Genomic DNA, 72,089 nt, shown 5'->3' with positions numbered 1-72,089 from the left:
ACTTTAAGTGTGTGGGGGTTGAAATTATAATTGCAAGAGAAATATAAATAAAAAATATATATATTAAATTACAATTATTGATAGCTACGAAATATTTCATTTTGTCTACTACTAATTATTTCAATTAAAAATTAACAAACATTAATATCTCATCGCAATAGAGTGTACAATATTTTTGGTCAGTACGTCTTTAGCGGATACAAACAAACTGGATGGTTTGCTTACGCGAGAACATGACGCATAAGGTTATTCGTGGAAAAAACATGATATACCCAAATCTAATCCACAAACAGGCAACGTTTGGCCTTTTGTCTTATTGATCGTCATTGCGAATGCCAATCCAATTGGAAATTGAGAGCGGAACCTGCCATTCAAAACTTTTGCTTCGATTATATCTTTTTTTAATGATTTTTAACGCCATTGCTCTTGAGAACTATGGTCCATAAATGAATTATAAGCACTTTATTATATATAGAAAATAATTTATTTGTAGAATTCCAAATACATTATATAATAGTATATTCGCGTCGGTTTCAAACTAGGCAGAAAGCAAGACTGATAAGAGTTATGAGAGAAGATAAGTATGATGAAACTTTATACGAAAGTAAATAGGTGGCGCCAAACATAATATTTTGGAGTCGATAATATAATAATTAATTACAGTATCCAACACGGCTCCTTACATATATAATCTTGGACATTTTGTATTTAATATTTTATTATGTATTTCGTGTATTGTCTTAAATACAATAAGATATTTTCTTTGATTATGTCATCTATTTTACATTAATTTTAGCGCTTGTCTTTTATTCATTTTACTTAAACTATTAGTGAGTATATCTGCCAAATGTTTATTTTTATATACTTTACCAATATCTATTAAGCCTTTCTCATATTTTTCATTTATGTAATGATACTGCACTTCAATGTGCAACTTGTACTTCACTTTTGTTCATGTTTTTATACTCTCGCAACTTGTTGCTACAGAGTACTTGTATAATAGTTTTGTTCACCTAACGGTTGCTTGTATCACCTAAAACTAATCGAGTTAGATATAGGGTTATATATATAGAAATGGAATGAATGAATGATCAGGATGAAAAGACGTGTTGAAATCCGGTGACTTTCTGTCCGTCTGTGCAAGCTGTAACTTAAGTAAAAATTTAGATATCTTTATGAAACTTGGTACACATGTTTCTTGGCACCGTAAGACGGTTGGTATTGCAGATAGGCGTAATCGGACCACTGTCACGCCCACAAAATGCGTCAAAATTTAATCAAAAACAAATAAATTGCCATAACTAAGCTCCACAACAAGATACAAGACTCTTATTTGGTATACAGCATCACATTAGGGAGGAACATCTGCAGTTAAAAAAAAATTTTAATTGGCCGTGGTCCCGCCCCCTAATAAGTTGAATGTGCAAATCTCCTATACCACTGAAGCTATATTAACAAAATTCACAGGGAACAAATGTTTTTAGCGACTATCGACGGTGTGAAAATGGGTGACAACTCCGCCCACTCCCATATAACGGTACTCTTAAAAACTGCTAAAATCGCGACGAATCAAGCACTAAACAAGTCAGAGACATTAAATTTTATATCTGGGATGGTACAAGATGATTTTATAGAAGCCATGTTCAAAATTACATAGTGATCGTGGCACCGCCCACTTTTAGGTGAAAACCCATATCTTGTGATTTGCTTAACCGATTTAAATCAAATTCGGTACATAATATTGTACTCATATTTCTATGTTATAGTACGAAAATGGGCGAAATCGGATTACAACCACGCTGATTTCCCATATAACATAATTTTAATTTCCATCTGATTTTTTCAATTTCCAGTATGCAAATCAAGCAACAATGATTATATCGGCGTAAAACTTTGCGTGAATAATACGTTTAAAGTATGCCACCTTGCAACCAAAAATTATCTAACTTGAACCAAAACTGTTCAAACCCATAGGTACTGAATATGTGGACCCCAGTGCCTACAGTTGACTTTTTACCGAAAATATCGGTCAACAAGAACAAGGCGGCAAGATTCACAAAGAAATCTAAAACGAGTATACCATTTGACTTTGCGAGAGTATAAAATGTTCGGTTACATCCGATCTTAGCTGTTCCTTACTTGTTTTATTTTAGTTCTCACGTAGTCTACTGTTCTTTGTTCTTCTGGTACTACATCTATGAAATCCCCAATTTAGCTGTAAATTGGTGGCAAAGCTTTATTAAATATCATATTTTCAGTTTCAAGCCACAAAACTATTTATTCACTTCAGTATAATTATTTATTTTTATTCCTTCTTGTTTTCTTCTTCGCAGTATCTGAAGTGCCGTGAAAGTTGACGTATAAATACGTATAATTTTGTCATCATATCATATGCGGTTGAACATTATCCTATTTATTCTAATTGCATGTCCGAAACTGTGCTCATTGTTATCATTCTTGCTTTTAAAGCCTTTTTGTTCCAGTCTGTTTCTGTATCTTGATCAGTTATTCTTCTTGTTGCTTGTTCTATGTATTCGAGTAACAACATTAATCTTAATATTAACTTGTGTTAGTAGGGAGTTTCGAACTTTCCACTTATTCACGTTGAAATTTTTTTTTTGTTATACAATGTTTACGATGTTCCTTCCAATGACGTGAGGGTTGTACATCCCTTTATCTCTAGATACGGTTTTGTAATTAAGCGTGTTTTGACAACTCCTTGCATATATTTAGGGAAGGCAAAAAAAATTCATTACTCGATTAATGTATCAAATTGTTAATTGCAAGAACAAAAAATTAAGTTCAATTAATTGCAAGATATTAATAGATTAATCGTACCTTTTGATTATTTTTTTCTGAATGAAAAAACTTAATTTACATTTTTTTTTACTGATTATAACCGCGTATATTACATATGTATGTATATTATATAAACCTAACATAATAAATAAATCTGTTATTTGATTTCAAGTTTTCTGATATTTGGAGTAAAATGGAAATTCCGCTTTAACAAGTAAGGAAATGCTAAGTTCGGTGTAACCAAACATTTTATACTCTTACAACTTGCAAGAATCAAAGCTAAGGAAATTCCTTCAGGCACTGAAAAAACTTTATATAAAAAAATTTTGCGAACGAATTAAACATCCATTATTAAAAGAGATCGTTAATAAAATACAATCAAATTGGTATCTTTTTGATTTATATTGAAGGCCATAAACTTAGACTTAGTGTTATTGCTGTATTTTACTTCGCGTCAGTTAAAAATATATTCAAATGAGATATATGTATATGATACTCGACGGAATAGACTAAATTTAATAAACTGAATTGATGTGGAAAACCAGATCGGAATCATTATCATGGATATGAGGTTTAGAACTAGGCATAGACCAATTCCACTATAATTCAGCGCTAAACCACACAGTGTTTAAGAACACTTGCCCACTTAGTTTCCCTACAATATCAAATATTTCATTTACACAATCACACCTAAACCTAAACTACCTGAACGATTAAAAGACAAGTGGAAAGAGGCAAATCATTTTAGAGGGTGTGCTGGTGTTACGGGAAGGCCGATTGCATTAATTTTGACATTGCTCAGTTATACTCGAGAATATATTTTAAAGCTAGTAAGAGAATCAGATAGGATTTCAAAGTCTGTTATAAGGGTTGTACGGCATTTCGCCCATTTTCGCACTGTAACAGAGGAATATCAGAGAAACATTACATACCGAATGTGGGTGAAATCGGTCGAGCAGGTCCCGAGATATAAGTTTTCCCCTAAAGGTGGGCGGTAACACGCCCATTTTCCAATTTTTGTTTTATCTCCGTAAAAGATCATCCTGTGTGTGCACATGTGTACTAAGTTTCATCAAGATATCTGAGTTGTTATTCAAGTTACAGCATGCACAGGAGGACAGACGGGACATACAGATATACAGACAGTCCCGCGGACTTCAGCTTGCCTCTTTATCCTGATCATTTGTATATACTTAACGTTACGTCTAACTCGATTAGTTTTGGGTGATAGAAACAACCATTAGATGAACAAAACTATTGTACTCTGTAGTAACATGTTGCAAAAGTGTGAAAATAAATGAGAGCAAACCTTACAAAACCATTGATAGTTTCATGAACTATGGGCACAAATGTTTTCAAAATCGATCTTATATTCAGATCAACAAAACCGCTTTAAGCCAGTGTAATTTGTTAAAATTTCTTACCTTCTACAAACTTAAATGGCAAATTGTCTATGACTACCATTTCAACAATGCTTTACGTTTATTTCTGTTGTCTGGTTCGTCCTGATGAAAATCTCTGTAATGGTACTAAAAGCATCTGCAATCAGAGGTTGCGTGTATGCTATCAAACTTCTGCTACTGTACGACATTTTTTTATAACTGTCTTCAATAGGTTTCGCAACGGAATCACTTTTATTGCCGGTATTGAAGAGAGCTGTTGGCTTAATTTTGATATGAAGAAAATTTATTTCATTTACGGAAATATATAAGCACACCGAAAACGTTGTGGTATATATTACTTACTTATTATTACGATATATATAATATAACGTTACTCAGTTTAACATTTGTCCCATAAACAAATGAGGAAATGAATGCACAAGTCAATGCCCCATAAAACAATATCCCAGGACTTATTTTTACAATTTTATAAGCATCTCTTACAACGCATAGAGGAATAATATTTCGTTCAAATTGTATGGCAGCTATATGCTATAGTGATCTAATCTAAACAATTTCTGCAGAGATGACAAAGTTGTTTTAGAAACTAAATCATGCCTCATTTCGTGAAGATACCTCCTTAAATGAAAGAGTTAACCATACCAGCACTTGATTGGGTTTAAGTTTAAGTTTAGGTAGCAATTTCAGTTTAAGTTTGTCGTTCTTAAAGCATCGCTAAGCACCAGGGTAGCTCCGTAACCTCCTGACCCGTGCTGGAATCGAGTCCAACCCGGGCCCCGAGGAATTCTTCTGCTGCATCTGCGCTAAAAATCTCCATCCAAACTCTACCTCTTTTAGGTGCAACACATGCAATGGATGAAGCCATCTTAAGGCCTGCTCAGGCCGTAAGAATCATATGGAGTGGACCACGTGTTACGTTTCCTCATGCTGCCAACGCACTACTGCGACACTTGCCTCAACGGCTGTGCAACCTGCACCATCTCGCGAGCGAGATAATGGTGGGGGCCTAGCCATCATACTGCACATCGCCGTGCAATATCTTCTAATCGATGTTGACATCGACCGCAGCGATACTACCCTTGAATGTCAGGGTATTGCTGTCCGGTCAGGCGATGTCGAGCTCGAGATATTTAATATACACCCCCCTGTTACATGTTGCCCAACAGGATATCACCTGAATATGGGTGCGTTACTGCGTGGTGAAAACCGTTTGGTGCTAGACTACTTTATTGCGCACCACGATCTTTGGCACTCCTACCTGTCAAACGATCGTAAGGAGATGGAGCTGGTGCAACAGGGTGACAATTCGACATTCCACACAATGAATGACGAAGGCCCCACCAGAATTATGGGCGCGTGTGATAGCTCGCCAGATATTACCATCGCTAGCGGTGGTCTGATAAATAGAATAACTTGGCGACCTATGCTCACTCTCGCATCAGATCAGCTGCCCATAATTATCTCGATCGAGAAACCTCCCGATTTTATTTCTGTGGACAACCGCACCTTTGTTAACCTACCGAGACCACCTTCACCACACCACCCCTTCTACGGACGTCATCGTTGGCCAGTGTCAATTCCACAAGGTTATCGCTGCTGCTACTGCTCCGGCCGCTTAATACCGGCTGGAAGAACCGCGGAACTCCGCCCTAATTTCTCAGTTGAAGCAGCTGAATTAGTGAACGAGCGCGACACCTTATGACATGGCGATCCCTGTGATCCCCGAATAAGGGATCTCAATTCGGAGATTCAGAAAATGGTAAAGTAGCATAAGCGGACAAATTGGATAGAGCATCTGAATTCCTGTAACTTCTCCACCGGTGTGAGTAAGCTTTGGACTATTGTCAAGGCCTTGTCTTAGTCGAGGAAACATGACGACCGAGTTAATATTCAATTCTATGGCTATGCCGAAAAAGTGCGCGGGATATTTTAGCCGACAATTCACACTACATCCTTCGGCAGACAAGACCAAACAATGTGTTATCTGACAGTTGCGGAAAAGGCCAAAAAAGCACGCGCCACTTACTTTCACCGATGGGGAGGTTCAGAGTGCCATCAAAAATCCCAAATCCATTGGCCCTGACGAAATGAAGCTGATGCTAAAACACCTAGGCTCGACGGGAGTGAGCTATCTCACCAAGGTCCAAAACCTGTCGCCATTCACTCACCACCTGAGTCTAAGAAACCATCAGCATGGCTGATAAACGCCGAGATAGTTCATGGCCTTCAAAAAGCCACCCAGCGAGAGGACGATCCTCATAGCGTTGGACTTGTCAAAAGCTTTTGAGGACATAGAACAATACACGCTCCCTTCAGGGCTGAAGCGGTGGACTATGAATTACCTGAGCGGTCAGCACTCATCCATACTGTTTCGAGGTCAAAACTCCAAACTTAGAGGAATAAAACAGGGCTATCCGCAGGGTGGTGTCCTATCCCCACTACTGTTTAATTGCTACATCTCGAAACTCCCACAACCACCAGATTGAATTTCTATGACCTCGTACACTGATGGCTGCACGATATTGACGTCGGGCAATCGAATCGATGGCATGTGTTCGAAAGTAAACAGCTATCTCTCCGACCTTTCTCGCTTCTTCTCTGCGATAAACCTTACATTCTCCCCCACTAAATCCACAGCGACCATCAGTAAAAACTGGGCGATGGAGTACAGACTGGATCTAGACATTTTAGTCGTTGGCATTAAAATTTCGACAGTGAACAGTGCTAAAATTTTAGGCGTTCTCAAATCGCTTGCCTGCAGTTCTTGGGGAAAAGACAAAGAAACGTTGCTGGCAACATACAAGGCAATCGGCCGGCCGGTCTTAAACTATGCATCACCAATATGGTCGCCTGGATGTAATATTAAAAATTATTAAAAGATTCAATCACTGTATGGTTCGATCGTTTTATATCAGTTGATGAAGTGTACGGGTTTCCTTAATTGTTGAAGACGTCTTCGGTCTGACGTATTTCTCTTGTTGACTGAGTTTGCGTGAGTGAAAAATTCCAAACAAGAAAATTTTAAATTATTCTTTACAAATAATATCGGGTTTCGTGTGTCCACATTCTGTCATTGGTGGAAAATATGCGTTAAACTGGTGCCGATGTTCCTATTAGTGTCATTGCATATATTGTACAACGATCTCTGGGTGCTCAACTAATGGGATGTTTTGCCTCAACAGAAAAGTAAAACCTTGAACCCAACGTTTGTCAACGGATGTCTGTTCTTTGCTCCATTCATCAATTATAATAAAATAAAAGTGAAATAGTGTCTGATGCTTTCAAAATATTATTTTTTGTGAGGAAAATAATAGTTTCTAAATTTTTTCTAGTCTAGTTTATCAATGAGTAGCACCCAACCAAATAGTTTTACATGAGCAAACTGTTGAGTCCATGCCTCAAGATATTCGTAGAAATCACCTGATTGACAAAATAAAAATGAGAAAACGAAAATTGAGGTCTATATTTGGAAATGGTTCCGCCTCGAAATTGCTTCAAGTCTTAGTTTTCTAGCTTCAGGTTCTCCATTTTCGATTTTGCTTGCAGTGGAAAGTAATTGTGTAGGTTGGATGTTTGCAAATTATTCATTTAATGTTGCAAGTTTTTGTAAATTGCAACTGCTGAAACATTATCGCCTTCAATTTTCTTTATTGTTTCTTCAAAATCATGACCTAAAATAAATGAGATAATAATTTATTAATTTCTCGCTTTTGGAAAAATTTCATCTTATAAAAATATATTTTCGCCTGTTCATGAACAAAAATTAACCAGAGCTACGATAGTGGATTACTGAAAAAATGGCGGATACATCTGGCTTTTTTGAAGGGTGAAGGAAGTTCGTCGAAATATGTTTTCAAAAGTTGGAACACTCAATGATTTTTCCCCAAAGCTTCTCTCAAGCCAATGAACCGAGTTTTACAGTAACCAACCAGTTGATTGAATTCGTCTTCAGAAATCTCGGTGATGGACTTTAATGTTTCTGTGCGAATGGTGTGAATGTAGAAATGTGGGTAGATCTAAATAACAATGCTCTCTATTTCAATATTAGGTACGAATAGCATTATGCACGATATGCGATACACAACCTACACCAACTATGTTCGATTTTAATTTCTTTAATTTTGTAAAAATATTTCCCTCCCTTTTCCAATCAACGCTACCTAAATTAATTGGCGCATTGTCCCCACAGCAAGTGATAATCTTATCAGTCAAATCAAAATTTTTCACACTCTTTTGATCAATGAAAAAATCATATCCGACACTTCACCTTTTTCTTGTGAAAGGTCAATTATTTTAACATTCACTCCAGATAATGGAAGAAAATAACGAATGACGACAGAAAACATCTTGATTGCTTTGCGATTGGAAGCGTCGGTCGACAAACAATTGAATCGGGCTTTCTATAAATCAGACTTGAAGCATTCCAATGCGTATGGTGCAAAAACATTGGTTATTATCGCTTCACTTTTTGTTCTTGAACACAAAATTTTTTTCATTTGGAAGTATTTCCGAAATATTTTGATTGCGCAGTCGTTTGATCTACAATAAAAAGTTGAATCGGACGGTAACTGCTGTTTTTTAAATGCTTTTTTGAATACCAAGCCTGAAACTTTGAGTCTCATAAATTGTGTGGTACGCTCACGTGCCTTTCATCGTCAATAGATTCAAATCTGGTTTCTCTCCGATGAAAAAATCTGATATGATTAAAGTTTGAAGAGAAGCATTAGCTGCCACTTTGTCTTCAAATAATAATCTGAAAATCGTGACATATAATAGGTGAGAGCGCAACACAATTTTATTCAATCTTTTTTATTTATAATTTCTTAGCCCGGAATGGCCGGAACGCTTAACTCGGAATCCGGACTGTCCTGGCCAAACCGGGACGAATGGTCAGCTAAGTTTAGTCTCTGACTGTTAAAATCTTGTAGATCAAATTTTGAACTGAACGAAGTATTCCGCCGCATATGTAATGATTTTAATTTTCATTCCTGCACATTTGATTTATTTGAGTCACTTTTCAAAATTTCTAAATAAATAAAATCGTAACAATTGTAACGTAATTTTAAATCTTAGCCGTTGAAATTTTTGTTTCTATAGCTGAGCAGTTTTAGATCTCGACGCTTCAAAAACTCTTTAGCCTTTTCTGGCTCGGCCAATTCCGCACGTATGTCAGCCCCTCGCGTCGGTTGGGTGGAAGAAGGGTAATCGTTAAGTTATTCTTATTATTATTAAATTCAATTAAAGTCAACTTCTCAATCGCTTTACAAAATTTTTTTCATAACGTATTATTTCTTATTTAGTGAAGAACCATATTTCAAAAATAAAATCTGAAAAATGTCACTGGATCAAAAGTTATCCGTGTTGTTCTTTTGCCGCGCATCCACAGCACATAGCCAAAAGGATGCAGCAGCGAAATAAAAAAACGCTTAGTAATATGCATATGTTGCGAAATAAAAGAGATTTACTAATTTAATGATTTGGTACATATATGTTAAATCTTGTATAATAAAAACAAGTCATAATTTTTCCTTTTTTATAAACGTAAAGTAAAAACATGTTCATATACAGAAATGCAAGTTCACAGCCAAAATGATGCACAAATATTTGCCGTTAACGGTGACAGCTTGGCGCCGATTTTCGAATGCATAGTGAATACAGTTATAAATATGTGTGTATTTGATAGTTTTAACATTTTAGTAAGGTCATTCGTAAATTGTTATTAAAAATGGGTCGCCAATTCGTATTGAAGTGAGCGAATTAATCCTAAAGCACTATAAAGACGGTACAAGTCAACGCAAAATCGCGGAATAGGGTGAAACTGAGGCAAGGAACTACTTAGCATATCATTGAACTGTATGTTCGTGAAATCGAGATGAAAAAATTTCTTGGGAAGAAAAGTCATCGGGAAACCAAACGAACACTTCCCGCAAAAATAACGTAAGCGACATTTTGTCGATTTTTTTATACCATTATATTGACAATTATCGATGCGTTTGAACCAAAAAGTTGAAAGACCAAACAGTATAATTACTAAGGTATGAACACACAAGCTTTTTCGTGCCTGCGGAAATATCTTAAGCGACATAAAAAGAAATAACCGTAATTATGATTCTTCTGAACAAAAATAGTATGTAAACTATGGTATGTGTTTCCATATGTTTTTAGAAGGAAGAGAAAGAACGTGAATTGAACTTGATGCATTAACTTTTGACATTGTTAAGGTATACTCGAGAACATATTTTCAAGTAATTTTATAAATAAATAACACATACACTGACCGACATTATCGTTACACAGTAACATGAAGTCATTTTATGTACATAAGGCGGAAGGGGGTAAAATTGACCCGATTTAGTCTATTTTTGCTAACAGAAAAAATGCTCTCTGTGTTTCATTCAAATACCTCACACACAATCCCCAATATGTAAGTAGTAAAGTCAACCGGATTTTTGAAATTCCTGATATTAGTTATATGGGGTCTAGGGCAAGTTTTCACCCGATCTATTTTAGACTCACAGATGCACCGTTATTAGACAATTTCATTAAGATAACTCACATATTGGCCGATATATGAAGTTCGAAAACCTTTCTATTATTTGACCCGATTCAATCGATTTTTGACATGTAGACATAATATTATCAGGAAATGATTCTCTCCGAATTCTAATCATATATCTCATACATTGTAATATAATAATTTTTGAAAAATGTCACCCATGGTTTTGGGGTCCATATCTTTGGTAAATGGGGCCTTGAACAGCTAGGGCCCGGTTTTGACAATTTTTAGACTTGAAATGGCATATTTTGAAGGTACTCTTTATGCAAAGTTTTTTTTTATCAGTATATGCATTAGTGCTAAATTTGTATATGAGAAGGCGTGGCGCCCATTTAACTGTAGCATAGGCATGTCAAGGTAATGTTACTTACCAAATTTGGTTCAAATCCGTCAAGTAGACTCCAAGATATGGGTTTTCATCTAAAGTCCTAAGTCCTTGTCCAATTTTTGTATTGGCTCCGATAAAGATTAATTCTACGTCTGTACCTCAAAGTCTTTGACTTGATTATTTAATGAGTTATCGCACTTTTAGTAGTTTTAATTAAACCCGTGATATGGGGAGTGGGCTGGATTATCACCCGATTGCACCTATTTTCATACTGTCGGGTTGCAAAAAAGAGGTCGGCCTTAGAATACCGTCCCAGGATTTCGGGGATAAAATGGATATGAGCGGAGAGAGGAGGTCCTCTAGATTTAGAATATCTATAGATACAGCCGCGGGAAACATATAGTTTTCGAAATATTTGCGTTTAAAATTGAAAATTTCAATAATTTTAAGTACATATTTTTTCGATTTAAAATGAATTTTACATTGATATTTTTTACTTTTATATCCCTTACTTATTCGTGCAGAAATAACTTTAATTCTATATTTAACTTATTGTTCAACTCTATTAATGCACACAATAACTAAAGGGTTGCAAAATCACAAATCCTTAGATATAGATAAATCATTGATATTGGTTAAATGAGTTAAGCCGCACCCTACTAATACACACCACGCCTGAGAACACCACCACACTCAGCAAGATGTCACTTCACGTCAACACCCCACACCTCCAAACAACAAAAAGGCTGGACAATAGGACAGCCAACACATTCGCAAAAACACACTCGATTATTCAACATTCAACCCACCACCGATTCCGTGCGCTACGGACATAGGATAACTGCGATCGACATCGATCGATCGAAACTAATCAAATATAATTTTATAATAATATAAGCTCTAAGATTCCATTACAAAAATACATACATACATACAACCCACGCTAATAAAAGCGTGTTAAAGATGGGCTAATGCCAAGGTCGTCTCCGTCCCGTTAAAACCATGGCAGGCTCGGAGTACGTTCCCCTCCCGTCATCATTAAGTTGGTGTGGTAGGTGTTTGTTGAAATGACTCCTTCTTGCGCTGGTCGGCTCTGAACGCTTTGCCTCATAAGGGCGTGCGTCAACCCTCGCCTTAACCTCGTAACTGAGACAACCTTGGGACCATATAAGGCGACTACCTTTCCGGGAGACGGATAGCGGCTCTGAATGGGGACCCAACAAAAACAACATGCAAACAAACAAAAACACTAAGGACGAGGGAGGAAGCGGGTCGAAACCGACCTCCGCTGTAGTGGACGGTTCCCTGGGGGGACACTTTCACCGAGGGGGACGAAATCGTCCCCTGTTAAGAGTGAGAAAGGAAATCCAGGGGGTGCCTGGCTTACCGTCACGGGGGGCGGTAAGGCAGGGGGTCGGCAGCCTTGGGTAGGGCGGAAGTGCGAGGCGGAATCGCCAGCACTAGCAGAGGAACCTCTGCTAAGTTCATGCGGGTCACGGGGTCCTCGGCGAACGCTAAGGGCACGGTGGGGAAGCGAGTGACTGCAGCTAAAAAGCTGAAGTCTGACCGTCGATTGGCTGCCAAGATTTTGGAGCGCTACGGTGGCAAGCAGGCTCAGTGGAGCTTGGGGTGTACGACCGAAGCAGGGGAGATGGAGCCATCTCCCATGACGAGTGGAAGCATGTAGCGGCTGCTATCTCCGCTGTTTTCATGAAGGTGGTCAGGGGAAGCCCTGGACCACCCCCTAGATGTGAAAGAGCCGGGTGGAACCTCGGCATTCACAAACTGATTAGGTGTGCCGACGAACGGTCGGCTCTCCTTTATAAGGAGGTGGTAGCCAGGGTAGGGGAGGTGTGGAAAGGAGCAAGGCTTGAGGCGGTGACCAAATGGGATCTCCCGATGCGGCCTCATGCTCGGGTCTGCCTTCCGGCCGAACCCTCCACCCCGGCCGAAATTGAAGAGATGTTGCGGTACTGCAAGCCATCTCTCCCCACCCAAGACTGGAGGGTGATCAGGGTGGAGAGGATCGAGGCACCATATCGGCAAGCGCTGATACTCCTAAACAAGGGGTCCCTCGCTCCTCTCAGTGTCACAAAGGGGGTCATAAGCTATGGCTTCGAGAGGGTCGTTCTCAAGACGCTCCCAACAGAAACCAGGGCGGATGGCCCGCTGCCTCCTGCGGGGGCGGAAAAGAGTGGGAAATTTCCCCTCTCGAAAATGGATGTCGACCCTGTCCTCTCGGACGCGGTGAGCACGGGGGGCGGATCGTCAGGTGATGATGGATCCGTCTTCAGTCTCGAGCATCTGTTCGAGGAGGCTGGCGTCGATGATATGGACGATGTTGCGGAACTCGCACTGCTGGAGAGGAGTTTGGAGGATGCAGATCCTCCAAATTAACCTCCAGCACTCAAAGGCGGCCTCCGCCGATCTAGTGCTTCGTCTAGGAAGGGACGAAGCCGACGTTGTCCTTATCCAGGAACTGTGGCTGAGTAGCTATGGGATATCTGGACTAAGGACAAAAAGCCATAAGTTCCTGGCGGCAAGCAGCACAGGTAGAACCAGAGCCTGCCTGTTGGTCAGAAATGAGCTTAACGTTTTTCTTTTACCTAATTTCAGCAACGAGGACGTCGTCACCGCTAGGCTGGAGGACAGTGCTAGGGAAATCTGGCTTGTCTCAGCCTACATGCCGCACGACGACGAGGTGGAACCATCTCCGAACTTGCTGCGGATGGCTCTGGCAGAGGCCAGGCGCAAAGGAGCTGCGGTTATAATAGGCTCGGATGCCAACTCAAGGCACACCGTCTGGGGGAGCTTGGACACAAACGCAAGAGGTGAGTCACTTTTTGATTTTATTTGTGATGTAGACCTTTTTATCTGTAATAGGGGAAACTGCCCTACTTTTGTGACAGCTAGCAGGGCGGAAAGTCCTTGACGTCACGCTAGCCTCTAGGGAAATTGCTCCCTTGATCTCGAAATGGAGAGTTCTAGACGACCACTCCTTTTCTGATCATAAATATATTGGGTTCAGCTTGGACGCCTCGCGCCCGAAGCATTGCACCTACAGAAACTTCAGGATTACCAATTGGGTCCTGTATTGCAGGAAGCTTCGAGCAGCTCTTCCAACCGCGCCTGACAGGGATTCGATCCTATCTGCGGACGCGATTGAGGAGCTCGTCGAGGTTTTCAGCTCTGTTAGCAGATCTACTCTTGAAAGCTCCTGTCCTCTGAAAACTCAGAAAAGTAAAGGGAAACCCCCTTGGTGGACCTCGAAGCTAACGGAGATCAGACCTTCGACTAGAAGACTCTTCAATAAAGCCCGTAAAAGTGGCTCCAGCGACGACTGGGCGTTGTACAAGGCCGGATTGGCCATTTACAAGTCCGACTTGAAGAAAGCCAAGAGGGCTTCGTGGAAAGCCTTCTGCGGCAGTGTAGAGGGTTGTCACGAGTCCTCAAGGTTTAGACGCATTCTTGCAAAAAATCCTACTCCGGTGGGGTATCTAAGAAATGCAGATAGCGGGTGGACTACGAGTAGCGAGGAGTCGCTGAGGCTACTCCTAGATGCTCATTTTCCACTGAATCGCTTTGCTGAAGAAGTGCCACTGGGGGAGCTTCAAGAAGGCTGTACGGCCTTCTTGGACCTTCTGGATGAGCGTCACCTTACCTGGGCGATGAAATCTTTTAAGCCCTTCAAGTCCCCGGGTCCTGATGGCAGCATACCGGTGCAACTACAGCGAACGGTTAAGGTGTCATGTAGCAGTGGGCACCTTTCTCGACATCGAAGGGGCCTTCAATAACGTGCGGCCAGAGGCAGTGGTTAAAGCCCTCGAAAAGTTTTAGGTGGAATCGAACCTCAAACACCTCATTTTCAGTCTTCTTTGCGACAGAACTGTCGTAGCGGAGTGGGGTAGTGCCAAGTCAACCAGAAAGGTTGATAGGGGAACTCCGCAGGGAGTAGTACTCTCCCTACTGCTCTGGATCTTGGTGGTAAACGACCTACTTATAGAACTCGAGGAGCAAGGCTGTCGGGTGATAGCCTATGTTGATGATGTGGTTCTTATGGTTAAAGGTAAATTCCTGAATACCGTCTATGAGCTCACCGAAGGGTACCTAAACGTGGTATCCAACTGGGCAAACAGAAGCGGCCTAGCCGTCAACCCAAGTAAAACCGAAATAGTTTTATTCACTAGGAGGTATAAGATCCCAAATGTGCCTCCCCCCTCTTTCGGGGGTTCACGTCTTCAACCTGTTGATAAGGTGAAATACCTAGGGCTCATCCTTGATAGAAAGCTTTCTTGGAGGCCGAACATCGAGGAAAGAGTCAAGAAGGCATCGGTCGCCTTATACTGCTGCAGGGGAGCTATAGGGAAAAGGTGGGGACTCTCACCAAAGGTGGTGTTCTGGCTCTACGAAACCGTAGTCAAGCCAATACTGTTCTATGGTGTGTTCGTCTGGTGGAAGGCGTTCGAAAAGACTACCTTGGCTAAAAAGCTTGAGCGAGTCCAAAGAGCGGCGCTCATCAGAATCTCCGGTGAACTGCGAACCACACCAACGATAGCTCTCAACGCTATATTAAATATAGCACCTGTGGTTATTGCCGGTAGGTGCATTGCTGCGAGGTGTGCTATTAGGCTCAGAGAAGCTGGGCTTTTGAAGAGGTCCGAACAAGGACACGCCGCAATTCTCTCCTCATTCACCTGTATTCCTGAAAATTTGGATCACTGCGTCACAGCGGCCACTCGAGGCGGCTTTTTCTCTGCTCATATCCCGACGAGGGAGATGATGTGGTTCTCGGTCGAAGCTATCAGGCTCGTTTGGGTGCCTGGTCACAGCGGAATCGCTGGGAATTGCAAGGCCGATGAGCTGGCCAGGGGGGGGCACCCTTGCCCCGCTCACATCGGAATGGGATCGAGTTGGTTCTCCACTAACGTCTGGCATTCTGGCTCTGGACCATTGGACCTCGCGTGCGCTCAGCAGACGCTGGTCGACGACCAGCTCCTGCGCGACTGCGCGATTTTTCTGGCCGAGAGTGGATCGCAGGAGGTCGGGGGATCTTCTCGCCTTGAACAAAGTTCACCTCGCCGACATGGTAGCAGTTCTCACTGGGAACTGTCCAATGGGAACTCATGCGGTGCGGCTTAGAATATTACCCGATGGCAGTTGTCAAAGCTGTATGAAGAAGGGTGAAGTGGAAACATCCCGGCACTTTCTCCTCCATTGTCCGGCTTTTGCTAGGTTGAGATTGAAACATCTCGGCAATCACACTTTTGGCGGACCAGAAGATCTGGCAGAAACAGATATTGGCCGTCTCAACAAGTTTGTGATAGGCACAAAGCGCTTTGTCGACATGTAAGGGTCTATTGATCCGGCTCATAGGAGTTTTGGGTACCACAACGGACCGGCGTTTAAGCTATCCAAGGGTGATCCTTCTTAGGATCGACCCTCTAACCTAACCTAACCTAACCTAGAGGTGACAGATGTATAATCAATAGAGTAACACGTCGATGAAAATAAAGTAACAGATATGCTTTTTACTGTTAACACATGGATAACAAATGCGCTAGCATGTTTGTACTTAGTGGTAACTAACTATTAACAAAAACAATAATTCTTAGGGTAACTGATATTACTGTTATGAATAACACATAGGTAACCCATTCGCTAACACATGTATATAGTAGAAGTAAATTCTAGCTCACATATTCGGTTACACATGCATTTGTTACATCTACTGTTAACAGATTCGGTAACCAATATATGTCATACTCCTTACCAAAATAAAACCAATAGGATACACCTAGAAGAGGTATCATAGAGAGACAACCTGCCATAATTGTAATTGGAAAGAACGTGAAAGACATTGAACATCCAAGGGGAATGGTTTACTTTTTTCCCACACGTTTGCTAACAGATATCCGTCTTACAAGGCAGTTAGCTATTTTTAGCCGTCTTGTAGAACGTAAAGTATGCAGAAGTGAACAATAACAACTAGTTAACACGTTTGCTAATATATGCCCGTCTTGGATGTGAATAAAAAAACAAAGTGCGTACAGTCCCCCGGAAGATGTGAATGATGGCAGATTGGAAACATGAAAGTATTGAAATCAATGTTATTATATATATACATATTATATAATAATTTTTAACAAATTTTTATATTATTTTCAAACACAAACACATTTTTTCAATTTAATTCTCACTTTCAGCGGGCGCTGTATTCATATAATATTAATGAATTATTTTAGATAAAATAAGATATTAAATGTTTAATTTCTATTTTATTAATTTTTCTTGCGAAACCTGCATCAAAACTGGTCCCCCCTTTTGTAGTTGGATTATTCCTACCATTAATCCTTTCTTAAGAGAATTTATCTTTGAGGAATTGTAGTAATGGCGCAGCTTCTGGCAGTGAAAAATATACATTAAAATCACCCGCAATAATTACCGGCTGTTCACAATATCATTGTAAAGGGGGAGTAGAGAAATTATCAGCTGATCAGATGTTAACAAAGCGACAGCTGAGACGAGTCCATGGAGAAACGTCAAGTCCGCTTCGAGGCTGAGTTTCTATTGACATCCAAGATAGGTGAATTTTGACCTACAAATGGTTGCATATTGCTATCTTCTTTTAATTTATGAGAAAGTTGTCCCAAAAATATTGGTTATATGTAAAACTTTAATATATTAGGTCAAGTAAAAAGTTCGTTAGGTTTTTATTTAAGAGATGGCGTTAATGTACATAGTACTAGTGGTACGTGTCGAAAACGTGTTTCTTCGCGCTAAAAGTTTGTTCTTGACAGTTTTTCGATTGATTGACTCAGTACGTTGTGAGCGCTCGTCAAAGATGGACACCAGCAAAGAGAAAATTCGCTATATTTTACAATTTTTCTTCGATCAAGGCGAAAAAGCAGCCAAAACGGCTGAAAAAATTAATTTAGTTTATGAACCCGATACTGTAAACGAACGTGTAGCACAAAAGTGGTTTGCTAGGTTCCGTTCCGGTAATTTCGATGTCAAAGATGCACCACGCGTCGGGAGGCCTGTCGTCGAAAATTGCGATAAAATCATGGAAATAGTGGAAACAGACCGTCATGTGAACACTTATTTAATTGCCGAGGAAATAAAGATAAGCCAGAAAACCGTTTGGAACCATTTGCATAACCTTGGATTCAAAAAGAAGCTCGATGTTTGGGTGCCACACGAACTAACGCAAAAAACATGATGGACCGAATTTCCATCTGCGAATCGCTGCTGAATCGCAACAAAATCGACTCGTTTCTGAAGCGGATTGTGACTGGCGGTGAATAATGGCTGGTCCCCAACGCCAGGCCACACACGTCTTTGGTGACTCGCCAGAAGCTCCTGGAGCAGGGATGGGAGGTTCTAATGCACCTACCTTATAGTCCGGACCTGGCACCATCTTTTCTTGTCCATGGCGAACGCGCTTAATGGTGAGAAGTTGGCCTCAAGAGAGGCCTGTGAAAATTGGCTCTCCGAGTTTTTTGGCAATAGGGACGCAGTCTTCTAGAGAGGGGTATAATGAAGTTGGTATCTCGTTGGCAACAAGTTTACGAACAAAACTGCGCATTTTTGACTTAAATCGGATAAATGTACACAAAGTTATCATCTTTTGAAAAATCAATAAAAAACCGAACGAACTTTTTACTTTACCTAATATTATATTATATTTTCAAAATAAAATCAGTTAATATATATTTAATATATGTTCTTAAAGGAACGGCTATTATTGGCAAGTTCTAGAATAATTAAGATATAAAGGCATAAGCCTTTTTAACTGTGGTAAATTAATAAATATTCACCACAGAAAAATGTAAGGTGTAATTGAGAAACCATGTCAAATAACGGAATGCAGAAAATGCTTATTCAACGAAGAAACAGAAAATGTTTATAAATTCAAAACAATCTTCGTAAAATAATGAATATTTAATAATGCTCTTAATAAAACTGCTTACACAAGAATTTTCATCAATAAGCAGGTGTGTATTAGTGCATATAAAGTAATAATAAGTAATAACTAAAATAAATTTTTTCCAGAGAAAACCTGTAAAAACTAATAAATCTGTTTTAACCCGCTTATAATATGCATGATCGGTATATCGTTTTAGAAGGATTTTATAAAAAGTTTCCATATCTTTGGAATGATAATTACATAACATATAATTTTATAGTGCTCACCACCAAAAAAGTTAGCATCATGATCAATTTCTTCATTTAACACCTATATTTGCATTCATTGATACAATTTAAAAATCCAACCTGATAATATCAATACTTTGTTTAAATAAAAACATGATTTTTTCTGTGCCAAACAATATATGTTTGATTTCATTAGATTTTATTTATTATTTTTGTACATTTTCTTATTTCTATATTACATTTTCCACACCACCATGAGGTATGCAACTAGGCGCGTTACCAATTTTTTTGGGTGTTTGGTTCCCCAGGAGGCCTATTTTCATCCATATACCTTAAAACTAAATAACATAGTTATATACAATAAATAATTAAAAGAAAACAAAAACCATTTTAAAAATTCATTTTACAATACTACTTATATAAATACAATTTATGTGCACGCATTGCAACAGTGGAAGAGAACCCTTAGAAAATGAAAAATGATGTATGGTGGGGTGGGGTAGGACCTATCAATAAAAAGTGCGTAATGTGCCTAATAGCCAGAACATACGTGCATTCCTATCTTAATAATTAATTGATCACTTCAAAATGTGAAAATTACTATTACGTTGTAATCAGGACAATAAATGAAGATTTTTTTTTCAGATAGACACCCGGACAAAGAACTTCAGACAAATCTACATGTGTGCAACACATACAAATTTCACATGCTTGAAAGCAGGTGTGCTCGTCTGTTTATGAAAAATTTTAATAGAAAAATACGTTCTTATTCTAATAAAAAGGCATATAAGAACGTCTGGCTCTGACGAGAATCAGTTTCATCTTCAAGGCGATGTATAGGACTCTTACAATTATGAAGTTTTAAAAACTTTGAATACATATAGCCGCACAAATAAACGAACGAAGCCTACTACGATTAAATATATTAAAAAATTTATCAAAAAAAAGAACAAATTCGGCGGTTTTAAAGAAGGTTGGATACTTATAAATATACAAATTCCCGGAGCTATATAATGCGAACATCGCACTAACAACCGTGTTGTTGAAAACCTGTGTAGATAAATGCACACTCAATTTCTTAAAAGTTGTAGGCCTTAGATGAGCCGAAGTTATCTTAGGCGCACACCTAATACTTTGTTGGGAATCTTGCTCTTGGAATTGAATTATATCACTCCATTTTGCAAGATGACCATTAAAACTAACTAAATACTTGGTATTTTGCAAACAATTTCGCGCACTTTTTATGAAATGAGGAGAATCGTTAAAAATACGATTTTCTCTCTACTGACTATGAAAAATGGCCTACCCTCTGTCACTCCTACAACAAGAGCAAAATGCACAAAATTTTACCCTTGGTCACATACAAAATGGTAGGGGTGAAAACCTATCCCCTGAAGTTGTGACACAACTTCAAAAATATATTGTTTTAAAACATCTCCTTTGCATGATTTACGCACAAAAAAATATGCTAACGGTTGAGACCAAGGCTTCCCACCTATGCCTTGAACCATTCGTGTTAAAACACTTGAAGCAACTCTGGAGGTACGATTTTCATCGCCATAATCCTTCAGGCCTACAATTAAATCCCTATATCTACCATACTGCAAATGGGACTGCTATACTTGCAACCAGGACTTCGTGGCCAAATTTGAATAATTTGTGTCAAAGTTCTTGGTGATGGCCAATTAAAATAGGGCTTTAAATATTTTTACGCTACAGGGGACAAGAAGTGAACCCCCAGAGCTATGGTTTTTAATTTCCTATCATATTTATTACCGTGAAGATTACGATTATTATTTGTCAAACTATTTTTCACACATGCAGCAATATGTGGAGGCAATTTGCTACATAGCTCAACAATTTGCGTACTCTCATTTATTTCAACAGACAAACTGTTTTTTTAGGGCCTCAATCTCTTTTTCTAATTGTTTGTTTATTTCTTGCACCTCATTTTCTAAAGGATAACAATTTTTCTTTTCCTAGGTTTCCCTTTACTTAGGTAGGCATCTGTTTGTGTTTTGCTATTTGTCGCCCCATTGTTCAAATTTCCTAAAGGTGAGAAATATCAGTGTTCTTCAAATATATTGTAATGAAGGGATAGATCCTCATGTACTTCATGTGAACTCGAAGTATAGTCTCCTATCTCGTCACCGAAAGTGTCTGAAGTATTTAGAGTATCCAGTTCGACAGGTTCACAAAAACTGCCTATATCTAAACTACCACAGTCCGAAACTACCTTCACTGTTGGCACTAACAAATTGTTATCGGGGACTGCCCCTTTGGATAACCTTACATTATTTTTGTAGCGGTGCGAGAAGAACCTATCGCAGGCATACAATTCAGTTATTTCGAAATCGGATACACCAAGTAGGTGCATCCATTTCCTCCGCCTAAAAAGCAAAAATAAATAACACATACAAGTATTGTATGTTACTATATAAAAAAATATTCAAATAAATAGAAAAATTAATATGATGATTGTTTAAATAAAAATTTAAGATGAAACCACTTTTGTGCTACACGTTCGTTTACAGTATCGGGCTCATAAACTTAATACATTTTTTCAGCCGCTTTGGCTGCTTTTTCGTCTTGATCGAAGAAAAATTGTAAAATATAGCGAATTTTCTCTTTGCTGGTGTCCATCTTTGACGAGCGCTCACAACGTACTGAGCCAATCAATCGAAAAACTGTCAAAGACAAACTTTTAGCGCAAATAAACACGTTTTCAGCGCCGTATAGTATGACTTGATGCGACACGTAACACTAGTACTATGGACAATAACGCCATCTCTTAGATAAAAACCAAACTTTACTTAATATTCAAATATATAATATATAGAAGTAAAAAATTATATGTAAAAAACATTACACAAATACCAAGCGATTCCAACTGTTTGAAAAAAATTAAATATCGCAAACATTTATAAATAAAAAAATATTCATTCGGGTACTGATTGTACAAGTAGATCCACAGAGGAGGCAATAAAGAGACGATCCCACTGTATGTCGGTTCATTTCTGCTGAAACGTTATGAAACACGGTTAAAATATATTAATTAATATTTGGCCATTGCTGCAGTTCTATATTATATTCGTTGCTTATAGTGTGTATTTTAAATTTATTTTTTTCGAATTTTAATTTTTATTATTAAGGGCACACCTAGTGTGATTTTTGTTTTGATAAAATCTATTTTTTAAAAATATCATACTAAAATTTTCATATACAATAATATATAAATGTTTTAAAAAAAATCTGAAAATGAGTAACATTTGAACTTAAAATGCGAAAAGAAATTAACGACAAAAGCTTTGAAAAAAAATATGGTCAAAAATTAATTATTGAATCACAAAATAGAAGCATTTCATTAAAATTAGCATAGGTAATAAATTATCGTAAATTCTGAGACCTGAGCAATAACTTTTTAATTCAAATCGAAAATTTCATATTTTCCCCTTGAACACTTTTACATTATTCATAATAAATCGTCATGGAACTTCGTACACATATGTCTTATGGTATTAGAAAGGACATGGGATATTTATTATTAAAATCAAATTATAACTTTTAGTTTTTTGTTTTTAAAATAATTTGAAAATAGAAAAAAATTATTTTATTTAAATTATTCAACAATTTTTTTTTGTTAATAATTTTTGTATGGAATTCAATGCGAGCGAAGTTGTGGTAAAAACTAGTATATATATAAATAAACATATAAAATGAAATCCTTTACTCACCTTGGCATTAACTTAGAATTATATATTAATATGGTAATTTTGTATGTGAAGAGAATAAAATATTGTACAAATGTTCAGCGCTAAATGCTAAAATATAATATAAAACATAAAAAATAAAATTTATGAATAAATAAATGTATACTTAAATTAAAGAAAACATCGGCTCAATAGTTATATCGTAATATATATACAATGATAAATTTTGCTTTATTTATTATATTAATTATTATTACAATGATAAATTTTAATATATGGATTATAAGAATTATTATGACTTATATAATCATATCAAATTCTTTTAGAATAATTATTTCCACTAATAGTTAACGACACTCTAACTTAAGTAAGGAGCTTTTATTCGCAAATGAAGAGTGACAACGTAATATCTGTCCTTTTGATAACGATAGATGGCAACACCTGAATTTCGAATTTCATTGTAAACAAGTTATTAGTTACCGTATTTGATAACTCTTTTTCCATCTCTTCTCGCTTTCGTGCTCTGTAATCACGATAATATTTAGTTGTTATCTCTCTTGATCCTCTAGAACCAGTTAAATTGGTTTATTGTTATCATTGTGGAGCATGAACCTTGATTCCAATGCGTCGCCTGTAGCCTCCTTTTCACTAATTTTAATTATATTCAACGACGACAAGCGACAGGCAGCATCTGTCAAATATTAACATACACTCGTTCTTATAGGCACAGTTATTCACATAGCACACAAAGACGACGACACGACAGCGAAATTTTCTTGGTCGGCAAATGTCGTCTTGAAGCCAGCTTCATGAACATTTTGAAGACGGCAGCAACATATCAAACAGCTAATGAGCAATTTCGTTTGTTTCGTTAATTTTTTTAGTTGAAGAGCGATATGACTTTTTTTTTGTAAAACACAAATTGTTAAGGAAATTCAAATATTTTTTATTAATTATTTATTGTGAAGTACATTTCATACAATTAAGTTCTGAATATAACATCATTTAAATGGCCTCCACGACTTCATCTAGTCGTATGTCATGAATAGCACGTCCAATATGGACTTCTAAAGCATGAAGAGAGTCTGGTTTATTGCTAAAGACCAATGACTTCAAATAACCTCTTAAGTATTAGATTAAGCTGTTTAGACCAGGAGTTACAAGGTAGACGATTTATCAAGACATCCGTTAGAATTGGTGTCAGAAGTGGGATGTTCAAATACATTCCCAAGGAGTTAATTGTTTTAAAATGGCAAAGTTTAGCGATCTGAACATTCCACTACTAGAAGATTACACAGCTGGAAAACGTGGTTTGGTAACAAGTGGAGTAAAGCTCGAATTACAATCACGGTTACGAGAGGCCATGGAAGTAGAAAACATTAATGTTGACGAATATGTGATGACGCAGATGTCAACGCAAATATCGACACAGTTTAAAGAGCAGGATGCACGTATGACCCTATAAATAGCAAAAGTTTCATCACAAATGTCGCAGTTAGGAACGCGATTGTCAACGCGTTGGAAGAGCAGGAAGCGTGAGTACCAGTACAAGGGTCCTCACAGTCGGAAGAGCGTATATTAGCACATGTGTCCTTACAGTCGGAAGAACAGGATAAAATTAAGGGTGAAGCGGATGACGCTTTGCAAGAAGATCCAGAATTGCAAGGGGTAATGCATGAAGTGGAGTTGATCAAATGTACAATAAGTGAAGAAATAGATTCAGAAAGCTTAGTCCTAAAAGCATTTTGGGCAGAACAGAGCAGTTTAAAGTTAGTATGGCTGTTTGCATCGAATATGGAATAGCGAAGATAGACAAAGCTGCCGAGTACTTATAATTGTTCCGAAGGTTAGAAGTCTGGAAAGTCTCATCGAATTGCATAACGGTCCAAATGAAGGGCACTTGGAAGTCACGACAAGCTCAAAGAAGTTAAAGTAAATATTTTAATGGGCTGGTTGGCGTCGATTAGCTGCGGAGAGGATTGAATTTTATGCTGGAAGAAATGCAACAAATGGACTTAGGTTCAAGAGTCATGTCCAGATGAAGCAGTACAGAACTAATGCACCATTTGAACGGATTGCCATGAGTGGGCATGATCCATTTCTAAAAATGGCCAAAAGTATACACAATTCCTAATCAAGAGGCTGAATAGCGAACGTATTCATCAACAAGTGGGTAACGAAATTCGCTGTTTTAATGAAATTACGTTCTAACCAAGAATGAGTCCGCCAATATGTCTAATCGGGACGATCAGACTTGGGTGAGGGACAGTGTGACGAACACGGATGATAGAATGAAATCAAATCGACAATAAAATGCCAGATTGCGAAATTCGAAGTTGCCAGAATGTTCAAGTGGCAGAGTTTTGTTAATGATCTACTATATAAAGGCTGCCGGATTGTGTTACACACACAATTCTAAATAGAGTCCTGCCGTGTAAAGAGTAATCAAATATAAGCAAGAAGTTGTAGTTCTTGTCTGCAAATGTCATCTTTTAGCCAGCTTCTTGATCATTTTGAAGTCGGCAAAGACATATCAGCACAATCGGGACTTTTCACTTAAAGGAAATTTAAATATTTTGTTCAAAATGAAATTTTTTGTGCAAAAAATAAGTAAATTCATGTGTTTAATTTATCAATTGTTATTACATATGAAAAATCAAAGCTATTTACGCATCTTTTGGTACAATAACGCTCAACTTCTTAGAGCTGTGAATAATTTTACATTTCACATATTAGTGGCAATCAGTGTCGAGTCACTGTCATATAGTTTCCATTAATTATTGGTGTTGTTCATAAATTGCAAATTACACTTTCATAAAGAAAATGATGATTTCAATGAAATTGAAAAAATCGATTTTGAAGATGATAGCGAATTAGTCAGTGAATCTATGGAGTTTTCAACTGATTCAGGTCTATGAGAAATTTCAGCGGATGCAATTACATCGCTACAAAGCTATTGGATTGCCAAAGTTAATGACCAATGCCATAAATTGCTATGTTTGGAAATTGTATCAAATTCTTTTGCATTATGAATTATTTTTATCTTAGGTACATCGCTATGTCGAAAGATCCCAGAAAATTCTGATATAATTGCAAAAATTCAATATCGAACCTTTCACAAAACACATTTAAAACGCACACTTGCTAATGAAGAAATCGCTGAACGTGGATGGATGTTCTTCTTGCCATCGAAGAATTCTATATTTTGCTTCGTTTTAAAGCGCTTTAAAATTGATTTCCAATATTCTCGTTGTATGTTATGCAAACCAGTGAAACAGTTTCAAATACATCATTCGAGTTGATTAGGTCAAATAAACGGCACACGACGCAAATATACAATAGAATAGCTACTGTGATAAAATTCCTTGGATCGTGACGCAGACCAATGTGGCTCAATCAGGACTGGTAATTTTTTTGGGTATTCTAGATTTATTGAGTCAATTTTATCTTCTGCTTGCAGCGCACATTGCAAAGTTTGGAAATAAAAAAGGAAGTATATTATGTTGTTATCTGAGCTCCATATCTTTCGGATACTAGTTGCGATGAATTTATCAATTTGATTGCATCAAGTATTGAACGCAATTTTATCTGAATTAAAATAAGGAAAATATTTTTCAATAAGCGTAGACTCAACACGTGATGTTACACATCATTATCAATTAGTATTTTGAAAGAATACTAAAAGAATTGTGCAAATTCGAAAACATTCTAATGCACATAATTTGGTATACTCTTCTCTACAAATTCGAAAATGACCAAATTTGAACATCACTGTTGCCGTGCATTTATATCAAAGCAACACTGTGAGGAATTGATAGCTCGATTTGATGAATTTTTTACCTATGCAAAATCTCTTTATGCTGAAAGAACTGATTGCTGAATGTAAAATCACAAAACATCATTTCTTTACAGATGCTAACACTTTTGTTTCTCATGAGTCCATTTAATTCAAACTTATTAAGGGTCATCATTGTTTATTATTGATGTGCCCGAAGAATTTGAAGAAAAGAAGAACAAATTGATGTCCATTGAAAATTATGTTTTGGTTTCTTTATATGTGGATGAAATAATATTTAGGTTGGCCGTCATTTCCCTTCCGCTTTTTTGTCTTTTGAACTTCGCGGCTATGTACAAAGCGCTACAGAGCTCGTATCTGGCAACACTCTACATAATTTGAAAGGTCTTGACATAACCTACAAAACAACGCTATGCATGATTAGTTTGGATATTGCGTTCAACAGTTATAGACGTGTAAACATGGAGTTCACTAACGCCGAAATTCGCGCTATTTTAAAGTTTTCCTTCGTTAAAGGCAAATCCGCTAGAGAAACGTTCCGTGAGATTAATGGTGTTTTGGGGGATGGTACTCTATCACTTCGAACCGCGGAGGAATGGTTTCGACAATTCAGAGCCGGTGAAAACGACACCATGGATAAGCCAGCCGGCGGAAGACCTGTGACGACAAATACCGATCAAATCATGGAATACATCGAGTTAGACCGGCATATGGCATCTCATGACATCGTCCAGGAGATGGGAGTTAGTCACCAAACCATTTTGAACCATCTGCAGAAGGCTGGATACAAAAAAAAGTTTGATGTTTGGGTGCCGCATAATTTGACGCAAAAAAACCTTCTGGACCGAATCAACGCCTGCGAAATGCTGCTGAAACGGAACGAACTCGTCCCATTCTTGAAGCGGATGGTGACTGGCGACGAAAAATGGATCACATACGACAATATCAAGCGAAAACGGTCGTGGTCGAAGGCCGGTGAATCGTCCCAAATAGTGGCCAAGCCGCGATTGACGGCCAGGAAGGTTTTGCTGTGTGTTTGGTGGGATTGGAAGGGAATAATCCACTATGAGCAGCTCCCATATGGCCAGACGCTAAATTCTACCATCTACTGCGAACAACTGGACCGCTTGAAGCAGGCGATCGACCAGAAGCGTCCAGAATTGGCCAACAGGAAGGGTGTAGTGTTCCACCAGGACAACGCCAGACCACACACTTCGTTGATGACTCGTCAGAAGCTACGGGAGCTCGGATGGGAGGTTTTATCGCATCCACCATATAGACCGTACGTAGCGCCAAGTGATTACCACCTGTTCCTGTCCATGGCGAATGCCCTTGGTGGTGTGAAGTTGAACTCAAAAGAGGCTTGTGAAAAGTGGCTGTCCGAATTCTTCGCAAATAAGGAGGAGGGCTTCTACGAGGAAGGTATTATGAAGTTGCCGTCTAGATTGAAACAGATCATCGAACAAAACGGCGCATATTTTAACTAAATCCGATCACTGTAACACTTTTTATAAAGCATTGAATGAAGAGCAAAAAAGCGGAAGGGAGATACCTTCCAACCTTATAGAAAAAGTCGTTTTTTTTTGTAAATTAAATATAAATATGCAGGAATATTGAAGCATAAGCCGGTAACAGAGCTTACCCCTGAACGTCTTGAAAAAAAAAATAATTTGCGGTGTTCACCATAACTCGGCTGGAAATTATCCGAAAAAAAACCAAGAAAAATTAGTTAAATTATGATCAAATCCTCCCTTCTCTTCTCTGATATTTGTTTTTTTCATTTAAACATTTTTGACGGTTATTTAAATTGTAAACTGTTATTTTCCACTAAAACTTTCGCCATTGTTGGGAATGGAAAACACCCTTAATGTAAAAAAAAAAATTATAATAGGGGGGGGGGAGTTGCTTTATATGTCGAAAATGTGTATAAAGTTTAAAATAAATCGGTCAAGTAGTTTTGAAATGACAGTGAACACGGACTTTGAAAAAGTAGTTTTGAGAAAAACGAGTCTAAAGTTTATGAACTATTGGTTGGAGCGTTAAAGGCAGGGGGTTAATAAGACTTTAAGAGTATTGCTTCTATCGACCTAAAATTTTAAGGAAATATTCTTGAAATGTTAAACAATAAGATAAGAAAAAAAATTTCGAAAGTAAAAACCCCCCTTAAACATTTTCTTATGAAAAAAATATACTGAAGAAATGTAACAGTCATAATTTCTTTTGCGCCGCGATCTGATGGTATGGACCAATATACTGGCGGCCTTCGGCGTCGCTTCTAAAAAATAACCCTGGTCGGTCCAAAACCGGGGTGTTCATAATTCCATCGCATCAAACTCCTTTTCGCTGCTCTCAACCTCGATGATATTTTTCATTACGATGCAGAGTATGTGTACTTATTAATATCACAATAAAAGTGCACAAACATTGATATTTTATGAAACGTTTATGAAAAAGATGAGTATATACACTAAAAAACTTGAATATGTGGTTTTTTCAAAGAAAAGATTAAACAATTAATTTAAATGTATCACAATTTTTTATTATTTTTTTTTTTTTTAAAGAAAAGGAATATTGAAAAATTTCACTTACCGCTCACGGATTTGTAATCTACGCGTAAAAATAAAACGATTAAAATAATTGAATTTTTAAGGTATTCTTAGTTGGGGGACCTAAACTATACATTTACCAAAACAATATCACTTTCACTGTTGCTGATTCAGCATAAAACTTTGTTATGAAAAATAATGAACTGATTTTGTCAGTTACTTTCAACGGGATTTGATCTGGCAGTTCATTTTTTTGCTTGTCATCTGTTCAGTACTCATAAACTTGTGGCAGGACTATGTCTGCAACAACAATTTTTTATACAAAATAAATTGCGTGACCTACAGACTGCCAGAGAAGAAAAGATCAGCTTGGGCTGCTATAACAAAGAAACTGTAAGCGACAGGTCTGTATATTCATTTATTCTTATTAGTTTGATTACATATTTTTACTTGTTGCATGTGTGTGTATTTGCATATTTTTACTTATATTGCTTGTATGTGTGTGTGTTTCCATATTTTGGACATTGTTGTATGTATTTAAAATGTATTTATTTATCTCTATCTATTTAACACAGAGGAGCAGTGGCTTTAAGGGGTGGACAAACATCCGAGAGCGATATTTCAGGGAGTGCAAACGAGCAGAACGGGCGTCTGGAAGGGAAGCAAATACACCAGGAAATATACCTTTATTTGAAAGTCTCAAATTTTGAAAGGAGTATATAAAGCCTAGATAGTTAGTACAAATCGTAATAAATTTAATTCTACTTTTTATATGCATTAATAAATAAAATTTCATATATTTTCAGAGCTCATTGCAGGATGACACATTATCAGTCAGTCATTATCATCTCGGAAATCTTCATGGACACCGACAGCCTCAAGCAGAAGAAAACGAAAACATAATCCCGGCGTTATTGACGAAAAATTTAGAAGCGTGGCTAACATGTAAAATATAAGGAGGTATGTCGCTATAGATTGGCGCAAAAAGGGAATGAGACATTGCGGTCATTCGGGCAGATGATAAAAAAAAATTACTAAACTCTGTAGCAACAGGTTACGAGAGTATAATAAAAACAGGCGAAGGGAATTGAAATTCCAGCCCAAAGAAGTTAGTGATTATTTTGAGTTGATATTTAAAAAATTTGTATATAAGTATCTAAATTAATTAAATTCTAAATCTAATTTAATTATAATAAACAAATAAACTTTAAAATAAATAAATAGTTTTTTTTGTACTGTTTTTATTGAAAAAATAGATGTTTTGATGATATTAATTAATTGATAAGGAACTACTCATTGCTTTAAAAAATACTCTGCTAAGGTACCCCATTAGATGGAAGCGGTGGCATTTCGTGAGTTGAGCTTATCGTGCCACTCATTGCGCCAGTTGGTATTTTGCTCAGAGTTTTCTTAATCGTTGGTGGTCATTTAGCATGACAAAGTTGTGTAGAACAAGACATCCAAGCACAATTTTTTTCCACGTTCTTCGGGCTGCACTCTATCACAGAGCGAAGTACGCACCAGCGTGCAGTAAGAATACCTTGCTACTTTCGATTACTTGGCGCGCACGTGATAGGGGATAATTAAATGCCTCTTTTTCTATTGTATAATGTGTGAATATATTTTTGTAAAGATTAGTAATATGTCCACCACTTTCGCTGCGTAACTTCCAATTCTAGCCGATGTGAAGATGTTCCCCCTTTCCATCAGGACAATACCGTGGAACTTTTTGTAGTTGAACTACATGAAGCCAGAGTTCTTGGACAGGTTATTGCAATATGTTTGCCATGTATCGCTCTGCCACACAGATCGGCATTATCCACCTTTCTTTGAAGTCATAAGCAATGTCTTTGTACTGGGGTAAATTAGGCTCACTAAGATATATGGGTGACAATGTGTTCCACATTATTTCGCAGGTCTCAAGAGAAGCATCTGAAAATATTATACCCATTTATTTCTTTGGTAAACACATAGGAAAATGTATAGTTTAGGTCCCCCAACTAAGGAGGCCTCAAAAATTATTTTTTTATTAAATCGTCTTATTTTTACGCGAAGATTACATTTCCGTGAGCGGAAAGTGAATTTTTTCATTAATTTATGTATATATTTACAAATATATTTAACGCCTTTGCACATATTTTTCAAGTCACTTAGTTGTTGTTGTTGTAGCGGCAAATTCTGCAGAATTCAGATCACTTAGCTATAATTACCAGTGCAGCGAGATAAACATTTTCCTGTGAAAAAACAATATACTGAGGAAATGGAACAGTCACAATTTCTTTTGCGCCGCGATCTGATGGTATGAACGCGTATCGGAGATCGTCGAACTCCTCTCCGTACTTGCGGCCTTCGGCCACGCTTCAAAAAATTAACTCTAGTCGGTGCAACAACGGGGTGTTCATAATTCAATCCCGTCAAACTCCTTTCTGCACTTTTTCTTGTGAAAAAACAAAATACTGAAGAAATCTAACAGTCTCAATTTTTTTGCACCGCGATCTGTTGGTATGAACGCGTATCGGAGATCGTCGAACTCCTCCCCGCACTTGCGGCCTTCGGCCGCACTTTAATAAAATAACTCTGGTCGGTCCAACCCCAGGGTGTCCATAGTTCTTTTGTACCGAACTCCTTTCAGCAGCGGAAAAAATAAAATAATTAAATGTATCACAGTTTTTTTAACGTTTTCTTTTTTGTTTTGAAAAAATTAAAAAAAATATATAATTATTGAAAAAATTCACATTTTTGAGGCTTTCTTAGTTGGGGGACCTAAACTATACATTTACCCACACATATGTGCTTACTTACAAAATAGGCTTGTTGCCTGGGTTTTATCAAGAAAGGTCCCAATTATTTCAGCAATAGGTCATCGTCGTATAAATGAAAAGCTTGTCCTCATCCTGATGCTTCATTTTTAAAAAATGTTTCTTAAATTATCCTTTTATTCAGCGGCCGACGAATAACCCAGCGCCTAGTTGGAATACTAAGCTTACAGTTTTTATAAACTTGGTAGAGGTACAAAAAACCGAAATTAAAAATCAAATTTTCAGTCTTATGTTTATATTTTTATGTGTTCACAATGATATACAACATATTTGAAAACTATCATGGGTACATTTTTTTTGACATTTACAACCTTTTGTTAAAAATGTCTAAAAACGAACTAGTGAAGTGTTAGTGGATATAAAAGTGAAAAATATAAAAGTATAATTTATTTTAAATCTAAAAAATACATACTTGAAATAGTTGAAATTTTCAATTTCAAACGTAAATGGCGGGGTGTACCAAGGTGTTTGCGCGCAGAAATTCTTTATGGGTTGTTTCCAGTATCTAGGGTATAATCTCTCTGTTTATTTTATTTTTCTTCGTTTACAAAATATATTAGTATGGCAACACTGGTGTTTTGACATTCACAACCATTTTGTTATTGTCAAAATGAATAAAATGTAAGAATGATTTAAATATTGAAATAAAGCTATTTTTGCAGCATCTAATATAAAAAAAAATTCTAAAAACGAATTAGTCAAGTGTTAGTGGATATAAAAAAACTCCTTATTGCGTTGGCGGCATTCGGCGCGCTTCAAAAAAACAACCCTGGTCGGTTCAACACCGGGGTGTGCCAAAACTTTTTCGCGCAGATTTTTTTTATGCTAAAGGATTTAGGAGTATCCATCAACGATTATGGCTCCTGTATTTGCGGTATAATCTCTCTTTTTATTTAATTTTTCTTCGTATGCAAAAAATTTTAGTATGACAACACTGGTTATTTGACATTTACAACATTTTAGTAATTGTCAAAATTAATAGAATTAAAGGATGATTTAAATATTGAAATAAAGCTATTTTTGCATCATATAATATAAAATAAATGTCTTAAAACGAATTAGTGTTAGTGGATGTAAAAGTGAAAAATATAAGTGTATAATTCATTTTAAATCGAAAAATACGTACCTTAAATAGTTGAAATTTTCAACTTGAAACGTAAATATCTCGTAAACTACATAAATTCAATATTTAACCAATAACAAAATAATTGCGTTCTAACAAATAATCAGTGATATTTATAGCGGCTTTCGGTCGCGCTTCAAAAAAATAATTATGATCGCTCCAAAATTTGGGTGTCTTCAGTTCTTTCGCGTAGAACTACTTTTTACGATGGCGGCCCTCAGACGCGCTTTATAATAAACAACCCTGGTCGGTCGAATACCGGGGTATGCTCGGTTCTTTCTTGTAGAACTCCTGGTAACACTATTTATTTTGTTTACATGCAACCATTTTGTTATTGTATGAATAAATGGACTTAAATCAAAGTTAAATATTAAATTAAAGTAATTTTTGGACTATTTAATACAAAACAAATGTATAGAAACGAATTTGTGACGTGTTAGTGGATATAAAGGAAAAAAACTAACTGTAAAATGCACAATAAATCAAAGAAACATGAACTTTAAATGAATTAATGAACTCTAAATCCAAATATCTCAAAACTCATAAGTCGCAATTAAATATATATATTTTCTTTATCTGGATAATCATTTCTATCCCTTACATACCCGTTTTAATTCCTAAATCGGGGGATGCTATTCTAAATTCCAGCATTATCATCTATTATGTTACGAAAAACCATTCAACTTTATGTTGCTTATTTGGGTTCATCCGCTGCGATGTTATGTTATGTTTCGCTGTCTAGACCATGAGTTACAAGCTAGACGATTAATCGAGAAATCCGGTGCAATATTATTGCCGGCATTAGTCTTAGAAGTATCGAGCTATCGAAAGTATACGATATTAGTTACTACCTCTAAAAGTTTGAATATTTACTTTTGCTATTATTTATTATTATTAAATACTTAAGCAATATTGCTCATATTATTATCGCAATCAAAACAATTACTGGAAAGGAAATGTTTCAAATAAGTGGTCAATTTAGATTAACATGTATCAAACAGTTATATAATATGAAAACTATGCTTGTGAAAAAGTGTACAGAGGAGTTTCACAATAGTAATTTCATTCGACTGCCCAATCAGTTTATATCAAAAAATAAGGTTAGACAAATTCGTATAAAGGGAAACTTTAGTATACCATCCCACGCTTTCTGGGTTAAGAGGGGTATGGTTGGATAGAGGAGATTCTCTAGATCACGAATATATATAATCATAGCCGGAAACTTATAGTTCTCGAGATATTTCCATTTTAAGTAGAAAATTTCACAAATTTTATCTAATAATTTCTCGATTTATGGTAACTTTTTTTATATTATACACCTATTATACGCTAACACTTTACTACATCGTTTCTACATATTTATTTTGTATTAATTAATTTAATATTTTGAATGAGCATATTATTTTCACACAATTTTCGTTATATGCACAATAACAAATGTGTTCCATATTGACAGATAATTAGTGTTGCCATATCCTAACGAATGAAAGCAATCGAAATAAATAAAATACCCAACTACCCTCGACAAAATTAACTTAGATACACAATATTTACCAATTCAATGGCAAAACGCACAAAAAATTAAACGGTACCATGTTTAGTTGTAACAATATCTGTTATAATTCGTTATAGAAAATTAAATTTAAAGAGAGTGATATACCCTGTTGTTGTAGCGGCCGGAATAAACCCGGGTCCGTTCCGGTTACGTAGACCCGACTGTCGTGGCAACGGAGAGAATAGTGATATACCCTGTTTAACATTACTTGTTTTTGGTTAGATTTCTTATTTGCATTGGCAGCCTTCGTCCGCGCTTCAAAAAAATACCTGGCCGATCCAACCCCGGGGTGGTCGTTATTCCTTTCGCGTCCAACTTCTTTCGGCATTGGCGGACTTCGGGCGCGCTTCAAAAAAAAAAAAAAAACCCTGGCCGATCCAGTACCACGGTTGATCAAGAGAAGGGAACGATTAAAATTACGGTTCATGTATTTGGGTTATAATCCTCTATTATTAATTTTATTTCGCAAAATATAAATATATATATATATATATAATATGGCAACACCTATTATCTGCCAATATGGAACCCATTTGTTATTGTGCATATAACAAAAATTGTGTAAAAATAAACTGTTTATTTAAAGCAAATATTAAAATAATTAATTTCAAATAAATATGTAGAAGCATTGTAGTGAAGTAAGTGTATAATATAAAAGAAAAAATAACTATAAATAAAGAAATTGTAAGATACAATTTGTGAAATTTTCAAATTATAATGCAAATATCTCGAAAACTTTATATATATTCGTGATCTGGGGAATCTCCTCTATCGAACCATACCCTCTTAACCCTGAAATCGTGGGGTGGTATACTAAAGCCAACCCGTATAAACTTTCTGTAATTAATCTGATGTGCATATTTTTATATTTTTAGATCAAGCACTTTACCACTGAATACAAAGCTGCTGTAAATTTACTTGCTAGGTCTTGTGATGTATCCCCTTTGATGATACGAAGAATGCACTCAAGTAGTGTATTTTTTACGTCTAATCAGCTTCCTAATGACAAGGATAACCCCGATAAAACAAATGGTAATGACAGGAATAAAGCTAATAAAAACAACGAAAAAAATGAGAACGAAAACGAAGATAAAATGAAATCAATTCTCTCGAAAGCTTTACTTTGGATGTTTACTATTTACATGCTTGTCGTCTTCTTGTCGTTAATAATTACACCTAGAGCAGAGCGTCCTGAGGTATAGTAAGAATATCAAATCTGATATATGCAATATAATTCTTCGTAGACCGGCTCAAATCTGAGGTTGCGAGAATCTAGTTTCACACAACAGCCGGTTCTACGTTACCGGAATTTACCCGGATTTTATCCGGCCAAGGGCTGTTGTCTCGGCGATCTAACCCTGTTGGGTTCGGTAAGTTTTAGTTTATTTTTGTGTCAATAGAGTAACGCCTAGCAGCAGGGTTGCTCCGTATCCTCCTGACACGTGCAGGTATCGAGTCCAACCAGGTCCCCAAGCAATTCTTTTACTGCATGTGCGCAAAAAGACTTCATCCAAACTACATCTCGAATAGGTGTAACACATGCCATGGATGGAGCCACCTTAAGACCTACTCTGGGCTTAAGACACATAGGGAGTGGACAACGAGTTACGTGGCGCCATGCTGCCAATGCAATACTGTCACATCTACCTCAACGACTGTGCAACCTGCGCCATGCCCGGGTACTGCGCCGCCACTCCCTTGAATGTCAGGGTATTGCTGTCCGGTCAGGCTATGTCGAGCTCGAGACATTTGATACATACATCCCCCCAGTTACATGTTGTCCAACAGGATATCACCCGAATATAGGTGCGATGCTTCGAGGTGAAAACCGTTTGGTGCTAGACGACTTTAATGCGCACCACGATCTTTGGCACTCCTGCCTGTCAAACGATCGTAGGGGATGGAGCTGGCGTAACAGATTTACGATTCGACATTCTACACAATGAATGACGAAGCTCCCACCAGAATTATGGGCGCCTGTAATAGCTCGCCAGATATTATCATCGCTAGCGGTGGTCTGATAAATAGAATAACTTGGCGACCTATGCTAACTCGCATCAGACCACCTGTCCCCAATTATCTCGATCGAGACACCTCCCGACTTGATTTCTGTGGACAACCTCACCTTCATTAACTTTAACTTTCACAGAATTTTCCGAAAGCACCTTCACCACACTACCCATTCCTAAGGGCGCCATCGTTGGCGAGCGTCAATTCCGCAAGGTGGTCGCTGCTGCTACTGCTCACTTCATACCGGCTAGAACTATCGTGGAACTCCGCCCTAATTTCCCAGCCGAAGCAGCTGTATTAGCCAACGAGCGCGACACCTTACGCCATGCCGATCCCTGTGATCCCTGAATAAGGGATCTCAATATGGAGATTCGGAACATGGTAAACCAACATAAGCGGACAAAAAGGGATAGAGCATCTAAATTCCTGCAACCTCTCCACCAGTGTAAGTAAGCTTTGGACCACTGTAGGCATTGTCTAATCCGGGAAACATGGCGACCGGGTTGAAATTTAATTATAGCATGGCTGACAAGGCCAAACGATATGTTATCCGACAGCTGCGCAAAATGCCAAAAGATCGCGAGCCACTTACTTTCACCGATGGGGAAGTTCAGAGTGCCATCAACCAAGCAAAATCCGCCAAATCCATTCGGCCCAGATGGAATAAGCATGCTGATGCTAAAAGACCTAGGCTCGACGGGAGTAAGCTACCTCACCAAGATCCTCAACTTGTCGATGACCACTCTTTAAATACCCAAAGTGTGGAAAGTCGGAAGAGTGGCCCCACTACTGAAACCTGCGAAACCCGCCAACAAAGGGAAGTCTTATCGTCCGATAACTCTCCTTTCCCCAGTAGTGAAGACACTTGAGGCCTTGCTACTCCCGACATTCTCTCACCACCTGAGTCTAGCAGACCATCCTCATGGCTTCCGAAAACTGCACAGCGCCACCACAACACTTATCGTCATAAACCCAGATAGGTCATGGCCTAAACCAGAAGCCACCCTGCGAGAGGAGCGTTGAAGTTGTCAAAAGCTTTGACACAGTCAACCACACAGCGCTACTTGAGGACATAGAACAATCCACGCTCTCTCCAGGGCTGAAGCGGTGGACTATGAATTACCTGAGCGGTCGGCATTCATCCGTACTGTTTCGGGGTCAAAACTCCAAATTTAGAAGAATTAAACAGGGGCTCCGCAGGGTGGTGGCCCACTATTGTTTAATTTCTACATCTCGAAACTCCCACAACCACCAGAGATAATTTCCATGACCTAGTACGCTGATGACTGCACGATATTGACGTCGGGCAAGGGAATCAATGGCATGTGCTCGAAAGTAAACGATGGCATTAAAATTCCGCAAGTCAACAACCCTAAAGTTTTAGGCGTTAACGAGCTCCTCTCCAAGCAGTTTCTCCTGGGATTTTTTCGCAGAAATCACCCCTGCAGTCATCTGATTGAAGCGGAACCGCTTGATTACATCGACGACATTAGGCAGTACGCCGACCAGACTTCGGACGCAGCGAAGTTAAGACAAGCACTGACCGCTATTCACAGTGGGGTCATCAACACCTTCACCGATTCCCTCTCAGTGAATGGCGTACTAAAAGCTAGACCACCACCCATAGCAGACGTAGAGCTCGAGTTGCCTCGTGAATCCAGAGTGACCCTCGCGCAACTTCGTTCTGGATATTGCATCAGGTTAAACTCCTACATATCCAGAATAAACCCCGACATACCAAATAAGTATCCTGTGTGCAATGAGTCTCCGAATGACACTAACAACCTTTTGGCATGCTTAACGCATCCTACTCATCTAACACATGGTTCCCTATGGTCCGACCCCGTCGAAACAGCTCGTTTGCTGGGCCTCCCGTTAGATGCCCTCGGCGACAACCAAACTATAAGTTATCACCCAAGCGGGGACTAGGTAACCGTTACAACAACAACAACAGAATCTAGTTACAATGCAACATGTTGCTACAGAGTCTAATAGTTTTCTTCGCCTAACGGTTATGGTAAATGTATATTTTAGGGTCCCCATCAAAGGAGGTCGCAAAAGTTATGAATTTTTTGTATCGCCTTATTTTGTCACGAAGATTTTTTCAATAATGCTTTTATATTTTTATGAATTTTTCGAAAAATGAATTTTAAATTTTTAAAAAGTACGTGGCCCGCCTTGTAATAACTTTGATGTACATATATTTTAAACCGTGTAAGCTATAATAACCAAAATCACTCTCAGGACAAATCTTTTTAACACCCCTACTAACAGTGTGAAAATAGGTGAAATCGGCCCACTCTCCATAGAACGGGCTTATCGTTCTATGTATGAGATATGTGATTGGAATATGGATAGAATCCTTTTCTGATATTATGTCTGCATGTCAAAAATGGATTGAATCGGGTTAATACTTCTCTTAGCCCCCATATACCTAACAGAGAGAGTTTCGAACTTCACTGCTTTTCGGTATGGCCAACAGCTCTTTATTCGATTATGACTTGATCTCATCAATTGTGGCAAAACGGTTTCCTTTTATTGTTTTCTTCAGTTTTGGGAATAGAAAAAAGTCACAGGGAGCTAAATATGGTGAATGCGGCATGATATGGACGTTATTCAACAAATCCTCAGCGATAATAATGCGACACTGCTTTAGCTCAAAATTTAACAATTTCAGAACAATTTCGCTGTCACACGTTTCATGCCCAAAACATTCGAGAAAATTTAATGGCATGAGCCGATTTATATATCAACATCCTCGGCAACTTCCCTAATAATGATTCGACGATTTTCAAGAACAATGTTTTGCAATGTTTCGATGTTTTCTTCGCTGGTTGACGTGGTCGCACGCCCTACTCTACTCGACCTACTGTAAAGCGCTTGTACCACTTATAAACACTTTTTTTGAAACAAAGTGGACTCACAGTCAACATTTCAAGTGACTTAGAGCATTTGATTCCATTTTTAACGCAAAATATAATATAAAGCATATTTTATATCTATTTTTTTCAAAAGTCAAAAATCGAAAAGCACACAAAAACGCGTCTAACCTCTTCTCATTGTATAATTCTAAAAGTAACCAATCCTAAGAATTTCACTAATACACGTCCAAAAATGTTAAATATTCTACTACTGAAGTCACACTTGGTACGGGTTGCCTACTAATATTCTACTACTGAACCGTCTAAATGCGTTAAATCTGCTACAGTGTGTTGCCGTGCCATTTTTTAAACAAAACATATACAAATATTTTTAGATTATTAAAATGCCTTAAGATTATATTTACATTTAATAAGTATATCGCTGTGAGTGATTTAGAATATTTTGTAAATATTATTTACTAACTAGTACATTGTTTGGATTATTATTATTGTTGTTGAGGAATTGTACCCGATTTTTTATATATATTTTTGTTTTTATTGAAATTAATACTAGAAGATTGTTTTGTCATGTATTTGTTAATGAATACAATTGAATTATACCTGGTTTTATATATTCATTTTGGTTTTTGTTTAAGGTGATTATTTCGACTTATATTGTTAATGAAATTATCATCCATGAAGTGTATATATGTTATGAGAAGTAGATTCATTTAGAACTGTATGTATTATATTGGTGAATATAGGCCTCCTGAGGATCCGAACACCCGAAAAGAGATCAATAACGCGCCTACATTGCGCCCTCATAGGTGGTAAGGAAAAACAAAAATATGCAATAAACTTTTGTTCCGAAAATATTTTTGAAAGTTTTCATTAATATTTCCCGTTACAAATACCTGTTCACAAAAAAGTTTTTAAACTACATTATTTTTATTTACATCTTTGTGTCAAAAAAGGCAGATATCGATCAGGTGATCTCAGTTGTGTTACACACATAGGAAAGCAGCTGATACTTTTGATACTTGTAGGATTATACAATGCCTTTTCTGTTATCAAAAACAAACTACTCATCGAAATAGGCTCCTAATGCAAGCACATGATAAACATATGTGTCCGATTATAACAAAAACAAATTATCAACAAGTAAGGAAGGGCTAAGTTCGGATGTAACCGAACATTTTATACTCTCGCAAAGTCAAATGGTATACTCGTTTGAGATTTCTTTGTGGATTGACTGATATTTTCGGTAGAAGGTCAACTATAGGCACTGGGGTCCACATATTTAGTACTTAGGGGTTTGAACAGTTTTGGTTCGATTTAGACAATTTTTGGCCGCAAGGTGGCATACTTTAATTGCATTATTCACGCAAAGTTTTACCCCGATATAATCATTGTTACCTAATTTGCATAGTGGAAAGTGAAAGAATCAGATGGAATTGAAAATGGTGTTACATGGGAAGTAAGCGTGGTTGTAGTCCGATTTCGCCCATTTTCGCACTATGACATAGAAACATGAAAAGAACGTTATGCACCGAATTTGGTTGAAATCGGTTGACCAGATCTCAAGATATGGGTTTTCACCTAAAAATGGGCTGTGCCACGCCCACTGTCTAATTTCGAACGCGGTTCCTATAAAGTCATCTTATACCATCTCAGAGATAAAATTTAATGTCTCTGGCGTGTTTAGTGCTTGATTTATCTCGCTTTTAGTAGTTTATATTAGTACCGTTATATGGGGAGTGGGCGGAGTTGCCACCCGATTTCAACTATTTTCACACCGTCAATAGAAGTGCTAAAAATATTTGCTTCGAGTGAATTTTGTTATAATAGCATTAGCGGTTTAGGAGATATGCACATTAAACCTATTAGAGGCGGGACCACGCCCACTTTAAAAAAAAATTTTTTAACTGCAGATGCCCTTCCCTAATGTGATCCTGTGTACCAAATAACAGTCTTGTATCTTATTGTGGAGCTTAGTTAGGGCAATTTATTTGTTTTTGATTAATGGCGTTTTGTGGGCGTGGCAGTGGTCCGATTACGCCCATCTGCAATACCAACCGTCTCACGGTGCAAAGAAATATGTCTACCAAGTTTCATAAAGATATCTCAATTTTTACTCAAGTTAGAGCTTGCACGGACGGACAGACAGTCACCCGGATTTCAACTCGTCTCTTCATCCTGATCATTTATATATACATAACCCTATATCTAACTCGATTAGTTTTAGGTGATACAAACAACCGTTAGGTGAACAAAACTATTATACTCTGTAGCAACAGGTTGCGAGAGTATAATAATCGATTAACACAGTCAGCGAAAGATAAAAATTCACCTTTTCCATTGAACACACCTTGTATAGGAATAGCCTGCATAGTGATTACCAACTTTCCAGCTGACTAAACCGTTTAGGTTCTTAAAAATGTATGATATTATATTAATTAAATTAAGTGAACAAGTTTTCTTAGAAATTATAAAACTTAGTGCTGAATATGTAAGGATTTGGTGTAAACCTTGCCATATTACCTCATATTCATAATATAATGAATTCCCATCCTCCTGTTGGCGTTTTCCACATCATCTCAATATATTAAATTTAGCCTCTGCGGGTGTGTTTATGTGATACCACATAAGACTTTTTTAATATAATTTTATCTGACGCGAAGTAAAATGTAACAAAAAAAAAAAAGTGAGTCTATGACCCCATAACTTAATAAGATACCACATTTTATTGTAATCCATTCAAGATTTTGTCAAACTCAGCTCTTCCTTACATGTTGTACAAGGGGCGTTCCAAAGTAAACAGTAAAAAAGTTACAAAGTAAACTCTAGTGGCGCCATCTATATGTCGACTAGTGCATTTGAATCTGCTATCCTTTATCGACTTCCAATAAAAATTTCATGACATTTCATCTATTGGAAGTGAAGTTATTGCGTTTTAAGTGTCGGTATGTTTTTGTTTTAAAATTAGTAAAACTTTTACCGAAACGTTTCCATTGATGAAACAAGTTCGTAACGACATAAATGAGAGATGAACCGAAACCCAAAAAATCGCGCCTGGAGAAGTCAAAAGTGAAGACAATGCTGATTTGTTTTTATGATTCCAAGGGTATTGTCCACAAAGAATTTGTTCCACTCGGCCGAAGCGTTAATGCAGTATTCTACCTTGGAGTTTTGAAGCGTTTGGTGCACCGTATTCGACCCGAATATCGCGAAAATGGAAGTTGGCGTTTGTTGCCCGATAATGCGCCGTCTCATTGATCGACGCTTGTGGCCGATTATTTGACCAAAAATCACATTTTAACAATCAACCACTCCCCATATTCACCTGATATGGCACCGTGCACCGTTCTACCTTTTCGGAAAAATGCATTTGCCGATGAAAGGAAAGCGTTATGCAGACGTGGAGGCCATTTAAAAGGATTGCACCGGCATACTGGCGGCCATACCGGGCAACGAGCTAAAACACTCGTTCGACATGCTTTTGGACCGTGCAAAAAGCTGTATTAAAGCAGAAGGAGACTATTTTGAATAAAATTAATTGATTTTGCCGATAAATTTTACCATTTGTTCTGTCTTTTTTTAAAGTCATGTTTACTTTGGAACAAACCTTGTACATTTTGTTCATTTTATGTTTGTGTTTTTTTTATACCCTGAACAGGATATATTTACTTTGACACAAAGTTTGTAAAACCCAGAAGGAAACATCGTATAAAAAAGCGACGAGAATAAAATTTTAAAGTTTATATTTTTTAAACAAGTAATATTTTTTATTGAGACCATACTTCCAAGGATCAAATTGAAGTATTTTTAAAATAATAAACAACAATAGATTAGATTAGATTAGATTAGTTTCGAGGTATGCACCGCGACCTATGGTCTATTGTGCCCTCCCCTAAGTCATATCGTATCATCTAGGCCCAGCATGTTGATAAATTCCAAAATTCTGCTGGGTGCTAGTAAGCCGATACGATCGCTGTGTGGAAACATGGATCCCAGGGCCTTGATTCTGCGTCTGCAGACTGCTGTGCAGTTCATCAGCAGATGCTCAGGGGTTTCCGGCTCTATGTCGCAGAACCGGCAGTTTGCAGAAGAGGCTATGCCCATGTTAAAGAGGTGCTTCTTGAGCCTGCAGTGGCCGGTGTAGAACGCTGCCAGTAGCCGGAATTTGTTTCTAGGGAGATTAATTATGGCTTTGAACCGCTTGAGGTCGTAACCCCCCAATAGCAGTCTGGCATGGTGCATGCCCTGGAGGTTTTGCCAATGTATCTCCCTGCCTGCTCTTTCCTCCCTTCGGAGGAGCTCTTTGATGGTATGTGGACCAACCGCTATGTATGGTTCCGGCCCTACCATTTTTGTAGAGGCTGCAGAGCGGGCTAACTCGTCAGCTAGTTCGTTCCCAGCTATACCCCTATGGCCAGGCACCCAAATAAGGTGCACTCGGTTGTGCTCAGATAGGCTGTTCAGCCGTTCTATACACTCCATCACTAGAAGAGATCTGACCTCATAGGCAGAGATCGCTCTTAGTGCCGCCTGACTATCGCTGAGTATAGCAATACTTTTATTGCGATAGTTGCGTTGGAGGTTTATCCCTACACACCGACTTATAGCATAGACCTCGGCTTGGAAAATGCTCGGGAAACTTCCCATGGGAATGGAGAGTTTGGTGCATGGCCCAGCGACCCCTGCACCAATCCCCTCCTCCGTTTTCGACCCGTCGGTGTACCACTTGATGGTGCTACCCCTTAACAGCCGGTCCAGTGAAGAGTCATTCCACTCAGATTTGCTGCCAAGGGTTACTTGAAACTTCCTGCTGAAGTTTACTACTTTGTTAATGCTATCCCTTGGGAGAAGGGCTAGTGGTATTTCTTCACTTAGCTCTTTCATCTGTTGGGATGAGATTACCTTCCCTTTGCCAGCTCCCTCTGGTGTCATTTGGAGCAGAGTTCATTTGGCAGTCTGTTTAATTACCAGGTGTAGCGGTGAGAGTTCTAGCATGACTTCCAGTGCTGCGGTCGGACACGTTCGCATTGCTCCCGACGCGCAGATGCAGGCAAGTCTTTGCAGCTTCGACAGTTTAAGTCCTACCGAAGTCTGCGATGCTTTCGAACCCCACGATACCGCTCCATACGTGATAATCGGTCTCACGATCATGGTGTACATCCACCTGATAGTCCTTGGGGAGCACCCCCAGGATTTTCCAGCAAGTCGGTTGCACACCATGAGTGCTTTAGTAGCTTTGGTTAAGGTCTGGTTCACATGCCGATTCCATCGTAGTGTGGAATCCAGCGTGAGGCCCAGGTACTTGACCGTGCTGGCCATCTCAACCACTCTGCCGTCCAGGGATATACTCCTGAGGCCCGGCAGTGACCTCCGTCTGGTGAAGGGAATGATTGTAGTTTTAGCGGGGTTGATGCTTAAGCCAACCCCACTACACCATCCCTTTGCCAGTCCCAATCCCCTCTGAACGATATCGCAGAGTGTGTCTTCAAATTTTCCCCTAGCTAAGATAACAATGTCATCCGCATATCCCTGACAGCGGATTCCATTGCTATTCAGCCGCTCAAGGAGATCGTCCACAACTAGGCTCCAAAGTAGGGGGGATAGCACTCCACACTGTGGGCAGCCTCTTGTTGTTCCCAGACGAATTTTAGTTTCTCCTACTGCGGTTTCCGCCACCCTAGTGCGCAGTACGGCTGTAATCCATCTGCGCACTGGTGCTGCCACACTCCTTTTCTCCAGTGCTCTTGACACGCTCTCGTGAGACGTGTTGTCAAAGGCACCTTCTATGTCGAGGAAGGCGCATAGCATCACCTCGCCCCTATCTAACGAATTCTGGATCTCTGAGGTTAGCTGGTACAGAGCAGTGTTTGTTAACCTGCCTGCTCTGTAAGCATGTTGCTTCTCATGAAGCGGTGAAGCCTTCAGCACCTTCGATCGTAGTTCGTTGTCTATGATCTTTTCCATACTTTTGAGTAGGAAGGAAGTAAGACTGATTGGCCTGAACGATTTCGCCAATGAGTAGTCTTTCCTCCCTACTTTGGGTATGAAGATCACCTTTGCGGTGCGCCATGGTTCTGGGATATACGCCAGCGCTAGGCTATCCCTCATCAGCCGAACAAGTTGGGGCAGTAGCACCTGCTCCCCCTGTTGCAGAAAAGCTGGAAGGATACCATCCGCAACCGGTGACTTATATTTTTCAAAGGAGGCCAGCGACCACTTGATGGAGTCTGCAGTGAAGAGCTGTTTTGCGACTGTCGAGTCCAAGCGTGACGGCCTTCGTTCGACCGGGAAATGCGCTAGTAGAAGAGCCGTAGCTCTTTCTTCTGCGCTGGACGTATAGGTCCCATCAGATCGTTTAATCGCTAGTGCTGTGTCCGTCTTGCCTCTAGCCAGAGCCTTATGCAGTCTAGCTGCCTCTGGGGTTGAGGAGACGCTCTCACAGAACTTCCTAAAGCTCTTCCGTTTCGCGGTCCTAATCTCCTTATTATAAGCAGTTAGGCTGCATCTGTACTCCTCCCAGTTTCCGGTGCGCTTAGCCTTATTGAATAGCTTGCGCACCGTTTTTCTTAGTACTGAGAGTTTACTAGACCACCAGGAGCATTTACCGCCCTTGGCGGTTGTCTTTAGGGGGCAGCTGCTATGATAAGCTTCTATAATGGATTGGTTTAGGGCAGACAGTCTGCTCTCCAATCCAGAAGCCGTTGCGCTTCTATCCAGCTGCTCCCTACTGCTAATTTTTGTTGCAAGCGATTCCCTAAAAACGGCCCAGTCCGTGTTCCCAGGTATACGTTTGGGAGGGAGTTGCTTGACCCCCATCCCCAGAACGAATCTTATTATACGGTGATCCGACATGGAGGGTTCCGATGATACCCTCCAATGTGAGATCAGCCCTACCTCAGACTCGTTACTGAGAGTGATGTCAAGCAGCTCCCTTCTGACACTAGTTACAAAGGTGGGTTCGCACCCCACGTTTGCGATACTTAAATTCTTACTGACTATTAATTCGATAAGAGACTCGCCCAGTCCGTGCTGCCGTATTCGGTGTGGTGGGCATTCGCGTCGCAGCCCATGATGAGGGGCAGCTTATTCCTCCTGCAATACTCCACCAGGTAGCCGATTGCCTCTGGGGGTGCTGTCGGTGTCTCCCCCGGAAAATAGGCCGCTGCCACGACGAAGTCCGCTCCTTCGTCGTTCCTCGCTTGCACAGCGACCATGTCCTGAGTTAGGAACTCTGAAATACAGAAGAAGTCAATACCGTTCCTAAGTACTATGCAGGTTCTAGGTCTCTCACTTGAGAGATCCCAAATTACCTTATTTGACTCCGTTTTGAGGCCCCTGACCTCTCCTTTATTGACCCATGGCTCCTGGATCAGCAGTATGCCCAGTCCATCCATCGTGAACCTGCTCGCGATAACCGCCGAGGTCGACGCCGCGTGATGCAGGTTCACCTGGGCAACTTCTAAGCGCGGCCCCACTACAGGATCGGCTCTATGAGGAGTTGGTCCTCATGCTCACCGTCCTCCGCGATGTCTCCCGCCAGGTTTGTGAGCCCCTCCAGAAGCTCCTGAGTGGAGGGTAGCGCCCCTCCTTGCTCGCCCGTCTTCTCGGAAGGGACCTTCGCCATTGTCTCAGCAGTAAACAACAATAACTCATTGACAGTAACCATAAGTTATCAAATTGTTTAATATCCACAATGTCCATAATTTCGCGTTGCTAGTTCCATGAAGTTCCCAAGCTTCACTCCAATTCCTTCAAATCAGCCAAGCTTAGGAGTTCGTCTTCAGCTAAACGCATGTTGTTGTTTTAACGGTCATCTAATCCCCGCTTGGGTTGTAAGTTTCAGTTTGGTTGTCGTCGCGATCATCTAACGGGAGGCTCAGGAAAGGAGCTGTTTTGACGGAGTCCCAGGGTAAATGGGTGTTAGAAGAGTGAGGTTCGTTGGGCATGCAAAGAGGGGGTTAGTGTCATGCGAAAACTCATTCTTGCAGGACATTTATTTGGTATGTCGGGGTCGATTCTGGATAAGTAGTAGTTTAACCTGCTACAGTATACAGAACGAAGTTGCGCAATGGTCACTCTAGATTCTCGTGACAACTCGAGCTCTTCGTCTGTGATGGGTGGTGGTTTGACTCCAAGTACGCCATTCACTGAGAGCGAGTTGGTAAAGGTATTGATGGCTCCACTGTGAATGGCGGTCAGTGCATGTCTAAAGTTCGTTGCGTCCAATTGTCGTCGACGTAATCAAGGAAAGACCTTTTGAGGTTCCTAGGACGCGGTTCCGCTTCAAGCGGACGACTGCAAGGGTGGTTTCTACCAAAACATCCCAGCAGAAGAGTGAAGGAGCACAGGCTGTCAAATGTAACACCTAAAATTTTAAGGTTGTTGATCGTCGGGAATTTAACGCCATCGACTGAAAAGTTTAAATCCAGCCGGTACTCCTTTGTCCAGTCTGTAAAAATTATCGCTGTGGATTTACTGGGCGAGAGTGTCAGGATCCTTGCAGAGAAGAAGTGAGAAAGGTTGGAGAGGTAGCCGTTTACTTTCGAGCACAGGCCATCGATACCATTGCCCGTCGTCAATATTGTCCAGTTATAAGCGTACAAGGTCATGGAAGTTCCCTCTGGTGGTTGGGGGAGTTTTGAGATGTAGAAAGTTAACACTAGCGGGAAGAAGACACCGCCCTGCGGAACCACCTGTTTAATTCTTCTCAGTTTAGAGTTTTGACTTCGAAACAGTACGGATGAATTCGACCGCTCAGGTAGTTCATAGTCCAGCGCTGCAGCCCTGAAGGGAGCGTGGATTGTTCGATGTCCTCAAGTAGCGTTGTGTTATTGACTGTGTCAAAAGCTTTTAACAAGTCCAACACTACGAGGATCGTCCTCTCGTAGGGTGGCTTTTTTTTTTAGACCATGAACTATATGGGCGTTTATGACGATAAGGGCTGTGTTGGTGATGTGCACTTTTCGGAAGCCATGCTGATGGTCTACTAGACTCAGGTAATGAGTGAATGTCGGGAGTAGCAAGTCCTCAAGTGTCTTCACTACTGGGGGAAAGGAAAGTTATCGAACGATAAGACTTCCCTTTGTTGGCGGGGTTTTCAAGTTTCAATAGTGGGATCACTCTTCCGACTTTTCACACACCGGGTATTTGAAGAGTGGTCAGCGACAGGTTTTGGACCTTGGTGAGATACCTCACTCCCGTCGAGCCTTTGTGTTTTAGCATCAGCAAGCTTATTTCGTCAGGGCCAATGGATTTGGACGATTTGGCCTTGTTGATGGCACTCTGAACCTCCCGCGAACCTGCAGCGAGCGATCACCTTGCGGAATTGCCGCTCGCCTACGATGACGTCCGTAGCCATGGGTAGTGCGGTGAAGGTGCTCTCGGTGTGATATCTTGTTGGGCAACATGTAACTGGGGGGATGTATTATTAAATAGCTTGAGCTTGACATCGCCTGACTGAACAGCTATACCGTGACGTTCAAGTTTAGCATCCCTGCGATCGATGTCAACAACGATTAGACGATATTGCACGGTGTTGTGCAGTATGAAGGCTGGGCCTCCACCAATAAGGCTCTCGAGCCTTACGTAGAACGTTGAAACTTGCACAACTTAGAAGATCTGAGCGGCTGATCATACGACGCACTCCACTCACGTGTGATGCGCAGGCCGGAACACTACGGAAAGTGACACCAGCCAATACAAGAATTGCACTTGGCTGATGCGACGTTCCGGCGTATGGCAGTCTGACACACAGAACAGACTGTGCGAGGAACCAGGAGTTGCTGAGTGGTTCTCACACGAGGATTGGAGCAGGGTGAAGGTTAGGGATGGGATTGGTCAGAATGGAGTCATGCTGCCTATGTGAGCTGTTTAGGGCCGTGATGGTCCTTTCTTGGCCACTCGACTGTATTGGCGGCGGAGTGCGCGAACATGGTACAGATTGCACAGCCGTTGAGGCAGGTGTCGCAGTAGTGCGTTGGCAGCATGGGGCCACGTACCTCGTAGTCCCCTTGCAATAGGTCTTAAGGCCTGAGCAGGTCTTAAGATGGTTCCATCCATTGCAGGTATTGCACTTAACCGATTTGGAGTTTAGGTGGAGCTTTTTCGCGCAAATGCAGTAGAAGAATTCTTTGGGGACCGGGCTGGACTCGATGCCAGAACAGGTCAGCAGAATCCGGAGCAACCCCACTGCTAGGTGTTGCTCTAAGGACGACAAACTTAGACTAAAACTTACCGATTTAAACAGGGCTAGATCGCCGAAATAATAGTCCTTAGCCGGAAAAAAATCCGGATCAATTTTGTAACGTAGAAACGGCTGTTGTGGGAATTATCAGCTATACACATCCCCAGGATTACCCAAGCATTCTGTATGCCGGATGCTTTCGTAAACGCAATATGCAAAGCATATATGTAATGCACAATATTCGTATATGCCATTGCATTAATTTGTGCAAAGTATAAAATTCATGAATATATGATAATATGAACTGAAAATATATAAAATTGGAAGGTTTGCCGATGAAATAAATAAATTATATAAAAATATTATGTTATTTATTAAATTTTATTAGTTATTAAATTTTATTTATTATTATTTATTTTTATTATTATTAGGACAATGCTCAGGGCATTCATAAACGTCAAATAAATGCATTGCATATTTGGCAAAGCAGAGTTTAAATGCAGAAATTCTTTTCATGGCATGGACATATGTATTGAAAATGCTTTGCATATTGCGTTTACAAAGCAGCCGCCCTTTTAATACACTCACATTTAAATTTTTCAGATATTCTGTGATGTCTTTTTTAGTATAAATGGGCGCGTTGAAGGAGATCCGAAATCCGGTCCAATTAGTAGATGCCTCGATTATCTTTGTTGTAGCCAGCAATAACTTTCCATATTACGACCTGACTTTTTATTAATTTTTTCGGAAATATATCGCTGCGTGTGACCATATTTATGCAAATTAATTATGGATGAACGCTCCTCATTCGTTAATTGGTTAAACTTGACCATGTTTGGTAATTTTTTTTGATTCACTCTAAAAAAATCCAAAAATAATTTTAACAAATTTCAAAATCAACAATTCTTGCTCGTTTAATGAGTTTTTGCATTATATTTTCAAGGGTTATTAAAAAACCTTCTATTATTGCACATTTAAAAAAAGCTTGTTGCTTTGATAACTTACTTTTTCTACCTACTGTATATACAGTGGCTCACAGACAAAGTGATGCAATCGTATAAGAAATACTAAATCAAGAATTTCCTGAAAACTAAATACATCTTACAAAAAATAAAGATACCATTTAATAACGGCAGATATACATCGGCATTAATAACAAATACAAATTCAGTATTCAGTATTACATTGCATCTCACAGCAAGAATGATTCAGTACCAAAAAAAAAAAAAACAAAATTCCTTTCAATTTTTTTAAGAAATTTCGCGTTTCAAAACTGACCACACATTCTCAATTGCATTTAAATCTGGAGTTTGTACCATCTGCGTTCTAAATAAGCCAACTTTGCACAACTACGGATTTGTCTGCGGATCATTATCTTGATAGTACCGAAAGTTGTTGCAAATATTTAATTTCGCGGCACTTTGTAGCAAATTTGGTTTCAAAATGATCAGATACACACCTTTGTCCATAGTATAATCGGTGAATTACAAATTTTCGACCCCAGAAGACGACATGCAAGAGTCTTCCACTGGAATAGATTTGTTAAGACTTAGGTATTCATAATGATTTGGAATACGTCTTTTATCACACGATCTCTGAAAGCTCAACGAATAGTATGTTTTGCTTCAACAGAAAAGTAAAACATTGAACCCACCGTTGTCAACGGATGTCTGCTCTTTGCTTCATTCATCAATTTGTTTGTCACCTATATACTGAGAAATATAAGTGAATTGTTCGAACAGTTTATGTGAAGTGGTGTCTGATGCTTTCAAACTATTATTTTCTGTGAGGAGAATAAACGTTTTCTAAATTTTTTTCCAGTCGAGTTTATCAGCCCACTAAATAGCTTTACATGAGCAAACTGTTAAGTTAAGTCCATGCCTCAAGATTTTCGTAACAATCACCTGATTGACAAAATAAAAATGAGAAAACAAAAATTGAGGTGAATGATTTTCCCCAAAGCTTCTCTCAAGCCAATGAACCGAGTTTTGCAGTAACCAACCAGTTAATTGTATTCGTCTTCAGATATAGCAGATTGACTTTAATGTTACTGTGCGAATGGTGTGGATGTGAAAATGTGTGTAGATCTGAACAACAATGCTCTCTATTTCAACATCAAGTGCATTACATGCATTTCGCATGAATCGCATTATGCACGTTTTGCGCTGCACAACCTACACCAACCAGAGAACGTAAAATATAGAGAAGGTCCAACTACGGACCAGCGTGTGAATTGTCAAAACCTAACAAAATGCGATGAGCGTGTTTCACCACAGTCGGCTCGGAAGGGGAAATTTTAACAGTGACTCGTGAACAGAGCTGAGCATTGTATGAAAATTATGCTCAGAAGTTTGCATTGATATTAGAGCCGCATGTTAGCTTATATTTTTATACGTTTATATGCAATCATATTCATAGATATGAAATTCCTGTTCTGAATATCTATGATATCATGAAAAATGTATTACATTTTAGTTAAAATATATTGTATTACTTCAAAGGAATATTTGCAGTTGCTTTTTAAATATTGCTTAAGTTTGATAATATGAAATGCTTTCATATAAGTACATATGTATGTATATGTATCTGCTATGTTTTACTATATATATACATACATAAGTATATAACACACTAACATAATATCTTAAAAATCTTAATATATTTAAATAGTAATATATGCCAATAACACCTTTCATGATTTAAAGCTTACATACATACATATGTATGTACTTATGTAAGTACAATTCAAATTCAAATCAAGTTATTATCATTTATCAGTAATAACATTTGCGCGCACTGCTCTATATGTACATACATACATATGTGCTTATGACATTGCTACACAAATAATGGATACACAAACCTACTTTCATATATTCGTAAATATGTCACTCGCAAAAACTACAAACTTGTTCTACAAAAACAACAATCGTCACAAGTCAATATGTCAGCCAAATAGGCGAAGCCCAAATTTATAGTAAATCACACAACAACAACATTTTCATTCATGAACGCAGGCGTACTTTCAACAAGCAACCTCGCTTCATTCATAAAAACAGACACCCTCACATCTCCCCGAGCATGCGTTTGCCAACAAGCTTCTTTTCGCGACGATGGCAAAAGCTAAAAATCATAAATTGAACAAATTTCTGATATTCCCTCTGGAAGAGAAAAGTTGCAACCACGCAAGCCCACAAAACAGAAAAAATTGACAAAACTGGCAACAAAGCTTTTGTCGATTTAAAATATTTTACAATTTTAAAATATTTTTCCGTGTCTCACAAAAATCTGCGTCAATATGTATGCATGCTCATACAGAAACATACATATTTACGATAGTTTGTTGGCAAAGCTGTTAGAGCGGCAAGAGAAGCGGTGACAATCGGCGGACGTTCGTTAATATTTTTTCGGCACAGCTCGGATTTTCTACCAACAACACAATGTTGTGACGCTTTGTCGTCGCGTCAGTCCTTCGACATTCGGAGATTTCGCATCAAACAATGAGTGTACATATTTACATACATACGTTGCATATAGGCAAATTAACAATTATAATGGGTACTTTCATATTTGTTTACATGCAAACATAATTATACATATATATTTGAATAAGAATATTTGGGACCGCTTCGTCTTTTCTTATCGGATTATGTCAAGCAAGAGGTGTACAAAATCAAACCGAGAAATCTGACTGAACTGAAGCAGTCCATTAAATAGATAATTGATGCAATCCCGAATGAGGTGTCGCATATGCGTGGTTGAGCATGGAGGAATAATTAATTGTTTAAATAAAAATTGGTTTAAGGGGTTACATGGGTTTCACGGCTTTAAAAAACAAAATTTTCTTATTGTCTAATTTAATTCTATAGCATCTTTAGAATATTGTCCTAAATTCTCAAGTTGATACCAATAATAGTTTTCGAGAGATACAGCTTTAAAAGTTGCGCGCTCGAGGTCAGCTATATGGTCACTTAAAACTTTAAACGCGTTTTTCCCGAAACTGTTCAAAGTCGGTTGTCAAAAGTTCTCGAAAACTACTCAACCGATCTTGATGAAATTTTATACAGGCGTTTGAGATACCATTTACTCGTACTTAGACGAAGGATAAGAAAAAACAAAACAATTAAGAGAATTATGTTATAAAAACATAACTTTCTTTATTAAAATCATTGAAATCGGATGATAACCCCGCCTACTTCCCATATACCGGTTTTAATGAAAACTACTAAAAAGTGTGATAACTCACTAATTAAACAAGTCAGAGACATTAAAATTCACACATAAGATAGTACGATTAGGCTTTATAGGAGCCAATATATAAATTGGAGAATGGGCGTGGCACCGTCCAATTTTAGGTGAAAACCTTTTACTAAGGAACTAGATCTATTTCAACCAAATTCGGTACATAACATTATACTGGCATGAGTGCGAAAATGGGTGACCTCGGACTACAACTACGCCTACTTCCTACATAGCACAAATTTATATTTGAATTGTTTCTTTCACTTTGCAGTATACAAATAAAGCACAAATGAATATATCGGTATACAATTTTGCACAAATAGTGCCTTTGAGGTATGCCATCTCAAGTCTAAAAATTGTCCAAATCGGATAACTTTTCATGCTCTCAGATACCGAAAATTTCGACCCCAGTGCCTATGGCTGACCTTTTACCGAAAATATCGGTCAATGTGGGAGATATATAATTGAAATTCGGAGATAATACTTTTCAGATAATAGTATGTCTATATGTCAAAAATGAGCTTTTTTACCGCATACACGTATATCGGCCAATATGTGAGTTATCTTAATAAAATTGAGTTTGTATTGAGAGTTGTATCTTTGCGCATAAAATAGATAAATTCGGTGGAAACTTACCCCCATATAAATAAAATTAGTATTTTCATACATCCGATAGATTTTATACCGTATATATCGACCAATATGTAAGATATGTTAGCAAAATTAACTGAGTGTATAATGTTGGATGTGCTAAAGTTTAGTTCCAAAAATATGTGAAATTGATCTACGAATTACTCCGACTCCCATATACTATATGTAATGATTTTCGTGATTCTAACAAACCATATCGGTCATCGTGTAAGTTATACATTAATAATTGCTTAAAAATATGTTCTCGAGTATACCTGCGCAATGTCAAAAATTGATACAACAAGCCAATAAATTTCTTTATCTCCAATATACCCTGTATAGTGACTTTCTACTTTTCAGCTGATTTTAAACCTATAATAAAACTAAGTGAGTCTATAACCTATAGATCGATTCATTTCAAGGTTTCTTACTTTTTTAAAGTAAAATATACAGAAAATTCAAATTTAATGGGAAATGTTTATTATCATTCGAAAGAACATTATTTGGCATTCATTTTTTGAAGAGTATCTCTTTCAACTGTTGGTCGCGGCTACATCTCAGATGGTCCATACGTTGAGTCCAATGTTCGATGACTCGTTTGAGCGTTTCGACTGGTAACTGGCGAATTACACGCATGATCTTTTGCTCCAAGGCCTGAATCAAGGCGGGATTGTCCGCGTAGTACTTTACACTTTACATATCCGCCCAGGAAAAAGTCTAACGATTTGATATCAAACGATCTCGGCGGCCAATCGATCGGCCCAAAAGTTTAAATTATCTGCTCACCGAAGTGTTCTCTCAATAAACGCATTGATTGATGCGATATGTGGAAAGTTGTCTTTTTATAACCAAATGTCGCCGAGATCACGAGCTTCAATTTCAGTCATCATATTGTTGGTTATCATGGCGTGATAACGGTCGCCATTGACGATTACGTTCTCACCGTCATAATTATTAAAGAAATATGGACCGATGATTCTACTGGCCCACACACCACACCAAACCTTTGTTTTTTCTGGATGAAATGGCAGCTCTTGAATCTCTTTAGGTTGATCTTCGTCCCAAATGCGGCAATTTTGCTTGTTAACATATCCATTTAGCCAGAAATGGACCTCATCGCTGAACAAAATTTGGCTCGAAAACGTCGGATTCTCTTGGAACTTTTCAAGAGCCCATAGAGCGAAGCGATTTCGCTTAGGAAGGTCGAGCGGCTGTATATTGCACGCTTTCAATTTAAGATCTCGACATAAAATGAGCAGAGTCGTTCATACGTCAGTCCGAGTTGATGCGAACGGCGCCGACTTTCCACGGTCTTCGTGTATACTTTCAGCTACGGCCGCTATATTTTCTTCACGATTATATTGACCAGAATTTTCGTAATAAAGTTGAACCATTTATAAACGTTGTTCAGGCGTAAGTCTTTCCATGATGAAATGTGAAACAATACTAAACAAAAATAACATGACATGAATGTTAATGAATCTTGAATTCTTTCGCAACATTTTTTAATATAAAGTTTTGCCACACTTGAAGGTATTTCCCCGGCAATTATTTCTAGCAAGTTGCAGGAGTATAAAATGTTCGGTTTCACCCGCACTTAGCCCTTCCTTACTTGTTTAGTGTTAAATTCAATTAAATTACAATATGCACGTTAACTAATATTTCTTTGTTTTTCGTAGTTTTAGTTCTGTGAGGGTTTCGATTAATATTCCAATATTTTTCATTAATATTCTCATACAAAATAACCAATAAAAATTTCAAAATACTTATGAAGTTCCAGTTGCTCTTTTTAATCGATGTTGTCATGAACTTGACGATTGATTTTGTTTTTGATAGTAAACATTTACGATAGTCTTCATAGAATACATGGTTACGACAATCGTTGACGTCATACAACATAGTCATACTTATAGTGGGACGATTTTGAAAAAAAAAAAATGAATTTTGTTACTGCTCTTGTTTTTTTTGGGGGTTTTTTGTTGTTTAAATTATCTGCTATATCTTTATTAAAACTATGTTCGCACCGAATTGAAATCCTCTTGGAAACACAATTTGTGGATTGTGGAACCAAAGTCGTTCTGACACATTGTGTGTTTTCGATTAGTTTTCATTGACAGTTCACACATCTATTTGTTTACATTTGTTATGTACCCTATAAGAACAGTGACGGTCATCTGATGGGTAATATGACAGTCATAGCTGAAAAAATTTTGTCAGCGCGCAGAACAAAGTTTCTATCATTTTCTTAATAGCCTTGTGCAAAAACTGATGTAAACAAACGTATGTGTGTGAGTTTGCATCTCTCTTTAACACATGCGTATTCGGAATTGATTCACTATATATCTATACCGTCATAGCTGAAAATTGTCAGTTATGACTGAAACGCTATCAGAAGTGAAAAATTCTTTTTCGCAGTAGATAATATAATTTTTATTTCTTTAATAAATTTCAAACTTTTAATCAAAATTAGTTATAATAATATACCTAAATATAAAAAGGAATGTAACAAAAAATATAATAAAATATGAATATATAAAAATAAATTTTCACTTGATGCCATCTCCTTCTCTCAATAGCTCTGCGTACGTCGTTCTCCAATCAGTGGATAGTTCTGAATTTCAAAATGCAAATGTAAATTAACAGTACTGACATATCAAATGTGAGTGTATTCGTGAACCCATCAGCAGTTTCTTGTAGGGTACGTTTGGGCCAATTATGGAATGTAAAAAAATTGTCAACTGACATTTAGGGCTGGCAAAATATGTCTTCTAATACTATCGATTAAACTAGAGCAGGCACCGATTATAATGAGTGGAATGTAAGTTTTCAAGGGGTTTTCAGCGAAAACTGTGTTTTCGTTTGACAGCTTTTGTGTGGATGAAAACACAAGCTTTCGCGTGAAAACCTCTTTTGTCTATTAAAACACGAATTTTGTGTCGGTGCGAACATAGTATAAGAGATCAATATTGAAAATAAAAAATAATTATTTAATTTTGTCACTGCATTCTAGTCAATTAGCCTCTTCCAAATGTAATTTTTTGATATTAAAATGGTTTGCACATATATTTTTTTTGAAAATTTTTTCACATTGTAATATCACCTCCATTATTCTTTTATAGCCTGAACAGAGTATATTAAGTTTGTCACGAAGTTTGTAACACCCAGAAGAAAACGTCGGAAATCCTGTAAAATATATACATAAATGATCAGCATGATGAACTGAGTTAATTGAGCTTTGTCCGTCTGTATATATGCTTTTAAGCTGCCGACTTGAAATTTTGTACCTGTCCTTTCCTCATTAAGAAGCTGCTCATTTGTCTGCCATACAAACTGAAAAATCGGAATCAAGTACTTGTGTGGGAAACGTTTTTATTTGACGTAATATCTTCACGAAATTTGACATGAGTTATTTTCTAAGTCAACAATGTAGTCTCCGAAGAAATTGTTTATATCGGATCACTATAGCATATAGCTGCCATACTCTTTCATTTGAGGAGGTATCTCCACGAAATTTGGCATGGATTATTATTTGAGGCAACAATGCAATCTCCAAAGAAATTGTATAGATTGGATGACTATAGCATATAGCTGCCATATTAACTGAACGATCAGAGTAAAGTGCTTGCATGGAACTTTTTTTCATGTGACGAGGTATCTTTACGAAATTAGGCATGAGCCTAATCTTCGAAGAAATTGTTTAGATTCGATCACTATAGCATATAGCTGTCACACAAACTGAACGATCAGAATCAAGGGTTTGTATGGAAAACTCTTTCGTTTGACGAGGTATATTCACGAATTTCAGGATGGACTCTTATTTGAGGCAATAATGTCGAAGTTAATGTTTTTTCTTGTTTTTATTTGGTTTCCCCGGCCTGCCCTTGCATAAGTGATTTGCCTATGTAAATTTTATATTGTCTGAGGACTCAACCACTTAACTTTTGTATATACATATGTATTCCCCGTAATGCCTTAGACCGTCGATTTCGAGATGTATTTTGTAAAAAAAAAACTTGATTTCTAGTTGAAAAATAAAATTCTAAAATAAGTTTTTAAATGTAGAACTGCTTTATAACATCATAATAGTAACCAACCAATTTAAAAATTTGAACCAATCTATGAATGTTGAATAGTCGGCATCAATGATTCAATTATATAAGGTTGTGTCAATTTCTCAACAACACCGATTTGTCAAAAATTATTAATAATTAAATTATTAATGTCAACATTACCCATTATGTTTTGTTTTTATAATAAGAAACTAAATTTTTAAAAAATTTCAACCAATGAAAGTGTGTTTTTTGAGTTATAAGTGAATTCAAATCACACAAAATTATCAAAATGTAAACAAGAAACTCGTGGGAAAAAACAAAAAAACAGTGTGAGTTTGGTAAGAATGAAATACAAAAAAAAAACTGAACTTTCGAGTTTCAAAAAATTATGCTAGATGTTTTAACGAAACATCACATGGGTTATTATCCAAAACATTATACATGTATAATATCTGAACTAACTTTTTAGATCGGACGACTATAGCATATAGCTTCAATAAAAACTGAACGAACGGAATCAAGTTTTTTATGGTAACTTTTGTTATTTGTGAAAGGTGTTCCAGCTTAACGTTCTCCTCGTTAAAATTTTAAATTTGGCTTGCTATTTTTTTAAGCCGAAAAAAGTACGGCTATGCAAATTGTTTTTACAATATTCAAATAAGCCTTCTATAAAAGCTAGATTTTTTATTCCTTTGCTTGAAATACATTCCCAAATCATGCGCAACGTAACAGTCGGTGGTTATACACTTGCTGAAAAAAAATCAAATTCATTTCTTTTGAATTGAGTTCTGACTTTTACCGGGCAGGTTATTTAATGACCAGGCTACCAGCATTGTCTAGTTCGACTGTGGTGGATGGAACATTGTTGTCTCCGACTTTATAAATTTTTTTATATCCCGTTAAATTTCTGCAATGCTCAATTTGCTCTTACTTCGTTTATATTTTCATGCGCTCTCAACGAAATTCGTTTTTGTTCAATAATTTTCATGATATCCTCTCGATTTTTCAGTAACCATTTCTTTTTAATCTATAATTGTAAAAGGCAAACCTTTAACATCCATGTTAAAAGCATTTTCGATTCGCCACTCTTAAATGTTTTGTAGTTAGCTAGTAAAGAGCGTTTCTTAATGGTATTCTTTGGGTTATCTAGAGGATCGTAATAGGGGTCAGAGAGGCAATGTGCTCCGAGAAGATTCAGAACTGATGATATTGCTGCTTCTTCTATTGAGTCCTACGCATTCAAGAAACATTTGCTCTGTAGTTTATGTCTGCATGCTATATGTAAAGAATTAAGTTTGGCTGTAACAGAATTTCAGAATTTGTGAGACTTATACTATGTCCGCACCGACACAAAATTATAATGAGTGGAATGTAAGTTTTCAAGGGGTTTTACGCGAATCCATACAAAATCTGTCAAACGAAAACCCCTTGAAAACTTACATTTCACCCATTTTAATCGGTGCCTGCTCTAGTTTAATCGATATTATTAGAAGACATATTTTGCCAGCCCTAAATGTCAGTTGACATTTTTTTTTACATTCCATAATTGGCCCAAACGTACCCTACAAGAAACTGCTGATGGGTTCACGAATACACTCACATTTGATATGTCAGTACTGTTAATTTACATTTGCATTTTGAAATTCAGAACTATCCACTGATTGGAGAAAGACGTACGCAGAGCTATTGAGAGAAGGAGATGGCATCAAGTGAAAATTTATTTTTATATATTCATATTTTATTATATTTTTTGTTACATTCCTTTTTATATTTAGGTATATTATTATAACTAATTTTGATTAAAAGTTTGAAATTTATTAAAGAAATAAAAATTATATTATCTACTGCGCAAAAGAATTTTTCACTTCTGATAGCGTTTCAGTCATAACTGACAATTTTCAGCTATGACGATATATATATATAGTGAATCAATTCCGAATACGCATGTGTTAAAGAGAGATGCAAATTCACACACATACGTTTGTTTACATCAGTTTTTGCACAAGGCTATTAAGAAAATGATAGAAACTTTGTTCTGCGCGCTGACAAAATTTTTTCAGCTATGACTGTCATATTACCCATCAGATGACCGTCACTGTTCTTATAGGGTACATAACAAATGTTAACAAATAGATGTGTGAACTGTTAATGAAAACTCATCGAAAACACACAATGTCGGTCAGAACGACTTTGGTTCCACAATCCACAAACTACGTTTTCAAGAGGATTTCAATTCGGTGCGAACATAGTATTAAATATGGTGACGAAAACATTAATGGATTAAAATTATACACTGTTGTAGTAGAGAGCTGGTAGAGTATAGTTGACCTTAAGCTTGCGTTGGATACTGAGACAGGATTGCTATTTATGGAAAGCTTCAGAAATTGGTCTAATTGAAAACACAGATACCAATTCTGAGTTGACATATTTGGGAAGCATTATTTATTTATATATTTAGTATTATATTAACTTATATTATAGGTCATAGCTTCACTTAGTCTCATTAAATTTTGCTTAGTGCCCGAGATATATATATTGAAATTAACCAAGTAACGCTATAAAGCCATGATTAATGACTTGTTCGTGCCTAAATTGGAGGATATTGATGTAACCGACCTTTGGTTTCAACAAATTGGCGTATATGTTATACAGCCAACGAAACATCAATTTCTTGAAAGAAACTTTCGGTAAGCGCATTATCTCACGTCGTGGGCCTGTGGCGTGGCCTCCAAGACCATGCGATTTAATACCCCTGAACTATTTTTTGTAGCGCATCGGTTGTCTATGTAGATAAGCTTGAGACGATTGACGCCTTGGAAGAGAATATATTATATGGCTAACATAAGTGCACAATTGCAGCAATAAGTGGTCGAAAATTAAGCCTCTCAGATGGAATTTATTCAAGCCATTCGCGGCGGTCACTTGTCCGAAATCATTTTTAAAACATAATGCAAACCCTTATATTTATAATAAAGCTAAATTCTTGACCATATTATTAAATTATATGCAATTTATTTCTTCTTGAAAACCACATGTCTCAAAAAAAACACGATCTATTTCTTCTTCCAACGACGCTGATTTCAAACATATCGCATTTCAAACGTTCCAATAACGTTATAAAGTAGTTGCTGTTTATGTTTCTTCCCTTTTCAATATAATCGACGAAAATTGTTCTATGCTCATCCGAAAATATAGATTCAATACACATACCGTCATAATAATTCGGTTTTATTACAATGGAATAGCTACAAACATTATTCAATTCTTTGTTGTTTATAGTCGCGCTACTTAAAAAAACTTGCCCAAATATTAAATACTTTCCTGAATATTAATATTTTTTTATTTATATAGGTATTTCGGTATAAGCATTTTATATTGAATGTTATGGAGTGGAAATTCGAGTATTGATTTTTCAATGTTTCCAAAGTAATACATAATCTTATGGACTTTGAATGTTGGTCCGTTACTTGTTATAAATGATTAAACAAAAAGCATTAACATTTTTTATTATAGCTTATGGTAGTTAGTATTTGTTAGTACAAATTCATTACTTAGTTCTTATTTATTTATAACAAAAAAAAAACTTTTTGGCAAGTGTAAAGAGCAATCCACTGACTGGGGTTTAGAAAACATAATTAAACTGCTGTTGATTTTCCCTGAAACGTTACTTTAATGAGCTATCGTAACAGCGAATTGTTTGCCAATTTGTAACAATTCAGAGTCTGGAAGTGAATTTCGCATGTTATTTCAATTAGAATTTATGGTGTTATTAACTAACATAAATAAGTACAAACTTGTAAACTAAAAAATATAACAAGCAATAGTTTGTTCTGCATAAACAGTTATATTCTCTGTTGATTTTTAAGGGTTCGACGAGGTATGTTTCGTGGAATGAATTCGTACATCACATGTTGGCTACTGGCGAAGTTAAAGAGCTCATTATACGGCCGGACATGGAGATGGTGACTATTATTTTACATGATGGTGCTATAATTAAAGGAAAAAAGGTTACTTCTACAATTTTCCACATGGCTATTGCTGATGCATCTAAATTCGAGGAAAAATTGCGGGAAATCGAATCAAGGCTTGGTATTACAGAAGGCAAGTACAATTTTACTTAGTGATGCAGCATGAAATAAAAAATAGCTTGGTAAATAATCAACTTTATTTTTTTGTTGTAAAATTAATAAATAAGAATTTCGGTTGGTTGACTGACATGATGCATATTATTTTTGTTAAATACAAAAATCACCTAATTATCTTTTTTACAATGCAAAGCAAAATTATATTCATATACAGAAATACAAGCACACAGCAAAATTATTCATAAATGTTTAAATATTTCCACTATAAATGTCAGTAGCCCTGGAATAAAATTTGTTACTTTTGACATTTTAACGTTAGTATTTGTAAGTATTGAAGTGCGCGAAATAATTCTGAAACATTTTAAAGATGAGAAATAGTCAACGAAAAATCGAGTAAATGGTGAAATTAAGAACTGTGCAGCAATATCGCTAAACACTTTGTTCCTGAAAGTTGTATCGCGCGCATACGCGTTAAACTGTATATATCTCAAATCTCTTAGAAGTAGACATGTAGAAATCGTACAAAAATTCTCAAGTAATACAAGCCCCTAAAAACCGGAATATCGTAATTTTTAGGGACGAGAGCAAATTAAACATGTTTAAATCTGACGGAAAGAGCTACCCTATTCTATTTTTAATCAATTTAATTAATAATAATTAAACAACTAAACTAAACTAAAAAGCTAAGCATATACCTATTCGAATAGTATTTAATGAATATAGTACATTTATCATAATTGTATACGTTTTCAATGATAGGCGTTGCTGTTACTTATGATAGACATAGCGATATTACTGGACGTATAATGGTGTTAATTTTGTTCTTCGCACTGCTTATGTCGATCGCGTCAAAAATGAAGGGTGTCAGAAGTCCTATAAGCATGGATTCCTTTGTAAGTTTTTTAATTTAAAAATACATATATATTTAATAATATTTGAATAGTCTCAAATGGGTAGGGCGAAATTTACTCTAGTGGATCCTTTTGAAGGAGGAAGAGGAGTACTTTTTAGAGATGTAGCAGGCTTACAGGAGGCCAAACAAGAAGTAAAAGAATTTGTTGACTACTTGAAAGCACCACAAAAGTATCAAAGATTGGGAGCAAAAGTGCCCAAAGGAGCTTTGCTATTGGGTCCGCCTGGTTGTGGAAAAACATTGTTGGCCAAAGCCGTCGCTACTGAAGCTCAAGTGCCTTTCCTAAGTATGAACGGATCGGAATTTATTGAAATGATTGGCGGCCTCGGAGCAGCAAGGGTACGCGATCTTTTTCAAGAAGGCAAGAAACGAGCTCCATGCATAATATATATTGATGAAATCGATGCAATCGGACGACAGCGATCTGGTACTGAAAGCATGGGCCAAGGCAGTTCCGGCGAATTAGAACAAACATTAAATCAACTTCTCGTGGAAATGGATGGTATGGCATCCAAAGAAGGAGTTCTTATGCTTGCAAGTACCAATCGTGCTGACATATTAGACAAGGTAACTAACAATACTACACACATTTATTGAAATAAACATTTATTATAACTATATTAGGCTTTACTTCGACCTGGTAGGTTCGATCGTCATATACTTATTGACTTACCCACTTTACAAGAACGTAAAGAAATTTTTGAAAAACATTTATCTGACATAAAATTGGATTCTGAGCCTGCGCAGTTTTCGGGAAAACTTGCTAGATTGACACCAGGGTTTTCAGGCGCAGATATTGCTAATGTATGTAACGAAGCTGCCTTACATGCGGCCAGACAGTGTCAAACCAAGGTATCGGCATCAAATTTGGAGTATGCCGTTGAGAGACTTGTAGGTAAGTTCATTCCAAGGCATGTACTGTATTCACGTCAGCTAAATTTTTGTAGGTTTCTTAATTGTACAAATAGAAGTTTAAAAGTAAATTTCTGTGCTGTCCGAAGCAAAATTTAATATTATATTAGCTTAAATTAACTTTACATAATTTTACTTCCACATTAATCATAAAATCTGAAGTCAGCTTAAAACTTTTAGGTTTCTCAAGTATCATCCGGGCACCCACAACCTTGTATATACTATATACATTATATGATGAATGTAGGAATAAAAACATCCCTATGAGTACTTTGCAATGTTTTTTCATTGACGGCGCCATAAAAGACATTTGTTTCCTGCTATAGATAGAAAATTACTTTTAATAAAATTTAAATAAACCTCTTCCGAAATCCATGGTGAATCATTGGTTACTTTCAAAAGTAATAATAAATACTGATAGTGACAATTCAGTCAGTTGGCTGGCCTTTAGTTATACTGGAATCAGCTAATTCAGTGGTCCTTAACCAAGATATCTTGGGACCTTCATAAAATAGAGCAGGCATAAATAAATTTGGTTCCAAAGACTATCACAAACGTTTATATCCGTCTACGATTTCACATCCCATATTTTTATGATACAATTTTAGAGACACTTCGAAGTGTACACACAGTTGTTAACTGAAATTTTTGATATTTGAATAATTTGTACACATATATTAGTTTAAATATTACCGGACTAAGTATTAGTTTTTGCATATTCAAAATTTAGGTGGAACTGAAAAACGTTCACATGCACTTTCATTAGCGGAAAGAAAAGTTGTTGCTTATCACGAATCCGGACATGCTCTTGTTGGTTGGCTTTTGCCCAATTCTGATATATTACTAAAAGTTACAATTGTGCCAAGGACAAGTCTTGCCTTGGGATTTGCACAATATACACCAAGCGAACAGAAGCTGTATAGCAAGGAAGAGCTTTTTGATAAAATGTGCGTAGCACTTGGCGGCAGGGCTGCTGAAAATATAATCTTCAAGAAAATTACTACTGGAGCACAAAATGATTTAGAGAAAGTTACGAAAATCGCATATGCTCAGGTACAAAAGTTAATATTAATTTTTATCAATATGAAACTCACAATTCCGCACTGAATAATATTTTAAAATTTACGTGCTTAGATAAAAAAATTTGGAATGAATGCAAATCTGGGGCCAATATATATAACAGACGCAGAGGAAAGCGGAAGTTTCAATCACCCATTTTCGGGAAACCTACACAGAATTATTGACAAGGAAGCTCAAAAGCTAGTAAACAGTGCATACCAGAAAACAGAGGAACTATTGAAAAATAACATTGATAAACTAGAAAAAGTATAAACGAAATTTATTCTCACTGCCACTTTATTTTATTCCTCATTTCTTTTCAGATGGCTGAAGCACTGCTAGAGAAAGAAACTTTGTCCTATGATGAAGTGGTTATTCTGATCGGCCCACCAGCTCATGACGTCGCAAACAGAGCGTTAGAACCTGTTGAATTCGAGAAGTCTTTAAAAAATCTCGTAGAAAAAGACGAATAATTTAAGGGTTAATGAATTACTAAGTGTTGACGTTTTTAAAGTTTTGTGAATAAAAGTTCTCAAAAACAATTTTATAAAGCTAATAACATGAAAAGCGGATCTTAGCTCGAACCTGTGAACCTAAATCTAAGAAAGTGTAATTTTTTCGAAATACACTACTTGTAGAGTTTTGTGAAAGCTCTACTAACACAACAACGGTATTTGAGCCCGAATCATTTAAGTTGAAGTTTTCATGCAAATACAATAGCCTCTGAGATTTTACAGAAATTTTGGGATGTTTTCGGTTGTATGGTTGTAAGATTAATGTCTATGTTGGAAAAATGCATGTACAATGCATAATTATCGGATGTTACATAAGTCAAGATAGAGGAGATGTTGTTGTAACGGTTGTCTAGTCCGCGCTTGGGTGGTAAGTTTCAGTTTGGTTGTCGTCGAGGTCATCTAACGGGGGGCCCAGAAAACGAGCTATGTCGACGAGGAGAAAATGGTCCAATTGCCGAGAAGTCTAAATTGGGATGGACATTGAAAGGGTTGATGCCTAAAGCCGGCACCGATCCTATACACCACGTTTACCACATCTGTGATTGCTCTGCCCAGGCTGAACTGCTTGAAATTACCAAAACGTACATTTGCCTCCACAACTTAGGTGTGTCAACCAAACCTGTTGAATGAATACTTAAGGAGGATGAGGTCGCTTTGGAGCAACTACAAATCGAGACCAGTTTATTGTGGAAGCATACGGACATTGAAATACCCGATAGCCTGTCAATGGCCTTATTTCGGGCGAAATGTTTAAGGAAAATAATGCAGCGAGACAACGGCCTGGCAGAAACGCTGCACAAAAAGATCCACGATTATATGCAAAAAGGGTACATGAGACGTTTGACACCCTTTAATTCTGCCGTCAAAAACTATTGATATTTGTCAATTTTTGCAGCAACATATCCCAATAAACCAGGAAAGGTTAGATTAGTCTGGGACGCAGTTGCTAAGGTAAATGGAGTGTCCCTAAACAGCATGCTGCTGAAAGGTCCAGACCTTACAACCCCTCTACACTCTGAAGAACAGTCCTCTTTAAGTTTCGACAAAAAAATTGCTATAATAGCCGGTATAGCTGAAATTTTTCACTAAGTTCATATACGACAAGAAGACCAAAACTTCCTACGCTTTTTTTGGTATGAACCAAACGGCAATGAGCCCACTACATTGACGGTGACAGTGATGACGTTTGGGGCCACATGTTCGCCAAGCTGCGCTCAGTACGTAAAAAATAAGAATGCATAAGATTTTAAAAAGGAATTTCCTTGTGCTTCAAAATGCATAATCAAAAATCATTATGTAGACGATATGTCGGTAAGTGTTGACACCGAAGAGGAAGCTATTAGCTCAAGACGTGCGTCATGTTTATGCACTTGGAGGCTTTCATTTACGAAATTTTTTGTCCAACTCGAGTCGGGTATTAGGTGCCCTAAATCCGCCTGATGAGCTATCTCTTGATCTTGAACGTGAACTGCCTACTGAGAAGGTTTTAGGCATGTGGTGGACTACGTTCACTAACAATTTCGCATTTCGTATGTACGTTAAGTATAGAAATTCTGACATATTTCTCCATTAATGGCGGCCTACTAAGAGCGAGGTTTTGAGTTTGGTTTTGAAGCTAATATCCATACCTCGTTTCGAACTGAAAGCAGCTCTTCTAGGAGCTCGTCTCGCCAAATATATTATCGAATCGCATTCTGTACACGTTGAAAAATTCGTTTATTGGTCAGATACACAAACGGTATTAGCGAACGGTTATTCGATGAAGCTTTCGCCTGACCCGTGGCTTTTGTATGACGAATTACAATGTATTGCAACTGAAGAACTGCGTCCACAGTTTACGGGTTTTCATCACCCCATCTCAGAAAAGCTTCAGGTAGTACCAGAACCATTAAGACATTAGAGCAATATATTGTGTTCGGATCTGGCTAAGCGTTATTCGAGTTCTGTAAAGTGGAACGTTATCTGTGGAAAAAGGCCCAACACTGCAACTTTGGAGACTCAATAGCATGTTTAGAATCCGGAAATTCAATTGACAAATCCAGCAATATTTTCAAGCTATCACCCTATCTAGATGACTACGGCGTTTTGAGAATAAATGGTCGAGTTAAGATAACAGGGCGACCACATAAAGTGTTATTGCCCTCAAATCACCATGTGGCATGGCAATTTGGAAACAGTGGTCAATGAAATAAGGCAATACTATTGGATTATAAAACTACGCACAGTGGCTAATAAGATTTGACGCATTTGTCAACATTGTAAAAACAGAACATCCAAATCTCGACCGGCAAAGCCATTGCCGCTTTAATTTGCAAAACTTTGGAAAATTTAAACATTCCATTGGAAGATTGTAGTAGACACGGGCACGATAATGGTAGTTATATGAGCGAAGCACAAAATTACATTACATCCAACGTCAAAATAAGTAAGCAGTTATTTCGCCCTGTGATGCTCACACGCTGAATTTGGCTTCAGTCGACTCGGCTGAATCTTCTCGAGCAATAACTTTTTATGCTGTCGTTCAGTAATGTTTAAATATTTTCAGTAGAGCACACAACGTTGGGAAATTCTGAAATCCAAAACCCATGGTCTGCCAGAATCGATGCCGTAAAAATTTAACATTTGATGCAATTGAGCAAATTTGAGTGCGTTTTGATGACCTCCAATATTTAAAATATTTTAGTCAGTCCATGAAAGAAACTTGGTTCTCCAAGAGATCAATGCCACCATCGACGCTGAAGTTAGAAATATAGAAAGCCTGATTGTGCAAAATTGTTGCAGATAATTCAGAGAATGTCAAAGAGGTTTTACCATCAGCAACAAAAAGAAAAAACACGGAAACGATCTATATGAAGAAATTGATGAAAATTGCAGTAAAGAAGAAAAAGAATTCAAAACAAACACCTCCTTCGTCATACTTGACAGCGTTATCTGTAGAATGAAGAGAATATTCACCGCAGTGAATGACATAAGCGAATCGTTCTCATTTCTATGGCAGTTTGATTATATGAAAGAAGATGAACTCAACGCAGCTGCAAAAAATTTTGCATAAAAGTATTCCGTTGATGTATCTGATAAGGTGTTCACTGAAGTTAGCACGTTTACGATGCAAATTTTGAAGATAATTCAGAGAATGTCAAAGAGGTTTTACCATCAGCAACAAAAAGAAAAAACACGGAAACGATCTATATGAAGAAATTGATGAAAATTGCAGTAAAGAAGAAAAAGAATTCAAAACAAACACCTCCTTCGTCATACTTGACAGCGTTATCTGTAGAATGAAGAGAATATTCACCGCAGTGAATGACATAAGCGAATCGTTCTCATTTCTATGGCAGTTTGATTATATGAAAGAAGATGAACTCAACGCAGCTGCAAAAAATTTTGCATAAAAGTATTCCGTTGATGTATCTGATAAGGTGTTCACTGAAGTTAGCACGTTTACGATGCAAATTTTGAAGCCCCTCTTACTACATACAACTTATTGAATGTCATCTATGCTCGAAAATTAGGAAGACTTTTCCAAAATATTTGCATCGCTTTAAAAAGATTTTGCACTTTAGCCGTTTCTGTTTTAAGTGGTGAACGTTCGTTTAGTGCTTTAGAAAACATCAAACATTTTCATCGATCGAAAGGACAAAATTAGCAAAGCCGATTTTTAATTTATAATAATTCATTTAAACAATAAAGCAAAATTTATCATTGTAGATATATCAAGAAATAGTCACTGAGCCGATGTTTCCTCTAATGTAGGTATAGATATATTTATTCACAAATTTTATTTACGTTTTATATATCAGCATTTAGCGATGAAAATATGTACAATATTTTATTACAACTCAAATATTAAATATTACCATATTATTATATAGGTCTTAGTTTAGTTTTTATATATATAAACTAAATAAATAAATAAATTATTTGTTGAAGTTGCAATATCTTTATAGTATAAAATACGGTAGACATACCAGGTAGCTGGCTCTGTATTTCAGCATGTAGCGATGAAAATATGTACAATATTTTATTATAACTCTTTACATAAACAATTAAAATATTATTATATAGTTCTAAGTTTAGTTTTTGAATATAATGACTTCTTAAATAAACTACTTGTTGAAGTTCCAGTATCTTTAAAGTATAAAATATGGTAGATATATTCCTTTCCTAAAAAGTAGTTTAAAACTAGCTTACGCAGCACTGTTACGCAATGCTCAATACCAATACTGGCAACAAATTTGAAAATTTTTGACATGGACTTATTTTTACAAAGGTGAGTTCTTTTTCAGTATTGTTTTTAATATAATTATTATTTTTGTATAAATTTATAAAACTTGTCTAAAGGTAAGAATGTTGTGGATCCCTTTATTTGACATGGCTGCTTAATTGAATCTTTAATTTTTCTGTGGGGAATATTTATTAATTTACCACAGTTAAAAATAGACATAAATATATATCATAATTATTCTGGAATTTGCCAATAATAGTCGCTCTTTTAAGAATATATATTAAGATAAACTTATTTTATTTTGAAAAAATACAAACGCTTTACATATAATCAATATTTTTTGGACAACTTTTATATAAATTAAAAGAAAATAGCAATATGCCACCATTTTCAGGTCAAAAGTCGGTCATCTTGGCTGTCAATAGAAACTCAACTCCTAGGCGGTCTTGACGTTTCTCCATGGACACTTCTCAGCTGTAGCTTTGTTTGCAATGATCATTTGATAGTTTCTCTACTTGCCCTTTACGATGGCCACTCAAATGAGTGTAGTAACTTGAAATTATCGATACTGACTAACTTTCAGCGCACATTAACTGAGCTCAACGCTAATATAGCTGCTCTGCTGTCGTGATGAATGCTCACCTCGCTAAATGTGGGTGCTCTTCGGAGCAAAACATCAACTATCACCTTAACAACAGACATCTTGCATGTAAAACTCCCCGTCTAACCTTCCATCTAGCCACAAGAAATAGACTCTGCTACGCAGGATGTCCCTGTTAGGATTCTTTCATATACCCAGCTGCCGGTACTTCCATATAACGAGCTGCAATCCTACAGCGACATGCGCAGCAATATATCAGTCGGCTATCTCTACGGGTGCTATGTGTGGAACGGCATTTAGTGTCATTGTTGAAGTTCGCCGTAGTCCACCACAGATGCCAAAGAGAGCTGCTCTTATAATAATAAAAATAATAAACCAAAGAATACGTGCGGAATTAGTCGTGTCAGAAAAAGCGAGAGTTTTTTAAGCGTTGAGATCTAAACTACTCAGCTACAGAAACAAACATTTCAACAGCTATGATTTTAAGTTACGATATTGGCTAAATGAGCTATAAGCCTTCCCAGCGAACATCCCTCTACAAGCCCCACACACCATTTCACAAGCACCACTCATACACTCCAACACACCACAACAATAGCATCCACTCCCGAAGACACTACACCTTAATACATACAACTTCACATAACTCATTGAGAGATATCAACACACACGATCTCACCACTCTGCCCAATCAACAAAAAGGATCGACAACTGGATACGGGCCTCTTTTATTCGATCGCCATCATCGAGCCTATACGGACATCAGAGTTTTTCTGCATTTTGCAACGTTTTCCTGCGCGACGCCGTTTGCTTATTAATTTCCCAAACCGAGCGTTTTCCGTCATTTTCGATTACTACAACATTGTAGAGTTAATCGTATAAATCAAGAGTGTCGTTCATTAGTTCCTTATTTCGCGAGTACTTAGTGCAAATTACCAACAAATTAACTATTGTAGATTTAATTAATTGTTACGTTTTTATTTATTACTAGAAA

General features: G+C 37.6%; 1 protein-coding gene and 2 long non-coding RNA genes across 4 annotated transcripts; 2 read left to right on the top strand and 1 right to left on the bottom strand.

The window, feature by feature from the left end:
- The first annotated feature begins 29,272 nt into the window (after positions 1-29,272).
- Positions 29,273-30,442, top strand: LOC118679927 (uncharacterized). Its single transcript, XR_004975483.2, has 3 exons — positions 29,273-29,696; positions 29,868-30,025; positions 30,099-30,442. It is a non-coding gene; the product is annotated as an uncharacterized lncRNA (long non-coding RNA).
- A 74-nt stretch (positions 30,443-30,516) lies between these two features.
- LOC106622335 (uncharacterized) lies at positions 30,517-33,067 on the bottom strand. The gene is made up of 3 exons (XR_001330948.3): positions 32,524-33,067; positions 32,095-32,291; positions 30,517-31,224 (listed from the first exon to the last, which is right to left on the bottom strand). It is a non-coding gene; the product is annotated as an uncharacterized lncRNA (long non-coding RNA).
- Positions 33,068-34,047: 980 nt separating this feature from the next.
- On the top strand, positions 34,048-66,296 carry Spg7 (SPG7 matrix AAA peptidase subunit, paraplegin). 2 transcript variants are annotated; one of them, XM_014241480.3, is made up of 9 exons: positions 34,048-34,334; positions 35,665-35,985; positions 62,652-62,886; positions 63,630-63,763; positions 63,814-64,350; positions 64,408-64,678; positions 65,426-65,748; positions 65,830-66,021; positions 66,078-66,296. In XM_014241480.3, exons 1-9 carry the CDS (start codon positions 34,191-34,193, stop codon positions 66,225-66,227), a joined length of 2,307 nt encoding a protein of 768 aa, XP_014096955.1. In that variant the 5' UTR covers positions 34,048-34,190; the 3' UTR covers positions 66,228-66,296. The 2 variants fall into 2 exon arrangements, with proteins under 2 accessions (XP_014096955.1, XP_036213560.1); XM_036357667.2 differs by having other exon boundaries at positions 34,193-34,334; positions 35,665-35,821.
- Positions 66,297-72,089: the final 5,793 nt, after the last annotated feature.

Source organism: Bactrocera oleae, chromosome 5 (genome assembly GCF_042242935.1).
Source record: "Bactrocera oleae isolate idBacOlea1 chromosome 5, idBacOlea1, whole genome shotgun sequence".
NCBI classification, from domain to species: Eukaryota; Metazoa; Arthropoda; class Insecta; order Diptera; family Tephritidae; genus Bactrocera; species Bactrocera oleae.
Note: the sequence above shows the minus strand (reverse complement) of the source record. Positions and strands in the feature narration are given on the sequence as shown.

Coding starts and splice junctions, on each gene's coding strand:
- Spg7 (XM_014241480.3), top strand. CDS start 34,191: ATGTTTCAAATAAGTGGTCAATTTAGATTAACATGTATCAAACAGTTA. Junction 62,887..63,629: donor AAGGCTTGGTATTACAGAAG/GCAAGTACAATT, acceptor TTTCAATGATAG/GCGTTGCTGTTACTTATGAT. Junction 66,022..66,077: donor ACATTGATAAACTAGAAAAA/GTATAAACGAAA, acceptor ATTTCTTTTCAG/ATGGCTGAAGCACTGCTAGA.